This window comes from Venturia canescens, chromosome 10 (genome assembly GCF_019457755.1).
Source record: "Venturia canescens isolate UGA chromosome 10, ASM1945775v1, whole genome shotgun sequence".
In the NCBI taxonomy this organism is placed as follows: Eukaryota; Metazoa; Arthropoda; class Insecta; order Hymenoptera; family Ichneumonidae; genus Venturia; species Venturia canescens.
In genome coordinates this window covers 6,739,608-6,811,696 of record NC_057430.1, presented here as the reverse complement: position 1 = coordinate 6,811,696, position 72,089 = coordinate 6,739,608, and the positions used below count along the sequence as shown (strand labels likewise).

Below are 72,089 nucleotides of genomic sequence, written 5' to 3'. Positions count from 1 at the left end.
AAAAATAAGAACTACTGACCAATAATCTATCGTTTCTTTCTAATACTATCGTAAAAATGTTTTAACTATGTAAAACAATTACGAGTACTGAGAAACTTTGCAATGATAAAAACGAGGATTAATGAGCAAGAACAAAATATCTTGCACAACATATTTCCAGGAAAAACGAAAAGTTGATAATTTGCTTATGATACTTTCATAAAAATATTTTAGTTGCGTAAAATAATTACGAGCACTAAAAAAATGAGGACTAATGAGCAATAATTTTTGTCAATAACCGGCATGGCAGTTTCATCGCAACGAAAAACAGACAATTGCAAGACTCCGGAGTTGTGTGAATCGATAACCCATTAATCCAAGTGACGAAGTGGTCTTGTTCTTGGGTCATGGTGAAAAGGTTTTTCATATCCAGTTCTCGTTGGACAAATCGAAAGGCGTATTTTGTAAGCAAATTTGAGAAAAAGTATGCTGGGCTATCAGCATCAAACGACTGGATCGGAATCTTTTGATACATAAATGCTGCTTTGTGATCGCGTTCGACATCCGAACAATGGATCAATTCGAAAAAACTTCGAACGAACTCTTCAATAGTACTATATCGCTTCACAACACTCTTTATTTTTGCATTGATCGATTCAATCCTGTTGTTCGTCGTGTTGAGAAAATTGTCCCTCATGAAGTTTTCGGATAGTGTCCACTCATTTCGGATGTTGTGCCAGTTCCGATTGAAATAATCTAGGACGGAATCCGGTAATTTTTTACATTCCTCATAGAGTAGCATGTACTGGTCTTCACTAGGAGCATACAGCATCTTTTAAAATAGCTCCTTGGCGGTATCCCTTTGTCCAGGCGTAATCCCTAATTTATCGCAGGCGATCTCTCGATTGAACGTTCTCAAGGAATGGAACACACATATCAATACTTTTGCAGAAGGAATTTGCTCTTTAATTATTTTCCTCTCCAGAAGATCCTTGTCCGCCATTACGCATTTGATTTCCGTCCAAGATTTATGGGCTTCTTTGAAAGATTCAATCATCCATCTCACGCTCTCGGCATCTTCTGATACCAAGATACAGACTCCGACGATTTCTGTTGACCCTTCCGAATCTTCGACGATCATGAGATAAACCGGCGCCCGAATGTTGAGTAACTTGAAAGTTCCATCGATTCCTAAAAATTCAGGAAATGCTTCCATCGTTTGTTTCATGCTGGGAGTCGTAAAGAATAGCCCTTTAAAAATATTCTCTTCTTCATAAACAAAAACCTGAGCACCTGAAAAAAAAGTTAAAATTTAAACTACAGTGATATTGAAGAGTGATAAAACAATGAATTCAGTGTTTATATTAGAAAGATAAACAAGAAAACTTACGAAACCGTTCTCGTAACATTGTTACTGTTCCCATCAAATCATTGCTTTCTCCTCGACATTCGGAACTGATGTTGGACAAATCCTTAAGAAGAACTTTTTTTCCCGTTTGAGCGTGTATCATATTATTTACTTTTTTCTTATTGGCACCAAGTTCCACCAGAAGCGTGGAGACTTTTTTTTTCTTCTTTCGATAAGGAACGAACTTGTGGTAGGTGCAAAAACAACTCCTGTAAAAATAGTCATAAATAAGTCACAAAAGTCTAAAACAATTTCATGGTGCAGGCATAGTAAATACAACAACTTTTTACCTTGGAACAAATGTGGTTGTGTTCAGTATTGATAGCAGTAACAACAAGAAAGTTACCACACCCGCTCAGCCCAAGCTGGATGAACGATTTACACCCTTTTTGAAAAGTGCTAAAATGCGAAATACAGTATATGAAACCTTATACAATAATCAAGCAATTTAAATCTCAAACGGAGCAACCTCGCTTACGAAAGGTAATCAATCTTGAAATGAGTTTTCAACAACAATATTCCTAAAGATAGACGATTACAAATATCATTGCATTGAAATCTATGTATTTTCTGAAGATGTGACTATAGCGGAGAATAGTATAGAGATTTTCACCCGTCACAGGAAACATTCAAAACTGTTTTTAACTATAGTAGAGAATAGTTTGTAAAGATTTTCAATTATAACAGAGAATAGTTTGTAAAGATTTTCAACTATAGCTGAGAATAGTATAGAGATTTTCACCCGTTCCAAGAAATACATGAAACTTTTTGTGACTATAATAGCGGAGAATAGCATAGAGATTTTTACCCATTGCAGGAAACACAAAACTTTTTGTGACTATAACAGCGGAGAATAGTATAGAGATTTTCACCCGTCACAGGAAACATTCAAAACTTTTTTTAACTATAGCGGAGAATAGTTAGTAAAAATTTTCAACTATAGCGGAGAATAATATGTACAGATTTTTCAATTATAGCGGAGAATAATATGTACAGATTTTCAACTATAGCGAAGAATAGTTTGTAAAGATTTTCAATTACAGCTGAGAATAGTATAGAGATTTTCACCCATCACAGGAAACATTCAAAACTTTTTTTAACTATAGCGGAGAAAAGTTTGTAAAAATTTTCAACTATAGCGAAGAATAATATGTACAGATTTTTCAACTATAGCGGAGAATAATATGTACAGATTTTTAACTATAGCGGAGAATAATATGTACAGATTTTCAACTATAGCGGAGAATAGTTTGTAAAGATTTTTAATTATAGCGGAGAATAGTTTGTAAAGATTTTCAACTATAGCTGAGAATAGTATAGAAATTTTCACCGGTTCCAAGAAATACATAAAACTTTTTGTGACTATAATAGCGGAGAATAGCATAGAGATTTTTACTCGTTGCAGGAAACACAAAACTTTTTGTGACTATAATAGCGGAGAATAGCATAGAGATTTTTACCCGTTGCCGGAAACACAAAACTTTTTAAACACAAAATTTATAAAAAATATAAAGATTTCCCAATACCTCAAATATGCAATTGTCAATCTTATTCAATTTTGACACGTTATTTCTCAACTGTATTCTGAATAATTTGACAAAATATAAAAAAATTCTTTGCAAAACAGATTTGGCGAGACTACTACGTTAACTGAAAATAGTGATAAACTTACGATGATGAACGAACACCCGTGGCTTGGGAAACGAAATTTTTACCGCCATTTATGCAGCAATATTTATATGAATAATATTTCAATTTTTCGTTCATAAATCTTTTGATCCTCCTTTTCCGGGCTTGAACAATTGTCATTGAATCTCGAACGTAATAACAGCTGTTCACTTCTTTCTGATATGCTGCAATACATTTTTCCATCTCTTCAAATGAAGAAAATTTTGTCCCGATTCCAAATTTTTCTCCAGACTGTTCACTTTTTTTAGTAGCTTGAGGTGGCATATTAGGAGATTCAAAATCACTATCATCAGAGAAATTTGTATCGGATGATTCACCAGGATTACAAAGCAAAGCTGCAACAAATGAAATTAAGGATTTTTCAGAAGAAAAATCGAGATGTGCCTGATTTTAGTGAAATTGGAATATCAATGACTTTTAAAGATTTTTGGACAAAGAATATGGATTTTTCAACGCATTGATAATAATTAATTTATCTAATTTCTAGAATAGAAAACATATTTTTTTTTCTCAAAAAATAGTTGTATATTATACGCCAACCAAAATATACGAATATTGTGAAATTTTTGCATTTTTTTCCCTAAAACAAAACGAGAAAATATAACACAGTCCAATAACTAAGAGATTTAGAATAAACTGTTAAAAGAGTAGCACCTCGCTTAAAGAGATAAAAGAAATAAAAATTTATAAAATCTTTGAAAATTAACTTACCCATGTTTGCAAATACCTGCTTTAATCAAGTCTTCCGTTCTTGCACAAATCAAACAAGAAAATGTAATTGAAAAATCACCAACGAGCACGAAAAAATGCCACGTGGTAACGAGCGATTGAGCACGTGGTGAAATCAGGATATGCAGAAACACCGGTATTTGAAGACTGAAATAAAATCACGGAAAACACGCAATTCACTGCACTGATTTATCGTTTCACGTTGGAGCAAGTCGTCTTGGCGACGGATCACAGATGGTGTGAAGAAGGAAACGACGCGAGAGCATGCGTTCCCTTCTAACACGCAATTCACTACACTGATTTATCGTTTCACGTTGAAGTGATCAATTCGACTCGGCGACGGATCAAAGATGGCGAAGAAGGGAACGACGCGAGAGCATGCGTTCGTCCTGTACGCAATCACGATGTTGATTGAGCATGGCGACATAAACAATAGCCAATCGACATGCGACGCAATGACGCGCGCTCGTATTATATTTCTAGCGCATGCGCCATTTGAAAATTCGCTTGCATCATTAAAATCCGGACGAATAGTCTAGTGTTAAATATACGGTAACCGGACGACTAGACAGTCCGTTTATTTATTATAGATATTATTGTCGTGAATTGGGCTCGAAACTTATTGAAAGTTCTTTTATGAAAAAAATAAAATTGATTATATCCACTGCTATTTCCAATAATGTTTTATTTATTTAAACGAAATTTGAAAATCTTGCACCGTTGATCCACGGGGCTACGATCGCAATCACTTTATAATAACATAACAGACGATAACAGACGGTATACAAGAAAACATCGAGGACTATCAGAAACTTTCTCATCGGCGATTGGTCGAGACGGATAGATTCTCACTGGTGATTGGTTATGATGGGCATCAAGAAGCCCTTGTATGTATCGGTCTGAACCCATATGCGGATACGTCAGCTGCGTAAATGTGTTGGTACTTTTTGCATAATCTTAAGCCCGTGCAAAGTTTTTTCTCAGCAATTACGCCACCGATCATGCTGATTTTGGGCGCAATCGAAACAGAATTTCTTAATTAGCTGAAAGTTCAATTTTCAAATTGCGACATAACTCCTGAGCTTCGCAATTCAAGAAAATGACATGTCGATTTTACCCCCACCACTGCGAATCGTTTTATTCAGAGATAATATAGTCTCGGCGAGAGCCTCGGGCCAGCAGACGACAGGGCTGTCAATGTACTTGTCCCGAGACTCTGCCGAGTCTCTTGATTAACAGATTCGAAATAAAGGAACTGAATATATAGAGGCCCCCCACCACCCCCGCTATTTATATACTTCATAGCGGTCCTCTTACATTCGTATTTCATTATTTATTGCATGACTCATAGCAAACTTGAAAACCTTTGAAAGACAACCAAGTTCTGGCAAGAACGAGTTGCAAAATGAAACAGCCTTTAGATGCAGAACTTCATTTTTATACAGCCTTTTCAGAATGGGGCACTGTCCTCACGAAGGCCCTCTACTTATTCCGATGCTGTAATTGATTTAATAGTCTGAGATTCATCAAGTACGGAATCCAGAATGGAACACCGTACTCGCGAAAACCTCCGTTATTTTTAAAGCCGTTATAATCAAATGCTTCTATAAAGTTTGAGGTTCATCAAGTATGGACTTCAGCATGGAGCACCGTACTCGCAAAAACCTCTGTTATTTCTAAAGTCATAAGGCTTTTTTTCAATGGAATGCTTCTATGAACTTTGAGGTTCATCAAGTACGGACTCCAGCATGGAGCACCGTACTCGCGAAAACCTCAAATATGTCAAAAGATAGGTCACGTTGCAATAGAATACTTTTATACAATCAGAGGCTCATCGGGTAATTACACGTGTGGGATGCGAATCTCGTTCAGGATCAGATTTAGAATTCCTGTACATCCATTTCCGTCAGTCATCCATAATCGACTGTAACTTCAATATTTTGTGAAGCACGTTTACGAACGCCTTTGGTTATGTCTCGTTTTGCTATGGCATCCAATACGTATGAAGGATCCCTTATGGCCATAGATCTCACGTGTTTAGGATCAACTATTTCTGGAATCATGCAGTTCTCGTAAAAGGCCACCAGTTTCTTTTCCATTTTTGTTTTCCAGAATACATCGTCTTTTTCAACTTCAATTATGACGAAATCATTAGGGGTTCACATCATGAAGATACAACGGTGTCTTTGCGTCACGTGGAGTTGCCCTTGTATCTGATAATAATATTCATGTTGCGGATTAACCTCATCCATATTTACACTAGTGAATACCCGATGTAAATTTCCTTTTTTTTTGCCACAGCTTCAGTAATCGTACAATTTCTGGCCGAATAAGAGCATTTGATTTCAACGATTATATGTTCGAATAACCCACACTGCTCGACTTTCATTCCGCAATGTTGCTTTAAAGTTTTTATTGCAACCGCCTCGTTTTGTTTACCATATCGTATAGAAGCTATATGGCCTAACTCTTTGGGATATATAAGTCGTTGGATAATATTCGAGCAGGATGTGTGCTCTTTCATGAGACAAATGCACCCAAAGTTTGAAGCAGTAACCAATTTTCGTTGTATGTATTGCCAAAGAGAACTATCGCTTTGAAGCACGTTTCTCTCTCTATTTCTTCGCGTTTTTCCTTGAACTCCGCCAATTTTTCCATGTGTCTCCAGTACTCTGCCATATAAGTGGCTTTGTCCAAATCTGGTTTTTTTGCTTGCGGGCCGTAATCTTTGTCCAGGACGGATTGTTTTTACACCGCTTTCTTAGAACTATAGTTCCCAGACATTATTCGACGTTGTCTCTGTTCATTCAAAAGAATTCGTCGTTCTTCTAACACGGAAACTAATGTAGATGGTTTTTTGTTCGTAGACTCTAAAAATGAAGTCATCGTTCGCTTTGAATTCCATTGCACGACAGCACCAGAGACGTGAGCGTTGTATGAGCCACGTTTTCCTCAATGAATGCGTTTACCACCTACAAATTTGGCAATAATGTTATGAAAACTTTCAACTGCGTTGTTATTGACACCGTGCAGCAAGCTATCACAATTATCCGCCAAGCGACAAATGCAATCTTCGATGTCACTGAATTTTCCAATTTTTTTCAAAGCCTCTAGATAATTTTGTTCCATTTTCTTGATATGTTAACGTTTTGTTGGTCTGTTAACGTCGCAATAACCGCTACCTGTACATTTTTCATGGTCTCCAAAAACATGATTTGGTATATTCATGATTTCTTTTCTCAGCGCAACAATCTTTTCTGCCCATGTGCTAGTTCCATTTAGCTGATGTTCAATCGCCGAACTTGTACAGCGTATAACGTTTTCCATGTTGCTTTTAACTACCGTTTTCAATCGACCCAACTTTCCGCAATTTACCACTTTCATGAGATTTTTTCTGATGTTCCGGAACATATGATTACGGCATTCAATTTTCTTTACGTTCACATCGTACTCTCTGTATAGTGCCATTTCACAGATTTTATTAAAAACACTGCTATCACCATCGGCGATCAGGATGGAGTAGATAAGGCCGTGTTGTTCTATGCTTACTTTAAGCCCCTCTAGAATTGCATCTGCTTCCATGCTGGAAGAGCTCTGGCTGCTACCCCAATTCTTGAAACATTTGTGACTTGAGGGTTCTCTGTTTTTGTTGGAAGCAAGACTACAAAATAAGCAAAACTTGTTTCGGATTCCAATGAAGAGAACTTTGCCAGTATGTTCACCAATGATGGCGCCGTACCTGAGGATGAATCATAATCGGCAGAACCCTACGATCGTTTCAACCAACTTCCATCAGCAATCACTGGTATATGCGGAATTCCTGAAATGAGATCTCCCCGCGCAATTGCCAATACACGTTCTTCTTCTCCAGCTTTTTTCATTTTACTAACAACACTTTTTTCCAGACCGGCCAGGACTGATTCATGGTGTCGTTGATAAGTTGATTCGGCCATGCATGGAATATCCATTGCATCTAGAAAGCTTTCTGCTTGGAAAAATCCAATTCCATTCACAACAGAACCTAAAACTATTGCACTGTTGGCATCTAATCAGTCATCACCTGTTGGTTCACTCAGTATATCAACTTCGTAATTGCACATGGAACATTTGAATCTCAAAGAATGAGTGATTCCAGATCGGCGTGAACTTACGAAAATAATATTCGAAAAGTTACATTCATACATTGTTGAGTGGTTGTCGAAGTTACTGTGAAGTTCATTCCAAATATATCTTAGGTTGTAGATCCCTCTTCTACCATCATCCGAAGATTGAAATTCTTCGATGGGCGAACTGCTCTGTATCAAAGTATGAGTCTCAATGGACTGCTCGTCTTCTGAAATGCATTCAAGTTCCTGTAGCGTAGAGAACTCATCATCCGTCCTCATACGTGTATCCACAGCGATATCAGTTTTTCCAGCGAGTTCATTTTTTATTTCCGTGTCATGGGATGGGCCAAACGTTAATTCGAAGGGAGTCTGTGCTGCGTCTTTATACGACGCAATGTCGACCTCCGTTTCCCCTTTAGCAATGGCGGTGACGACTGGAAGTTTGACATCACTTTTTCTTTGTCTTTTGACTCCTCAACACAATTTTCTGGAATCGTCTAACCACTGGCATCTTCTGCGCATGTGTTTTCCGCGCTTACTACACATACTACCTGCTATCAACATCATAACGCTCACCAATACTGACACACCACACCACATAACAGTTTCATCGATCGTGAGCAGTAGATCCTCGCTCAACTGTCGGCCGTTTGCGTGCGCATTCAACGGTGTTTTCCCGGCGCAGCTCATGATAGTATTGTCATCACATCAGTGGACACACATATCTATACTGGTATGTCTAATCTTGGATCAGTGGAGATCGCCGCCCATCTCTACTAGTGCGCCCCACTCCTTGTCACTGCTAAACTGTGGACATCGTGTAATCCATCATCGTGGTCTGGTGACGTACTCTGTTTTGCTTATTGCTGTGTCTATAGTAACGTTTCAGCCAGTACGATTTTTAAAATAACGCCTATTCCTTCAGTTAGAGAGAGATAGAGCTACTCTTAGACACTTGGCTCCTTTATACGGTTGACAGTTACCACAGTGTTGTCATACCGACACATTTATATCACCTTTTCAAATATATCGGGTCTTCTCAGATCATTACACACTGGCGAAATCTCCGATTTTATCGACTGACGCTTTTTCATACCTTGCGTCTATTGTCATCGTATTATTCATCCATTTATCACCATGACTATCCGCTGTGCGGCGTGCAACAAATTCTTAAGTGCTGATGATTCTGTCACTTGTTCCGGAAGTTACAAACGTGTCGTACATGTGCAGTGCGCATCGAGACACTTCAATTATCATGCGTCCAATCTCAACAAAGGAACTCCCTTTTCTTGTGGCTCTTGTGCTACTACAGTCTCTCACGTCAGACACAGTGATTCATGGAAACAAATATGCCTGAAAACAGTTCCGCACCATCGCAACAAATTTCTTCAATAACTCTGAATGATATTATGCAACAAATCAAAGCATTAAATGCCTCCACCTCTGCTCAAATTCAACAGTACTGTTCTTCGACAAATACTCGCCTCGAGTCCATACAAAGCTCTCTTACCACTGTCGGTAGAAATGTTGCTGAACTGAGAACTGATTTTAACAATCTTGTCTAGTCGCATGAAAATCTTGCTGACAAAGTTTCTATCCTGGAAGCAGATTTGGCCGCAGTCAGAGCTGAATCGGCCTCTCTTCGAGAAGAAAATCGCCTGCTCAATGTGCGACTATCAGAAGGTATAAATGGATCAAATGGCACAAATAACAAATTTCTTTCGGAAGTTATCGTCTCAGGCATTCCGTCGTCGCTCTCCGGACCACCTCGTGACATTGTTCGCAAAGTCCTCCAAGCCTTGAATGTTCCTGAACTCTTGGACGATGTTTTCGACATTCGCAAGCTCGTCAAAAAGCCCTCGAGTGAAATTGGTGACCGAACATCGTCAGATACTCATCGATCTCCTTCTCGCATCTCTTTCGTCGTTACCTTCAAGTCTCAATTGATACGCAATCATCTGCTTTTGAAAAAACGCGATCATCGTGATCTTACCGCCAACCATATCTTCGGCTCCAACCACAAGGGAAAAATCTTCATAAACGAGTGTCTTCCTTCTCACATTTACAAACTACTTCGTCTGGTCAAATTGAAGCGTAAAGAGAAACATTTTGAATTTGTGTGGCCGTCATCGGATTGTGTAAATGTGCGTATATCAAGTGGCTCTCCTGTAATTAAAATCTTTAGCAATGCTGACCTAAATAAGCTTAATTGACAACCATGCGATGTTAGTAACTTTTGTAATTATCAGAACACTCATTCTTCAGTCTCTCACGTCAGTTCAAATCTCAGTCGCGCCCCCTCTTCTCTTAAGGTAACCTGTTTTAATTCGAACTCTTTGCTCGGCCATATTGACGATGTGAGAACCTATTTCCCAACTTCTTTGTTCCATATCATTGCAATATCCGAATCATGGCTGCACCCTCTAATTACTGACGATCTTGTACATTTCGACAATTATTCTTTAGTTAGAAATGACAGGCGCATCGGGAAAGGAGGGGGAGTTGCATGCTACGTACACAATTCTCTCAAATACAATATTCTAGCTATATCTGACGGTCTTGATCTAAATTTTCCTGAATATTTGCTTCTGGATATACGCACATCCTCCGCAGAATCACTCCTCTTTACTTGCATGTACAGGCGACCTAAAGGACAATTATTTAACACCTTCGCAAATGTCTTTTCGCGTTTTTCGTTTTCATATGAGAATTTTATACTATGTGGCGACTTGAATTGCAATCTACTTGGCTCGAGCTTTGAGGCTAATTTTTTGAGAGAATTTGCTCAATCTCTTTCTCTCAGTGTTCTTCACACAGGTCCTACTCATCATACCGCCACCTCTGACTCTATTCTTGACGTTATTTTTGTTGATAATCTTAACAAAATCATCAGTTCTACCAAATCAGATACTCCTTTTATTGCGGGACATGACATTCTTACTTTTCAATATTCTTTTCCGGCTCCCATGATTCATCGTCGAACCATAACGCGTAGATTAATGAAATACTTTGATGATGATTCTTTTCTTAGCTCTCTAGCGTCACGTTTAGATGAAGAGCATGCGGCTCTGACCGATGTCTGTTCTTCCGTCACCGCGATTGATAGTCTTACAAGCAGTATTCAGCGAGCATTAATAGATACTCTCAATATCCATGTGCCTTTTCGGACTTTTCGTATTCAGAGGCAACCTTCTCCTTGGATAACCGATATTCTCAAAGCTCGAATTAAACAAAGAAGCATTCTATATAAGCGTGCCAAGAGATATGGATCTATCCTTGCTCTCGCTGTGTACAGGCAGTTCAGGGATCACCTTTCGTCCGATTTAAAAAATGCAAAACATGAGTATTATCAACGCAGGCTGTAATCTGCTACTAGTCCTTCTGCTCTCTGGAGGGAGCTTGCCTATCTTGGTCTTGTTAGACCCACTCAATCTTCTCCCCTTACTTATTACTCTCCCCACCAACTAAACACATTTTTTGCTAGTATCTCTCATTCCTCACAGCCCTGTCTCTGGTCTGATGGTCTTAAAAAGATCACAGATATTCATACACTTCTGCCCGAATTCAATTTTTCTCCGATTTCTTCGTCCACCATTCGACCACCACGACCGATTCGCTAGCGGAAGGGCCTGACGGGATCTCACTTTTAGCTCTCCGTAAATCTCTACCTAAGCTCGCGCCCCTACTCACTATACTTTTCAATAGTTCTCTTGCCTTAAGATATTTTTCTAGTGTTTGGAAACAAGCTTTCATTCGTCCACTTTTGAAAGTCATTCCTCCTCGATCTAAATCCGACTGTCGCCCCATAGCCAATCTATGTGAATTATCAAAATTCCTTGAGAAGAGTGCCCAAAATCAAATCATCAGCCATTTTCACCCTCTTGGTGTTATAGACAGTCGTCAGTCTAGTTATAGGAAGGGTTTCTCTACCCAAACTGCCCTGCTTCGCATCTGTTCGGATGTACGTAGGGCAGTTGATGAAAGGAAGTTGACCATTCTGATCCTCTTCGACTTCAGCAAGGCTTTTGATACAGTTCCGCACTTGAGTCTACTGATTAAACTTCGCAATCTTGGTTTTTCTGTCGATGCTTTATCTTGTATTTTTTCGTATCTCACTGATCGGTCTCAAGCTGTCATAAATGAAAATAAAAATTGCTCAGACTATATCTCTACATCAGCAGGAGTACCACAAGGATCTGTTCTTGGGCCTCTTCTGTTTACTCTGTTTATCAACGACATTTCTAAATACCTATGCTATTGTCAACACATGGTTTATGCGGATGACACTCAGATTTATCTTTCTTGCCCACCTTCTGACCTTACTGCAGGTCTAGAAAAGATTTCTCATGATGTCAACGTAATTGCCAATTATGCTGAAGCAAATGGGCTCAAACTCAATCTAAACAAAAGTAAAATTTTAATTCAAGGCAGCTCCGCTTTCATTAATCAAATTGATTTCAATAGTCTTCCTCCAATACAGGTTAACGGTGTCAAATTGTCGTATGTGGATAAAGTAAAAAATCTGGGTGTTGCAATGTCTGCTAACCTGTTTTGGCATAACCATTTAATGCACATCTCTCAGAAAGTTAATCTTACGTTGTACAAGCTCAGCTATCACAGAAGAGTCTTACAGCCCTCAGTAAAAATCACTACTGTTAAAGCCTTCATTTTTCCTATATTAGATTAATGCTGTCTTGTTTATAACGACTTGACTGATGATCAAAACAATAAACTTCAACGTCTAATGAACTCCGCAATCAGATACATATTCAACCTTCGCCGTGACGAACACATCACCCCGTTCCGTAGACGCCTTGGCTGGTTGTCGGTTCGATCGAGAACGTTAAATTTCTTAGGCATTACAACTATCAAATTTATCAGAAACAGTGCGCCACCTTATATTCTTGAACTTTTTTCTCGCTCAATTCCGTCAGCTCGTCCTACTCGCAATAGGGTTCCTGAAACATTTTTTATTCCTCATCACCGTACTTCCACTTTCCGTAATTCCTTTCCCTTGTCCGCGATCTATTTTTGGCACTCTCTTCCTCAAAACCTTACCTCATCTCCTACGTTAACCGCATTTAAATCACTCCTTTATACCTATCTCTTCGATCTGGAGGGGCATCCTCCGTCCTGAGAGTTTGCACACATGTGTTCATGCTTTGTACGAGGGCTCCTCTCTCTGAACTGTCTCTGCTGACCAAGCTGATTTACTTTCGTCCTTACGCTTCATTCACGTCATTTATTCGTAAACAACATCACTTTTTCTTTGTTTTATTACTAGTACGACTCTTCGCTTCATGTTTCAGTATTACTTTTGATACTAACATTAAACTACACTACATTATTCTTCTTACTTAGTTACATCATATTATGTTATGTTATATTCAATGTTTTCAATGCTTATCTTATCTCCATTTCTATAATTTTGTATTTTTTCATTTTATATTCCATTCATTACATATTTTATTTTATTCTATTTTATTTTATTCTGTTATTATTTGTTCTACAGGGTGTCCCATTTTAATCTTACACCTAACTTTTCTCGGAAAATATTGCTCGGATCAAATATTGTGTGGAACAAAACTTTTAGGGGTTGAAGGGAGACGTATGATAAAAATTGGTTTGTGGATCCAAAATTCAAAATGGCGGCGTTAGAATGACCGACATGTTTTTTTCGAATGGAAACATAACTTTTTTTCATCATCAAAAAATTTTTCAGCGCAAAACCAAAAACGATTTTGTTAAATAGTATATTACACCACGAGGGCAGAAAGTTTGATATTCCTGCACTGCGCGTCACAATGCCCGAGGCGAAGCCGAGGGCATTTGATGCGCAGTTCAGGGCTATCAAACTTCTGCCCGTATGGTGTATACTATTTTTCTTCATAGCCGGTTGAAAGTACGTTTCTTCCGAAATACGCAACTATCGATAGAAGATGTTTTGATGCCTGCCCCCGACATTTGCTGCACGAGCGAAGCGAGTGCTGCTGGTCGGGGGGCAGGCATCAAAAAAACAAGATATTAGCAAAGATAATTAATATGAATATTTGCATTCCTATGAAGCTGAAAATAAATCATTATTCCGAACGACTTTATTTTTGGCTTTCACATTGATTTTATCTGAAAGGATAAATGTATGTTATTCGTTCGGATTTGTACTGTTTTGATAATAGTGCTTGGAAATAATATGGCATTTCCATAACATATTTCCGAATGAATAACATAATCTTATTCGTACGGTTTGCAGATGACTAGACACAACCTTTCAAAAAACACGTAAGCAATATCTGTTCAAACGTCAAACGTCAAAAGTAAAAAGAATAATTACGTCAAACCTTTCGGAATGCAGAAAAAAGTTTTTGCTCCCGCCGAGACAAATGAAGCGCATGCAGTTTTGACAGCGCAGAAATGTTATCTTTCGACTAAGGTGTGCAGAGAAAAATTTTTGCTCCCGCTGTCACAGCGAGCGTGTTTTTTTTTTACCAATGCAGGAATGTTGAACTTTCGGCCCTGAAATCGGGGCCGGAAGGTATGAAGAAAAAATTTTTTCTTCATACCTCGGTCGAAAGTACGCACTTTCGGCCCCGATTGTTGAACTTTCGGCCCTGAAATCGGGGCCGGAAGGTATGAAGAAAAAATTTTTTCTTCATACCTCGGTCGAAAGTACGCACTTTCGGCCCCGATTTCAGGGCCGAAAGTTCAACATTCCTGCATTGGTAAAAAAAAAAACACGCTCGCTGTGACAGCGGGAGCAAAAATTTTTCTCTGCACACCTTACAAGGAAAGTCTTTCCGCTGTCCCCCTCCGATTTTAATGAAACTTGAATATGTTATTCTACATCAAAATCTAAGAGACACGTATTTTTTTTTATCGGCGGAAAAATGTTTCTAGGGGGTGAAATCATCGCTTGAAGTTGAGACCTCCGAGGGGTACTTTTCAGGTTTCACCCATTTCCACTTGAGATAATCGAATACACCCAAATGGATAATTACCTTAATGATAAACGATGAAAAATGCAACTGGTTTCACATCGGGGGGTTGCATAAGAAAAAAGTTATAGGGGTTGAAATTCACAAGATCGTTATAACAAAAAAACTATTGCACCTATCTCGATGAATTCAATTGCATTTTGAAGGGGGTAAAAAAATAGTAGATACGGGTTTTTGCGTTTTCCTCGCAAATCAAGTTAAGGGGGTGAACTACCCCTATGTATGTTTACGTTTAATCTCAATCAAACGGCAGTAATTCTTTTTTTTCTTGTTTCCTCTCCTCGTAATACGTTTTTTCTTCAAATTTACAACAACAATGTTGCGGATATAACATTCAATGAACGATTTTATCTAAATGCCAACTTATTTATAGGTGAATCTTCAGATGGAAAAGTATTTATATCTGACTTATCGATAATTCTGACCGATTTATATTTGGCAATGAGATAATAACATAGACATACGATAAGCGCTTACACATATACTCATATTCGTTCCGGTTGATAAGACCAAGTTTTGGGATGGCGTATAGAAAAACTACATAGTCGAGTAAAAAAAAGTGTACAATATGCTTATATCTTTTATTAATAATATGTCAACAGTCTAACAAAATAATCACCATAGCGATAAATAGAAGCGAACATATAATGGTGTGCTCTATTAACCGTTGTAAGTACTGCAGTAATGATAATCATCGAAAAAGTGTTTAAAACATAGCGACTTTTTGCACCAGGAACAGCGAACAATAGCAACATTTTCGCATCCTGGAACTTCACAATGTGAGTTGCAGGAATCTCCAAATGCAAAATCTACAGGATTCTCAAAATTCGCAGGTTTTTCTTCTATGTAACCACTTTTGTACCAAGAATATTTGAAAAGATCGATATAACGTGGTGACGACAGTTGGTTATGAACGAGTGATTGCAGCTTTATGATATTGTTTCTCAAATGCAAATTAATATCATAATTCATCAAAAGACAATTATCAGAAAAATGTCTAACAAAATTTTTCCATATTCGGAATCCAAAAACATCGAGGGGTTGTATTTTTCCGGTAGTTCCTTTAGGTATAATCATTATTTTCACATCTCTATTTGAAGGTTTCACATCAAGTACAGCTTGGGGACAGTGTCCAGTCCAAGAATCAATCAGTAATAATGATTTTGGGCCAACTTTCGGGAAAAATACATGCTCCAACCAAATTTTAAAATGATCTGAAAATAGAAAAACGTATTATTTTTTCAATCGAAAAAATGTTTACACAAAAACAGTGGATGTAATTTATACCTGAAGTAAGCTTCCCAGACTTGGATACTTCTATGTACACATTATCGGGTCTGAAAAGCGTTTTCTCCACTAATGGACCAATCTTGCCAGTTGGTTCTTTTAAAACTAAAAATAGAGGAGATAGCAGCTTGCCGTCAGCTGATATAGTCGGCTGAATAGTGTAACTGTGAGTCGTAGAAGAGACTGATTGTACAAGACATTGTACTTGCTTTTCTCCTTCGATCGCTAAAGTTCTTCCTGAATGCATTTCTAGTTGGAAGCCACTCTGATCTGCGTTAAATGTATTTGACAATTCGTACGTTCTAATATTTTGCTTGACGTCATAGACAAATTTTTGACTTTGTTGTTCCAAGACTTTTCCATCTTCAATTGTTTTGGATGTAATGAATTTATTAATTTTTCTCGACACGATACGATGAGCTGCTTTGAATGAGTTTATCCACGTACGAGATGCTTTGAAACGAAAATCAGTATGCCCTACTTCTTTTTGAGCATGCAAGGCCTATTTTTTTAAATCGGAATCGTGCACTATTAAACCAGCATCCACAGCAGCTTTGAAATTTTCCAAAGCGTATCCACAAATTCGTGCTAATTTTTCTTTGTATGTCCCCCCCTTGTTCAAATTGTGGGCCCACCGCCGCAACTGTCGTATAGATTGCACTTTCTTGAACTTTTGTTTAACACCTCCCAAACCTAAATTTCCTGTCTTCCCGCTGCGCCAATACTCAACGGCCCTTAATTTGTACTCGTAAGATAAGTCTTCGTCATCACGAGTGCATGTATCAGGCGGAAGTTCTGGTTCATGCAGGGCGTCTGCCCATTCTTGATCTTCAACAATTTCCATTTCCCGATCCTTAAATGGTTCTTCAAAATGAAAAGAATTTTCTTCTACCATGTCGAAACCACTGTATTCGTTCATTGCAGTCAACAAAATATTTTCAATGTTTTCTTTCAACTGTATTTCATCGTTATTCACTGGCGAATCCGGTAAACGCATAACTTCAAAAGTTGCGAGAAGCATTCTAATAACGTTCAAAGGATTTATCTTCATTTTGATTAATACTTGCAACTTTGTTTTAAATAGTCTCGAATTGTAAGGCACTTCTTTTGTGTAAAATAAAAATAACCGACTGTGGTGAATACATTCCGCCATCGCAGTTTTATCACTGCTTCTGCGTCGTATTTCAAATCTAATTTTGGGAGCGAGTCACAGACCGGACAGAGGTGACTCCGAAATAACACCGTCAAGTAGAGGGGGGAGATATGATAACTATGAAAATACGTCAGTATTTACGAAATTTTTGTGAAAAGTATAAGAAATACATATTTTTTAATTTATCTTGTGGTTTATTCATTATTAACTAATAAAAAAAATTGTTATTCGTAAAAGTTATCCAATCTATAATTTTTCGCGGAAAAAATAAATAAGTGAATTCTTTTAAACTATGGATGTAATTCGTATGAATACCGTAAAAAGTTACAAAAAATAAAGAATTCATAAAATGGTAGAATTTTCAACGGAAAAATTCGATTTTTTCCAATTTTCCTTGCTCAAGTAGATCAAATCCAATGTTTAAATAAATTTTGAATAGAATCTTTTAAGTATAACTAGAAGAGTCTCAAAATGCCTTCAAATAAAAAACAAACCATTAAGATTGGACGCATACTTTGGGTTCTATCACTTTCACCAGTTAGGAAAATGTAATTGCAGGAAAAATCCATCCATCTGTTGATATGTGGATGTTGTAAATTTGAAGAAAAAACGTATTACGAGGAGAGGAAGCAAGAAAAAAAAGAATTACTGCCGTTTGATTGAGATTAAGCGTAAACATACATAGGGGTAGTTCACCCCCTTAACTTGATTTGCGAGGAAAACGCAAAAACCCGTATCTACTATTTTTTTACCCTCTTCAAAATGCAATTGAATTCATCGAGATAGGTGCAATAGTTTTTTTGTTATAACGATTTTGTGAATTTCAACCCCTATAACTTTTTTCTTATGCAACCCCCCGATGTGAAACCAGTTGCATTTTTCATCGTTTATCATTAAGGTAATTATCCATTTGGGTGCATTCGATTATCTCAAGTGGAAATAGGTGAAACCTGAAAAGTACCCCTCGGAGGTCTCAACTTCAAGGGATGATTTCACCCCCTAGAAACGTTTTTCCGCCGATAAAAAAAAATACGTGTCTCTTAGATTTTGATGTAGAATAACATATTCAAGTTTCATTAAAATCGGAGGGGGACAGCGGAAAGACTTTCTTAGTCGAAAGATAACATTTCTGCGCTGTCAAAACTGCATGCGCTTCATTTGTCTCGGCGGGAGCAAAAACTTTTTTCTGCATTCCGAAAGGTTTGACGTAATTATTTTTTTGACTTTTGACGCTTGACGTTTGAACAGATATTGCTTACGTATTTTTTGAAAGGTTGTGTCTAGTCATCTGCAAACCGTACGAATAAGATTATGTTATTCATTCGGAAATATGTTATGGAAATGCCATATTATTTCCAAGCACTATTATCAAAACAGTACAAATCCGAACGAATAACATACATTTATCCTTCCAGATAAAATCAATGTGAAAGCCAAAAATAAAGTGACCAGGCTGATAAAATGAATATAGTCGTTCGGAATAATGATTTATTTTCAGCTTCATAGGAATGCAAATATTCATATTAATTATCTTTGCTAATATCTTGTTTTTTTGATGCCTGCCCCCCGACCAGCAGCACTCGCTTCGCTCGTGCAGCAAATGTCGGGGGCAGGCATCAAAACATCTTCTATCGATAGTTGCGTATTTCGGAAGAAACGTACTTTCGACCGGCTATGAAGAAAAATAGTATACACCATACGGGCAGAAGTTTGATAGCCCTGAACAGTGCAGGAATATCAAACTTTCTGCCCTTGTGGTGTAATATACTATTTTGATTAAGTTCATATTTTTCAAGTAAGAACATCATTTTCAACTATTTTAGAGGTATCCAGGATGTACTGCGGAGAGATCTTTAACGTACCAAGTGCAAGTGCGTTTGCGTGTAAGGAGCATATCAACGATTTCGTTGGGACTGAAATCAGCCATTGTTGTTAATTTTCAGAATTTTCCTCTAATTTAAGAACTTTTAAAAATTTCGAGAATCAAGAATTTTTCTCTGATTTCAGAACCTTTACAAATTTTTGATTTCGTCTCTTGCTAATGGCTGCGGAGTCAGAAGATAAACGTTTCAATCAATTTTTCATCCGTGGGCGATCACAATGACTTCTAAAATAAAAAATTCTTCTCTCCGACTTTTTGGAACAAGTTTCGAACTTTATTAGTCGACAGAACATGTGGAAAAAGAATAACTACACTTATACCAACACCAGAAACTGTTTTGAGAATCTGATATACAAAATGTGCGAATAATGATCATAGTCGGAAACCACTTGAATCAGGTTACCACAATCAGCATGAAGAAATGGTAGAAAATTAAAGGACACATATTAGGCAACCAATTAATAATATGTATCGATCCGCTGCAAACCGATGGAGTCAAAACAAGGATCGGAAAGAGCAGAGCCAGACTCAATAGGAAGCAAAATATGGGAATATTCAAAAATAATGATGACACAAAGAATAAATTAGAAAACATTTATTCGATTGGAGTTTCTCACATTATATATACTAACAGTTCCGTGTGTTCTTGTTTTATTAATTATCAACCATGATATTTCAGATCGCAAAAAGAAAATTTGAAGTTATCAGTTGACGAACATTTTCTCTTACAACTTCCAGACCTATTTTTGATAAACTGATTTGCCTTATTTATATTCTATATATAAATAACTCGTATATATAACCTACATAATTACACATGATATATAATCACGCAACTGATGATATATTTACACTGAATAATATTCCGCGCACTCTGGTTTAATTGAAAGATTATCTCAGTTGATACTTATTTCCAATCGAACGAAATAATGATATCTCAAAAAGTTTCGTTGACATATATGCATCGCGCATTTTTTTATATTTTTTATTTTTACACACGGATCACAGTGTACATTTACGCGGCTGCTTTTATACCGGTTTAGTATACCACAGTTTTGAGAAAATAAATATTAATATGTACTTCGTTAGAATACGCGAAAATTATTTTTATTTCTTCCTATTAAACTTCCTTGCTCTTTTTATTGAATTTCATTGGCCCAAAAATTCTCTCACCCTTCATTGGTTGCAATAAAATTTCTCTCACCAGGGATTGGTGATCATGGGGGCCAAGAGGCCTATGTTTGTAGCCGTTGGAGTACCCGTATACAGATACGTCAAATCCTGAATGTGTTAGTAACTTTTGCATAATCTTAAGCCCGTGCAAAATTGTTTCTCAGAAATTACGACACCGATCATGCTGATTTTGGGCTCATTCGACAGAGAACTTCTTAATTAGCTTAAAGTCAATTTTCAAAGCCATACATAACTCATGAGCTTCGCAATTAAAGAAAATGACATGCCAATTTTACCCTCACCACCGCGAATCGTTTTATTCGGAGAAAGTATAGTCTCGGCGAGAGCCTCATGCCAGCAGACGACAGGGCTGTCAATGTACTTGTCCCAAGACCCTTCCGAGTTGTTACACATCTTGAGTGGTATAGAGCGTGCTCAAAAATTGCGACCTACGTTAGATTGGCTTGGTGACCCTGATAAGGGCCGTTGGGGTCCAAGTAGCTTAAATAAGCTGAATCTTGGGCCTCGGAGGTGCGACGTTCTTTGCTCGGATCCTCCGGACAATAGCCGAAGGGGACGCCGGTGTCGGTCGAGAGATGTTTGGCCGTTTCTTCGGGGAAACTCCGATTATTTGCCGGGTTTTGCTGGCTGTTGTTGCTACCGGTCTTGGTCGTGTTACGACTCGCGTTGTGGCCGATGTCACGTCCGGATGAGGGACGGTGGTGGCGGGCTTCCGCGCGGGAGGCCGTGGAATTGGTCGTCGGGTGCCGGGGTTAGTTGGATCGGGGTTCGGTGGAGGCGGCGTACCGACGTCGGTGGTGGTAGTGGACGAGGAAGCCGGTGCTGGCAGGGCACGTTGTTTTAACACCTTTGCTGCTGCTCGGGCCTTGCGTGCAAGAGTTATTCTTTCTTCGCGGCGTCGGTCGAGGCGCCGGAGATAGGAGGTGGTTTGTCGGCGAGGCATTGGAGATGATCCGTAGCGGAGCGAGGTTGGAATGGTAATGAGCTGTCCATCTCGGTAAGAGCAGTCGTGACTCTGTCTGGTAGTGGAGGGGGAAGGACGCCAGTCCGAGTGGCTCTGTCGTTGGTGCGCTGGTGTTGATCCACTCCTTGATTGGTGCGCCGGTGCCGATCCGCTCCGTGATTGGTGCGCCGGTGCCGATGCGAATGGTGACGGTCACCGCACCGAGTAATGGCCGTGCGATATGTACGAGTAATAGTTCGGTATAGAGGGGGCTTGTGTGACGGGCCCTGGAGAACGGTCGGGCTTCTCAGCTACCAGACCCGCCTCCTGCACTGACCCGAGAGCCCAAGGAAAAGGAGGGAGAGAGGAGAATAGGTAGATTGAAACTCAATGATGCTAATAAAGGCGGAAGCGCCTATACTAAGAGCGCGGTCACCGCACCGAGTAGTGACCGCGTAAAGTTAAGCGTGAGGAGAGAAGCGCCTGTACTAAGAGCGCGGTCACCGCACCGAGTAGTGACCGCGTAAAGTTAAGCGCGAGGCGAGAAGCGCCTGTACTAAGAGCGCGGTCACCGCACCGAGTAGTGACCGTAGGGAGTGCGCTCGCAATCGCGGAAAGTGGAATAAGAGATAGATGGGTGCACCGAGACCGGGAACCGCGGGTGGGCTTTGCAGCTACCGGACCCGTGATTTCTGTGCTGGCTCGGTGACACGCTCGACTTGCAGGAACAAGTGATGCTACGTAGTGAGGAGCCCTAAAAAGGACTGGGACCTCGGATGTCGGGATCTCGCCGTTGGACTCTGGTTGTCGCGCTGGTTTCTCGTCCGGATCTGCGGCACGATTTCCACGTAGTCTGTCCTGCGTTGGAAGGATCAGTGAAATGATGCCAGAGGAGTGATTTTATTTGAAGACAAAGGTTTATTCCGGTAAGACGGTGGAGTACAACGCTGGGAAGCTGGGAGGCACCTGCGCGGCGCTCGCTCCGAGATTGAATGCACTGTGGCTTTTCAGTTTTTCAGTTTTAAAGGTTTTTATTGAACAAAATATTATTTTACAGGTTTAACAATGTATTAGATCGAACATGTTTTGTTCATTCCTCGCAAACGCTTACTAAAATTAGAATATTATTACGTAATCGATTTCTGTGGCTTATGAATAGTGAATAGTGATTTTTGCTTTTTAGGAAAAATTAAGAAAAACCTAATTAGATTTGTGTTTGCTGTTGCGATAGTCCATTATGCATTTGTCTTAAATGGAGTTTTCATTTAAATGTTATTTGATGTGGTACTTTGTATTTTTGCCATGGATTTTTGATTTTGTTTTTGCAGATGTCTTTCAGTAATTCCAGCTCGTTAAGTTTATTGGCGTAGAAATTAAGTGACATCTCCCTTATAATGTTTTCTATTTTTTCGATTTCATATATGTCGTGTATTGTGTCAGTATTGAGTCTTATATTGTTTTTTGATATCATTCGGAGACATTTATTTTGTATTGTTTGTAACTTACGATAGTTGGATTTGCATGTATTGCTCCATACTGGGCAAGCGTATAGTAGGATTGGTCGAATGCACATTGTATAGATAATTAGCTTATTTTTTGGGCTAACATTGTTGTTACGGTTGATTAGCGGATACAGTATTGATATTGCGGCATTTGCTTTTTTAATAACCGAAGCTATGTGTTTGGTGAATGTGAGTTTGGTGTCGAGTATTAGGCCTAAATATTTTGCATTGTTTGTGAGTGTTAAGGTTTTATTGTACATTTTGACACTTCTTAGCGCCTGTTTGTTGTTGTGGGTGAAAAGCATGATTTCTGTTTTGTTCACATTTATTTTAATTTTCCATTTGTGATAATATTTTTCAAGAATAACAATGTGTTCCTGCAGCGTGCGCATAATGACATCTTTGCTCCAGGATGAGGTAAGTATACCAGTATCGTCGGCAAAGAGGGCTATGTGTGTACTTTTATGTTTCGGTATATCATTTATGTATGTTAGAAAAAGGTTAGGGCCAAGGATAGATCCTTGCGGGACTCCTGCCACTATTTTTCTGCTTGTGCTTGTCGTACTCCCCACGAGAACTTTAAATGATCTGTTGCTTAGATAATTATCGATAATTTTCGTTAGATAAAGTGGTATATCATGCGAATTCAGTTTGTATATCAGAGCACGTAGCCACACCGTATCGAAAGCTTTTTCTATATCTAACAAGAGTAATCCTGTAGACTTGTTTAGATTGAAATTTTTGCTAATGATATTTGTTACACGAGTAAGTTGTTGTACTGTACTGTGTGCGTGTCGGAATCCAAATTGTTCCGGCATGAGTAAATCTTTGTCTTCTAGGATAGTTTTTAATCTTTTATTGATAATTATTTCTAGGATTTTGCCTAGAGTTGGTAATAGGCTGATTGGTCGATAGTTTTGAGGGAACATTTTATCTTTCCCTGGTTTATGGAATGGTAAAATAATTCCTTCTTTCCAGGTTTGCGGGAAATACGAAAGATGGAGACAAGCATTGAATATATATGTTAAATAAACTATTGCTTTTCTTGTTAAATTCTTTAATACTAGGTTTTGTATTCCGTCATTGCCTGGCGCTTTTTTTGGTTTCGTTGCTCTTATGGCATTACTGATTTCTATTGGCGAGATTAATTTAATTTCATGTGCATTCGGTTGCATTGTTTTGATTTGTTTGTATGCTCGGTTTATTATGATTTCGGTTTTATGATCGCTGAGATTTTCTGTTTGGTAGTGAATAGATTCGAATGTGTCTGCTATAGCGTTCGCTTTATCTTCATCACTAAAGACTAGCCCTGATCTAGAGTGTAGTGTTGGGATGATATTTGTGGTATTTTTTCGCATTTTTATTGCATTCCAGAGGGTATTGTCTCTGGTGTTTAGTGTTTTAAGTCGTTTTGCGATTTTTTCATTTTGATTTGCTTTAATTAGGTTTCTTACTATGTAAATTAATTTTTGGTGTTCTTGTTTATACATTATATGTCTAGTTTTTTGGTACTTTCTACGAAGTGCATTTCTTTGTTTTATTAGACTACTTATGTTTTTTGGTAATTTTGCTTCGCACTTGTCTAAGTTTGAGAGTGGGATGGAATGTTTTGTGGCTTCTTTGATAGTAATAGTGAGTTTCTTAACGTGTTGTTCAATGTCATCTTGTGAGTTCAGGTTTGGTTTGAGATGTATGTTAGAATCTAAATAATTTTTGAATTTTGCCCAGTCTGCGTGTTTATAGTCAAGGATTTTTTTGTTGTCTAGTCGTTGGTAACTTTCGTTTAGTATGAATGAAACCGGTGTATGGTCCGAATCTAAATCGTTAATAACTCTTGGTTTTGAGATTTTTGAAATATTGTTATATAGGATTATGTCTACTGTTGTGGATAATGCGCCGTTTGAGGGTGTAAGTGTATGATCGTCTGGGTATTCTACGTTTACTGGATTTTTTTGGATGAAACGGTATAGTAATTTGCCATTAGGGTTGGCATTTTTACAATGCCAGAGGCTGTGCTTGCAGTTAAAGTCTCCTGCTAGGATTGTTCTGATACTTGATTTGAATAAATCATTTATTTCATTTATGTTGAGTTTTGCCTGAGGTGGCAGGTAGCCGGATACAATTACAATATTTTTGTCGGTGGTTTTAATGGCGACTGCCTCTAAAATCGTGGTATTTAATTGTACTTGGTAGTGCGGAATGTTGTTTCTTATATTTATTGCTACACCTCCGCCTCCGTTTTGATTAGGGCGATCTCTTCTATAGGTTTTATAACCTTTTATATAAAATGGTTGATCCTTTTTTAGTTTAGTTTCGCTTACTAGCAGAATATCTACATTGTTCTTATTTAAGAAATAAGATAGTTCGTTATATTTATTTAATATACCGTTTGCATTCCATTGGATGATATGAATTGATTTACTTTTATTATTCTGGGTCATTGCGATTTAGGTATTCTGCTATTACTAATATTTTTGAGATATCATCTTTGCAGTCGTGAATTTTGGCGTTGATATTTCTAGCCATATTTGTTAGTTTTCTAATATCACAGAATTTATTCAGTTTTTCTATCTCTTTAATTAGATTATAAAATTGGTTTACTTGGTCAGTGTTGTGTTGCAGGCAGCTCGAAGATGCTTGAGGTTCTGTGGGCAGCAGTGGGTGACCGTGGGCTGCGATGGATGCGTAGCTTGCTGTTCTTATTACTGATGCTTTGGTGTTTTCTAGTGGGCTGTAGCCGGTTGGGTGTCTTCTTGCGATGTTTGGATGTTGGTGTGTGAATGGATTTGTATTGTTTGTGGTTTTCTTTGTGCGTTGAGCTTGTACTTTTTGAAGATGTTCGATGTATTTTGGACACTCTCGGTAGTTCGCGGGATGATCACCTTGGCAGTTAGCGCATTTGGGTGGAGTTTCCGGGTTTTTGGTGCAGTTCCTTGTATTGTGTTGATTGAGACATTTGACGCATCTCGGTGGATTAGCACATTGTGATTGCCCGTGTCCGAACGCTTGGCAATTGTAGCATTGCGTGATTTTTCTAGAATTTCTATATTTGTCCCACGTGATTTTGATGTAGCTGATGTGTTTCACTTTATTTATTGCTTCGCTGGCGATAAGTTTATTTGGGAACGTGATCATGTATAGAGGAAAATCGTGCGGTGGCTCTTTTTTTTTGTTTCATGAGTATACACCTTGTTGTTATGATGTTATGCTCGGCCAGTTCTTGGATGATGTCTTGTGGATCCATGTTTGGGAGGCCTTTTATTACTAGATGTTTTTGTCTATTCTCTTTGGGTGTAAAGGTGTGATGTGGAATAGAGAGTAAGAGAAAAAGCGATTTGACTTTGGTTAAGTCCTCTATACTCTCCGTGTATACACTTATACTTTGGTTTTTGTATTTGAATAAGACTTGGCCTCTGCATTCCTGTCTGACTTTGTGAACAAAAAGCTTTATGTCCGTAATATTTTGGTTCACGATTATTGGTGGTATGTTGTTATTTGCATTGGCTGGAAGGATTGTTTCGTTTATTGATGATGTGTCATCTTCTAGCGAGGAGTCACTTGAGTTGTCGTCGAGTTCGAATAGTGGCAATTTGTTATTTTCATCCTTTTTATTCGGAGTACTTTGATTAAATGACTTAGCTAATCGCTTTCTTTTTCCTTTACGATGAAATGAATCGCTTACAGCCGATGTTGTTTTGGAAGGTGAACCCATCTCGGAGCTTCATTGGCACTCAGCGGTGCCGTCTTGTCACTTTATTTCACAGAAAATTTTACTTGTTTTATTTACTTTGCTTAGAATCGTCACTCAATCGAATCCTGATCATCTGATCATCATCAATCGGAATCATCAATCGGAATCTGATCAGATCAACTCAGTCAACGGATCAACACTCATGCACTGTGGCTTTGCGGGAGCCCGATACTTATACATTAATCGGCCTCGCCCAGATTGGCTGAGGGCCGTAGAGTGGGGAGCGCGAGGTGACGCTACGCGTAGTTTGTGCGGTGGGGGAATCGCGGTGAGCCGTGATTGTTGCGCTGGTGCTTTACGAAGCACTGATTGGTGCGCTGGTGCTTTGCGAAGCCCTGATTGGCGCGCTGGTGCTTTGCGAAGCCCTGATTGGCGCGCTGGTGCTTTGCGAAGCTAATTTTCTTATATTTAAAGTCTTAACTCTAATGTTTTATATAGCTTTTCATATTAATTGCGGGGATTTTTGGGGTTTAATGTTGTATTTTATCATATCATAAAAAAAATGCAGTGTTACCGGAAAAAAACGCGGATGAAATGCGTGTAACAGAGTCTCTTGATAAAACTTCGTTTCGGCGACAATTGGGATGGCTTACAGTCGAGTCGAGAAGGAAATATTTCATGGGTATTATAACTTTTCGAATCATAAACAACCTAGCACCTACATATTTGACAGAGCTCTTTCAAATGGCAAATGTTCCTCAGGGGATCTCGAGACGTCGTTCACCTGAAATATTTCAAATCCCACTATACTGGACTGCGACATTTAGAAATTCATTTCTCCTTACGGCGAAATACTTTTGGCATTCGCTCCCACATGTGATACGTGTGTCACCAACTCTGAATAATTTCAAGGCATGCCTTTATTCGTACCTGTTTCAATTAGAGGAACCGAATCGTCTTAAATAAATGAGCAAAACTAATATATGCGGCGATTGCTAGAAACTCTTCATATAGTTTCTACAATTATTTATAAGATTTTATACCTCGTTTCACTCATTACATTTCCATTCTTATAATTTAATGAAAGTTATTTTGTAATATGAAATGATGAGTCCCTTGATCAAATTATTTGTTTAATTTTGTTTAGTTTTATTTATTTACTAGGTATATTTATTGTTTATACTTTGTCAAACCTTATGTCTACTACTTGTACATAACTTCATTTCTGTATTCCAGCCCTAAGGATTTTATCCAGGGCAAATATATTAAATCAATCAATCAATCAATCTCTCTCTCTTTCTCTAATTTTATTCTATCATTATAATTTTATCTGCTTCTCTCCTGCTAATCTTTATTACTTCTTTATTTTATTTGTTCAAATTCGACTGTAAGAGCGTTATTTTATTTTATTTTATTTCATTTTATTTTGCGATTTTGCGTTATTAGTGTCTTTCACTTTTGTATTATATCCATCTATACTCTAAGTTACTTTAATCTCTTAGTTTATTTGTTTGTACTTTCTGTTTGTAAACTTTACTTTATTTTTATTTTTATTATTATTTCATTTTATTTTATTTTAGATTTAGCTTTGTTTCATCTTAATTAACTTTATTATTTTCTCTATGCGTCATGTTTATTTATACTTGTATTGCTTTGTATTGTTTTATTTCGTTGGTTTTTGTAAACCCCAATTTTTGTAAAATCTATGCCAGATTCTGGTCCATATGTTCTAACTCTATTTGCCCAATGGATAATTTTCCACGGCATAATAAACTACAATCAGTCAGTCAATCAATCAATCTCTCTCTCTCTCTTTGTTCTTTTTCGCCCCCACCCCCTCTCTCTCACTCGCTTCCTTCAACTTTTTCGCTTCTCCTCACCTTTTTCACGCCCTTTTTCGTGCTCTCATTCAATCACTCTTTCATTTTCCTAGTTATTCTCCTCCTGGCTCGCGTCTGTCCGTTCGTTCTCTTCCTCGCTTTCTCGCACTTTTTCGCTCTTCCTCACTATGTCGCCCTATTTCGCGTTCTTTCTAAACACCCTTTCATTCACTTTGTCATTCTCCTCCCGGCTCGCTATATCGTTCGCTCTTTTCCTCGCTTCCTCGTATTGTTTTGCTCTTTCTCGCCCTCGTTCGCGCTTTCGCTCAATCACTATTTCGCTCACTTTGTCACTCTCCTCTTCGCTAACTTTGTTCCCCTGTCTTCCTTGTTTCCTTGCCTTTGTTGTCATTTTCCTCTTTTCGCTATCACCGACACACTTCAACTTTCTCTAGCTCCCTCTTTCAGTCCCTCGCTATCTTGCTTGTTTTTTTTCGCTTTCTCGCCCTCTATCGCTATATCAATTTTTCCATTGGCAGAAAAAATATTTTATTCCGATATTCCAAAACTTTTGAGATCGACTGAATCCTGAACCCAATAAAAATTGACCCGGCACAAGCAAACGCGATTTGTCAATGGGAGGAAACATGATATATTCAACCACGTGGTAATGAAACATTTTCCGCAGCGTATTTTTCTTTCAGTTTTTCGCTCAGTCACGTGTTCTCACATTTTGAAACATTACAGCGAACTGTGTCCACTCGACGAAACTGCTAATGTTTACTGATATAAACACAATGGTTCGCATTTCCGTCACGATGCGTAAACGATAAAAAATTACTTTTATTCAATGTTTAATTACCGTTCACGGGACGCTCTCGAATTTCTCAATCGTTTTTTCGAGAGGCGCAGATGCTTCGATCGTCCAGAGATTCCGCGGTCCATCTTTCCTCTTACACCGTACAACTTCACGAAAAATCATTCACTTTTGTACTGCTATTACCTCTAAATATCTCACAGTCTACTCTTTTCCAAAAGCGTATATGTAACATCGAGTGTAAAATTCAATGTTGCACGAAACGTTGTCACTTGGGAATTTTCCGAAAAAAATGTTGAACGCCACAGGCTGCTCTCTTTATCGTTTGGCAGCGCCACAAACGCGGATGGGGGGGGGGGGGGGGGGGAGAAGTTCCCCGGTCTGCCGATGTTATTGTCAACACTTTCCGACAGCACGTGAAATCGAACGGACGATATGGCGAATAGTAAAAGTTACAGTTTTAATTCGTGAGAAAAGTGCGATTACCATCAGTTTGTATCGTTAGATTGAGAGATGTGTCTATGAGAAACAGTGCTCTCTATGAATATTTCTTTTTTTTCACAGAAAGTTCTAAAAAACGGAATCAGCGATGGCGGCGGCGGGCTGCACAGAAAAAAAGCAGAGAAAACGGCGGAGGAAATGGCAGAGAAAACGACAGAAATGACCGCAGTAAGTCAAAGTTTCATTTGAATGTTTGATTTCGAAAACGAATATATCTACGAAAGCTATGAGAGAAAATGGTACATTCTGAAAAACAAGCGTTTTCTTGGTCGGCGTTATCATGATTCTCGCCGTAATTCATGTATCTCTCTCATCGGCGACATCGTCTTAGAGTTTATGATAATAGCCAGCTTGATTGTAACTTTCATAAAAGTTTTCGGTGTGATCGGCTGTCACAATTTCATTCATTCTCTCGTAGTTTTTCGTATTTCCTTACCATTTCAACGAAAAGGTTTTGAAAATTACATTCTACCCGAAAGAGAACGAAACAATGTGTGCGCGCACGCACGCACACACACACACACACACACATACACACACACACACACACACACACACACACACACACACACACACACACACACACACACACGGGCACGCATACACAGACACACACGCGTGCATACGTGTTTTTTCATCGACCCATATTCATCGGAGTTTCGTTTTTTCAGGAAACAGTTTTGATCACGACGGTGGCGCAAGTCCATGCACCACCGGCATCGTCGGCGAGGGAGAAGGTTGAGGATGCGATGACTTCACCTGAACTAGTGGTAACAGGTTCAGCATTTCGCTATATTTCAACCAGAATTTTATCTGAACCTGTTGGCATTGGTTCAGATGAAATTCAGGAAGACAACGTCGACGACGAGCTCCCGACCGAAGAGGTAAATGTCTATTTCTCTATAACGAAATGTGCTGATGCTGCGATACTCGCTGAGCACAGAAAACCAAAGGATAAAATTCCAAATCCTCCTGACCGATCAAAAGTTGTGAATATATACTACAGAGGCTTTAAAGGTGCAACTAAACGATCGGAAAATCTAAGAAAACCATCTTCATCAGAACCATCAAAACAAAAACTTGTGTATGATATCTCTAGCAACAATGAAACGACCACGAACAAGCACACAAGAAACAAAGAACGCCGAGCTCGATTATCGGATGACGAAAATGACGATGGGAATGAGGAAGAAATGAAACAACTCAACGAGTATCGCAGCATCAGCAAACTTTGTTGTAACATTTTTCTTAGACGAGTGAGTTCTTGTTTCAATACAATTCGAATCTCTGTTGGCTAACAACTGCTGAGACGCTGCGACTGTATCACCAGGACTTGTTTCCAATTTTACTGACAGCTCCAGATACAGCTAGGTGCTGTTGACACAATAGCGAATTGCGCGGCACAGTTGACACAGTAGAGAGTAGCTCTGGGTCGAGCTGATACCCTATCTTGAATTTTTGCACGAATATGACCGTGGAGGGACAGCTTGAGAGTTTTAATGACAGCCAAATGAAATATTTACGAAGAAACGCTCAATTTTGCAGGCTGAATGGTTAGGAAATGACACCAAACAATCAAGCTCTTGAAAAAATCATGAAGATAAAACACAATCTTGGTGTTCATGAAATGTTTATGCTTGACATAAAATCAAATACGTTATATGAAGACTCTCAATTCGCGTACGGTTTATTAGCAGAAAATAGAGTACATTAATTGAGTTGACGAATAACACCGATGAGAGCATGCCAACACAATTTCGTACTGCAAGATGTCTAATATTTCGAGCAGAACTTATCGATGGGTGTAAAAGTTGCAATTTTTTTTCAAAGAATCTTGAAAACCCAATTTTACTAATACTCAATTATTGGTTGTACTGGTCCATATGTTGATTGTAATTCGCCGCCATCTGTAAGAACATCATCGATCTGGACTTGAATACTTTCGTGCACAGTACGATTGTATGGACAAACGAGTAGCAATAGCCATCTAAATAATAAAATTTTGGAGAAACAGTGCGAGATATGTGAATTCGATTTAAGTTCTTATATAACTATAAAATGTGTTATGTGAGTTTTGTGAAAATAGTGCGAGTTAGTTACCCCCATGGAAATCGGTTCGCGAGTGTTTGTTGATATAGAAGATGTATTAGTTGTGACGTGACACTTTTGCCCCGCCACTCGTACGAATCGTGTCGACCAGTGGACCGGGTTTACGGCCCATTTTGACGCCTCTTCGACTCGTCGGACGATGTTCGGAGCAAGACTCAACGTTACGTAATATTAAGCTTTATTCTAAGAATTCGCACATGTTACCTGTAGCGCGACAATTACCTTTTGTTTTACCTATTCTCTGCGCGTGCCAGGAAGAGAGAGAGACATTTCGTTTATTTATTTGGAGTTACCTTGATTCTAATATTGCAGAAATCTGATTTAGTTTTGGAGATTTGGCCCTGCCTCCACCACATTGGGTCTCAGCTACCGCTAGTTTATTCCATCTACGCTATCCTGCTGTTCAAACCGATCTCGCTCGCGGGAATCACTCTTCTCACACCGTCTTCGTGCTTCGAACATCACTCTCGACCTGCGGACGGCTGAGAGGACACGCTGGCATAGGCTATCCGTTGAACGCCGCCCGTGTCTCTCCCGCCGTAGCAACCGAGAGTTGCACCGTCCGCAAAGCTGTGAATTCGGGTACCACGATCCGTGCAATACGGCGCCTCGGTCGGTGGGGTTCGGGGGAGTTTCCTGGAAGAGAGGTGCTGCAATTGCCTGGTGGCTTATCGTCGTGGGCCCGCCGTGACTTCATGACGTCTGGAGTCATGAGGGAGGCCTCCCCTCTGCCTTTTCAGAGATGCCCGCCGGATCCCCAAGAGGAAAGGCACTCGGATCACAGCCATTTAGTCGGGAGGAGCGTTTCGCGGGAGCGGGAAAGGCGAGAACAGCAAAGGAAATTATGCAATTGGGCATGGCGAAAAAGCGGTGCAGAAAGTAATCTCTGTGCGCGCTGGATCTTTTGAAATTACCGCGAATGCGCGAGCTGGGAGTTCGAACACTAGTTCGCGCCCGGCATGTGAGCGCTGCGGTACTGGGTCCGACTGGTGGGGAGAGCGCCGAACATCGCGGACCGCTTGTTCGGAAAATTAGTCTAGTTTCGAGCACCGTACCGGCGAGTCAGCGTCCCGGCCTACATATCTAGTCATCTTCATTGTGCGGCGAGCTGGGTTCCTCGGTAAGTCCGTTCTTTTTCTCCTTGAGCTGTTTGGGTACATTCTACTTGGACGCTGACAGCGTTAATAGCGCTATTTTGCGTTCGACTTGGCGTTGTAAACGCTACAAGCGTTTAGATAGGTGCGTTTAGAGTTGTGTTCTCAATGCTCCCGACGTTCAAGTAGTTGAACGCATCCACAGAGAGAATTGTTATCTCTGTTACCGCGTGTATTTGTCTTCACTGCGTGTTTTCTCTTCCCATATGAACGAAGATAAAACTCAGCGTCGATTTGCAAGATCCAGTTTCAAACGCAGTATACAATATCCTAATAACTGCAGAAGAGGCAAAACGATTAAAATGTGGTAAGTCGTTGTTATTTATTGTTGAGGTTATGTTATCGTGTTGATTGTTTCTTTTCTTGTTGAATGGCAATTTTATTCCTCCTTTGTGCTTATTTTTCCCTTGCCGCATGGTTTTATTAACAATTTTTATGTATTAATTTTAGATAAGAAGTTTCGTGAACTAAAAATAAAAGAAGCTCGACAATTAGATTGTAGCATGGATGGTATATGCTAAGAATGTTTTACACAGAATTCACAGCTTTTTTGGTTATAAGGTTGTATTAAAGAATCCTTTCCTTTGGATGGTGGACAATATACATTGTCAATTATTTCTTGTAACAATCTTTTAATTACATTGATCCTTCGCAGACGATAGTGGGCATATAGAGTGGTTAGACCCTGAATTGGAGCTGGATGCGGAAGGTTGTAGTGAACAATTTACAATGGAAATGGATTCCCCAAGTAAATTTATGAGAACTGCTCACAGACTTTATTTTCTTTTTCGTTTTCAATTAGTGTATTACCTGCATAATTACTTTTTTAATGAGATTTGAAAATGAATCTTTTCTCTGTAGATACACTCGCTGGGGCGACTGAATTTGAAGGACCTGAATCAAATTACACCAATCAAACACCTGATAATTCAAGTAAAAATAAAAAACAGTATTATGTGTTTAATTCAGTTTTGTGTTTCCTTCTATTTAATATGATTATCGTAGGTTTTCGCTGGTCTGATGATACTGTTCTGCTTCTGCTGGACGAGTACCGGAAAAAAGAATATATTTTACGACAAGGTAAAACTTCGAATAAAAAATTTTGGACTGAAATAAGCCGCAACATGAAGAAGTATAACCATGAGATATCCGGACCACAGTGCCAATCAAAATTTTGGTCCTTAAAAAAAAACATACAAGAACATCAAGGATCACAACAGTCGTAGCGGAAATTGTCGTCGAACATGGCCATATTTTGATGTACGTTTTTTTTTGCGATTGACTGTTTCTAATGAACCTAAATTGCCTGTAAATATTGAAACCTCATTTACAACTTTCGTTTATTAATTTCTTTTCCAGAGGATGGATGAATGAATGAAGAAAAAACCATTTATATCGCCACTCGCCATTTGTTCTAGCGATACTGTCGGTTGCGAAAGTATGAAATCTGAATCATCGGATACAGAATTGACTACAGGTAGCACTGACCTCTCTAGTCGCGAGACAACACGTCAATAATAATCTCTAACTCTTTATGAAAACCTCATTTTTTTAGTTACCAATTTTTTTCAGCCATTTACAAAATGACTAACTTTTTTTTCATTTTTCTAGAAAAACGGGCGTATACTTCCTCACATGAAAAGTTCATTCAGACATTGAACGAACACCGGAAACAAACAAAGGAAGAGAGAGAAATGAGGCATCGGGAGCGAGAAGAGAACAGGCAAATACGACACGAGGAAAATATACGACGGAAAGACAGGGCACTGGATTTATTAGCAGAATTACTAAAGAAGCGATAAATTTTATGCTCAACATGTAAACTATAGGTAATGAGACGAACGATACCGCTCGACAACAGAGCACGCAGCCGTACCGACACGGCAATTAGCGGTACGCGGATTACTCAAAGAGAGGCGCCAGCGTAGGGTGGGGGTCGAAACAGCGAACGATCAAAATAGCGAACAGGCATTCTGTATATCTATATGTGCATATATAGATATACAGAATGTTTTTGATTTTCGCTGTTTTTTTTGTTTGATCGTTCGCTGTTTCGACCCCCACCCCCAGCGTACAGGCTCGCTTATCGACCCATTTCACGTAGATCACAAGGAAAATCAACTTTTATTAATTTTCATTAAGAAATTCATTGTTCTCTAACAGTAAAAGACAGAAATCAATAAGAAGTGTCTGTGCGAACTAATTAGTGGCAATCTCAGAGCAAATCCGTTATAAATCTTAAGAAAAATTCATGAAACAATTTCAAAGCAATCAATTCAAATTCAAATAGATTTCGCGCGTCACTGCGACCAGGCTCGCAAGAGCCAATCAAAAAATTCAGCCAATAGGCGAATTTCTCGAATCACGAATGAGAAAATTACGTAGTTCCAATTGGCGATTGTGAGCTGTAGCACAAGCGCAGTTCATCAAAATAAAAATTTACGATTGGTCGCGATTAAGCAACCAATAATGAAGCACACCGAAGATAAAATTGGCCAATTAGAAATTTTAACACGGAATGAAGGTTTGAGACTATAATAAGCGAGTGAATCAGAAATATCACGAAGCCCGCCAATTTATTATGATTATTTCATGTTGTTACATCAGCCGAGTATAAGAAGGCATCGAGAGCTAGTTTCGAGAGCCAGTCTTGCCCTCATCACGCTTGACTCGCTTACACACGCCGATCTGCAGATTGAGCAACTCAGATCCGCATACGCAAATTTTCCAGCCGATTCTGACTTCATAACTCAGAATCCGCTTTGCGAAACGTAGATCACCACCGACTCAGTTTGGAAAGGCAGGCCCCATTCGATTCCGTTTAGGTTCAAGATTTCCACTCTGGGGCACCGATCTGACGAGAAGGGCGGGGACAGTTCGATTCCATTCTGGACCAAGATTTCTGCCAGATTACCCATCCTTTTCCTGCCAAGAGGGCGGTGACCGTTCGGCTCCGTTCGGTCACAAGATTTTTGGGGGAATCCTTCCCTTCATGCCAGGAGGGCGGGGGCAATTCGGGTTCGTTCTGCCTCAAGATTCCTGGGTGGATTCAATTCCGGATGATAGGTGCCAACGTTTACGGCAATCAATTAAAAAAGTTTTTCTAAACCGAAGTTTTTGCTCTTGTATAAAATCATAAAGTGAATGTCAAATAAAACTGTGTGCGTAGCGGAATTCAACTCGCAAGAAATCTTTGATTGATAATATCATAATCGCGAAATTTATTCAAATCTCTCATTTAAAAACAAAATCTTTAAATTGCGAAATTCATCCTTTTATAGTTAACTTGCGAGAATTATTGTTAATTGCGAAATTTGTTATCAAAATTTATCTTTAATTGCGAAATCGATCTTTGACTGCGAAGTTTGTTTTTATTATGAACTTTATCAAAATTTATCCTTAATTGCGAAATCGATCTCTAATTGCGAACTTTGTTTTTATTACGAAACTTATCGAAATTATTTAACTGAGAAATTTAGTCGCGAAATTTGCTCTTACTCTTCTCTAAATGCGAGATTAAGTCATTTGCGTGCGATCATTGTTCCCTTTTGAACTAAAAAAAAAATACCAAAAGAAATAAACAAATCTCCTTTTATTTGAACCAACAAGATTTTTTTTTGTAAACGGCTAGAAGCGGATAAAGAGATTATATCCTTTCTTTTTGAATAAAACTCTTGATTTTTCACATGCCTGCCTTGTTTTTTTTTCATGCCTGCTCCTTTATTTTATAAGAAGCTCGAATCTACGCGTAGCGGTGTGTTCTGACACAAAATCGTACCGTTACAGTAAAGTAAAATTTGTTATACTCTTGTTTACTATACAGTGCTTTATAATGTATATTGATAAACATTGTTCATTGATATACCTTATGTTGTATTTTTAAATTTCTCGTTGGAGCTAAAACGTTCATATTCCAAATAGATCTTTGAGAGATGGCCAGCCATTACTCATACGAGTATTGCAGCAGCTTGGGCCGAACAAGGACCTTGCTCAAACGATTTGACACGAGCGATGAATGACAAGATGTTAGTAAAAACGAAGGAAAACACATGGAAGAAGATGTTAAAAAGGAAAAACTTTGTTCTTGAAAAAAAATGGAACTTCAATTGCTTAGATATAAAATTTTTGTTTTTAATTTTTATTAATATTCTGTTATTTGAACCAACTCGAAAAATAAGCAAAAAAATATCATTTCGGATCTGAAAATCAGGCCAATTGAAAAATAATTTTGAAAAACCCCTTTGTCCCGGTTGAACAAAATTTATCACCAAATATTTGAGGTGAGAAAAGATAAATTCATTGTTTCATTGAGTTGATAATAAAATATTATTTTGATAACTGATTCTTTTTTTACGTGTGCGACACGAAGCAAAACAATTCACAACTACAAAATGAGGTACTAATATTGCATATTTCATTCCTACTCTTATAATGGATGAAGAGAAGAAGCGAATAAAGGCACGCAAAAAATGTGAAACAAAAGGACAGGTTATTGCGTTAATGAGAATTATGAAACAAGCGAAAAATTTCATACTCAACATGTAAACTTTCAGTAAAGTAAAATTTATTATACTCTTTGATCAAGAGACGCGGTAGCGGCTCGACGCCAAGTATTAAAAGGAAAAACTGCAGCGCAAAAGAAAGGCCAGCGCGAGCCCTGCCGCCACTCTTATATCTTATATACGCGAATATGCCGGTTTTATGACGTCACCGAATTCTCAAACGGCTCTCACAAACAATCCATTTTATGAAAGAACCTGAAAATTGGTGATGATTTTTTTTCGATTTTTCCCTTTCCATTGGTCTTTGTTGCAAGTAAATCCGTCCAGTCGATCCTGAGATATGTAACGTTAGTGATTTAGAATCCATCATTTCGGGAACTTTAATTTCTTAGAGACAGACGGGCGTAAGTTAAGCATGTTTACATTTGGACTTACGTCCTTTGCACGATTTCTTACGTTTTGTCACACGCTACGTCACGCACTACGCTGAACGCGGCTACTCCCTCTCCTTCTGCGTCGCCGAGCGAGAGAGACAGAGAATGTGCGCACAGCGGGGGCAATACCAGCTCCTGGTTTGCGCATAACATATGTATATATTTAAATCATATACATTTTATTTATTAACATTAATTAATAATAAAATATTATTATAATAAATATTTTATTATAATTAATATATTATATAATATATATATTATATTATACAATATATAATATAAAATGATGATAATATAATAAAATAAAAAAATTAAATAATACGAATAACATTAAATAATAAATAATAAAAATAAAATAAATAAAAATAAAATTTTTTATGTCCAGATATATTCCTCCAGGGCTTTCGGTCGTCTAGGTATGTTTTTTCATAGTTTTTGAGGTCTGGGTCGACGGCTCCTTCCTTAGTTTTCAATGTCCAGGTATGTTTCTCCATGGTTTTCGTGGTCTCGGATAATTCCTCCATGGATTTCGATGGCTAGGTATATTCCTCCATGGTTTCTGATGTGCGAGTGTATTTCTCCATAGTTCTTGATGTCTAGGTATATTCCTCTATGGTTTTCGTGGTCTAGGATAATTTCTCCATGGGTTTTAATGTCTAACAATTAGATGGAATTCTTTTTAATTGATTTTTAAAAATTTTTTATTTTACTTTTTTTTAAATTTTAATGGAATTTTTTCCGATTGTTTTTTATTTTTGGTTTTATATTTATATAAACTTTTTGCTGGTTTTGAATTTTATTTCTATTTCTTTCAGAAACAAGAGACCATCAATGTACTTATCCCAACCTTTATTCTCCTAGGAGAATTTTGAGGTTTAATCAATTCGTGAGATAAGTTTTGTAAGATTCGAGGAAACAAGCAAAACGTAGTACTCACCAGTGTTATCCGGGATTGCACCATCGATGTCGCTGCCCACTGGATCGACAAATTTTCAGGTTTTTTTAGAATCGAGGTATCGGATTGATCGCTATACCTCTTTCCGCGACCTCTAGCAAACGTCACCTTTAAAAAATGTGACGGTTCGTGATATACAGTAAACCCTAATTTCATTATATTTTTCTCTCACCGTGTAAAAATATTCGAATCGTTGAAAGTAAATATTCATTTGTAAATGATAAATGGAGCAAAGCAAATGTACAACAAATAGTGACAGATTTTGTAAACAAAATGTAGCAAAACTAAAAAACTTTTAGGTGCATCGCGATTTTTCCTATGATATTTTGTAATATCTCAATGTAGAATGAATGCTCACCGTTGAACGTTTAATCGCCGACGACAAAGATTTAGGAACATCCGATGGGTCAGGGTGATTTGACAAAACCGCGTTATCGACTGAGCTGATGGGCTTGATGCAATCGGTATAACCAGCAGGTGCCTTCAAGAGAAAAACAGACTACGATAATCCAATTCATTTGTTAAAAAAAAATATATATTGTGACGTAACACTTTCCGATCGACCCGAAAGCAAACCTAACCTCGAAAAATATTGCGATCCGACGCGATGTTTTGACCGAACACAACAACGAACGGTGAGCCGCGTCACTGCTGGCCGGCGGCGGCCGTACTGGAGGGCAATACAAAGGCCCGAAACAAGCGGCGGAGCGCGACACTAGCGGCGCCGCGTATTAAAAACACGAACTATCACATTTTTTGTTTTGTTAATAAAAACTCGACGCGATTTCGTAAAGTTATGTAACTAGGCTCAAAAGACGTGGAAAATTATAACGAATCAAAGAAAAATAATAAAAAGGTTATTCATTATAGGAAATCTGTGTAAATTCAAATAAAACGAGACGCGTGTTTACGACGCATGCGTGGGGATAAGCGTTCATGGGCTATAGGAACCCAAACGTGACTTTTTTCGATTTTTCGAATAAAATCAATTCAAACAATGTTAAATGAAATAGCGAAGCCAAATGGATTAGAAAATTAAACGATAACGATTCCTATTAAATTTTTATCATTTCAATAAAACAGAAAGCTGAAAAACATGAAAAGCGGATTTCGGCGTATCGGAAAAAATCATGACCGGTCAATGGAAAGTCGCGAATCATGACAGCCAGCCAATAGCGAGGCCCGTTATGAAAAGATGCGCAGAACCAGTCCGAAAACCGAAAATTCGGCGTTCGATCATTTTATGGTGGGGAAACGGGTATAAGAAGCGCTGCGCGACTCATTCGGCAGGCAGTTCTTCCTCAAAATTCTGACTCGGAACAAAAAGGCTGACCTCAAACATTCTTGCTGATTTTAGCAGGCAATCTAACCTATCCTAATTTTTCTGGATGCCTGGATGCTCGGAGCGATTCGGCGACGTCTCGATCCCATAACACGTGGACGGCAAGTTACCTTTAACCTTCCAAATGCTCAGACTCTCGGAGAGATTCGGCGAGGTTTCGATTCCATAGCCTGGGGTTTGTTCCTTAACTGAACCTATTTGTTTTTCATTCTTCTTTTGCTTGCTATGATCAGGGATGATTTTTCTTGTAGATAATTTGTATTTTTGTAAATTTTTTCTGTAAATGATTTTTCTTTAAATTCAAACTTGTTGTAACTGAGTCCGAGTTATACTTTTCTTATTTTTGTAAATTTTGTAAATTCCGTAACATCATCGATAATTCAAGAGGCCGCGGTACGAATTTGAAATTATATCGCTTCAAATGAATAATAATAATAATAATAATATTTTTTTTATAAAATCGAAAACACTTTTGGATTATCGAAACTTTTTCTTTTTATTTTGAAAATATACGAAAAACGCGTAAATTAAAAATTGTTCTAATTCAAAACGGCGAGTGAAACAAAATTTCTCTCAGTTGGCATGCGCGATCGCAGACATTTCACGACAACAAATCAAAAACGAATTTATCCTGTAAAATCGATCAAAATTGAATAAATCGAAATTGTTACATTTTTCAAAATCAAATTCCGCGTTCTCACGTTTCTTTCATACCTGCTCATACGTTACAATATATATTGAGACGAACGATACCGCTCGACACCAAGGCATGCGGCCGTACCGACACGGCGACACGCGGTGCGCAGATCACCCGAAGTGAGGCGCCAGGGTACGGGCTCGCTTATCGACCTGTTCACCATAGATCCCAGAGAATTCAATTTGCAATCAATCTGAATCAATTCTCACCAATTTTCATTAAAGAATTCATCTCTCCTTAACAAAAAGAAAAGGGAAATCTATAAAAAAGCTTATGTGCGAACCTATCGGTGGCAATTTCAGAGCAAACTTGTTTTAAAACTTAAGAAAATTTTGGGAAATCATTATGGAACAATCAATTTAAATTCAAATGAGTCTCGCGCGCTGCTGCGATCAGGCTCGCGAGAGCCAATCAAAAAATTTAGCCAATAGGCGAATTTCTCAAGGAACGAATGAGAAAATGACTCATCCTCAATTGGCAATCACGAGTTTTCGCTCAGGCGCAGTCGAGTGAAATTAAAATTTATCATTGGTCGAAATAAATCAACCAATCAAAGATAACACGATGTAAAATGCTAACCAATCAAGAAATTTTAACGGATTTGCGACTAAATGAAAGAGCGAATCAGGAAAAAGCATGAAATCCGCTAATTTGTTATCATTATTCTTTGTTGTATCCTTTGCGTATAAAAGGGCACCGGGAACGAGTCTCCAGAGCAGTCTGGCCCTCATCACGCTTGACTCGCCTACGCACGCCGATCTGTAGACTAAGCAACTCAGATCCGCTTACGCAATTGTTCCACCCGATTTTGACTTCGCAACTCAAAATCCGCTTTGCAAAACGTAGCTCACCACCGACTCAGTTTGGAAGGGCGGGCCCCATTCGATTCCGTTTGGGTTCAAGATTTCCACTCTGAGGCACCGATCTGACCAGAAGGGCGGGGACAGTTCGATTCCGTTCTGGACCAAGATTTCTGCCAGATTACCCATCCTTCTCCTGCCAAGAGGGCGGTGACCGTTCGGCTCCGTTCGGTCACAAGATTCTTGGGGGAATCCTTCCCTTCATGCCAGGAGGGCGGGGGCAGTTCGGGCTCGTTCTGCCTCAAGATTCCTGGGTGTATTCAAAACCGGATGATAGGGCTAACGTTTACGAACGAATCGGGATTATATCTTTGCCTTTGTAGAATATCAGTGCAACTTCAATTAGAACAAACAGTTAAAACAATTTTTGATTGCGAAGTTTATCTTTAAATGCGAGATTTATTTTTGATTGCGAAGTTTATCTTTAAATGCGAAATTTATTTTTGATTGCGGAGTTTATCTTTAAATACGAAATTTATTTTTGATTGCGAAGTTTATCTTTAAATGCGAGATTTATTTTTGATTGCGAAGTTTATCTTTAATTGCGAAATTTAATCTTTGATTGCGAAGTTTATCTTTAATTGCGGAATTAATTTTTGATTGCGAAGTTTATCTTTAAATGGGAAATTTATTTTTGATTGCGGAGTTTATCTTTAAATACGAAATTTATTTTTGATTGCGAAGTTTATCTTTAAATGCGAGATTTATTTTTGATTGCGAAGTTTATCTTTAATTGCGGAATTCATTTTTGATTGCGAAATTTATCTTTGATTGCGAAATTTAATTTTTGATTGCGAAGTTTATCTTTAATTGCGGAATTCATTTTTGATTGCGAAATTCATCTCTAATGGCGAAATCTACAGGATGTCCCATTTTAATCTTACACCTGACTTTTCTCGGAAAATAGTGCTCGGATCAAATATTGTGTGGAACAAAACTTTTAGGGGTTGAAGGGGGACGTTTGATAAAAATTGGTTTGTGGATCCAAAATTCAAAATGGCGGCGTTAGAATGGCCGACATGTTTTTTTCGAATGGAAACATAACTTTTTTTCATCACCAAAAAATTTTTCAGCGCAAAACCAACAACTTTTGTTGGAAAAATTTTTTGATTAAGTTCATATTTTTTAAGTGAGAACATCATTTTCAACTATTTTAGAGGTATCCAGGATGCACCGCGAAGAGATCTTTAACGTACCAAGTGCAAGTGCGTTTGCGTGTGCGTCTGCATATGCGTGCATACGTAGAGGTGCATGTGTGTGTGTTTTTTATTTTCATTTTATTATTCAACTTTTTTTAAAAAGAGGGGCATGCAATGCCTTTATGCCCATAGGTACGAGCTCACAAGGATTAGGTCTCTGCGGTTCGTCACTACCGCAGTATTTTCGGACTCCAAACCCTCCTTGTGAGTGTACTCTGATCCCTCCCTAGAGATATTCAAAGATCCCTCCATTCATGTTTAAACATGCCTGAACTCTTCTCTCAAAACCATCAACTGTGCGTAGGAGAACATCTCTCGGGATCGCACGGCAGGCAGCTCTTATCCGCTCCTTCATGTTCTCTCGTGATTCACGTCGATACAAATTTTCAGCTCGGAAGTAATTGCCCCGACACCTCCCTAAAATAAGGAGCATATCAACGATTTCGTTGGGACTGAAATCAGCCATTGTTGCTAATTTTCAGAATTTTCCTCTAATTTAAGAACTTTTAAAAATTTCGAGAATCAAGAATTTTTCTCTGATTTCAGAACCTTTACAAATTTTCGATTTCGTCTCTTGCTAATGGCTGCGGAGTCAGAAGATAAACGTTTCAATTAATTTTTCATCCGTGGGCGATCACAATGACTTCTAAAATAAAAAATTCTTCTCTGATTTACAACTCAAAAGTAGGCGTAAGTCTCGCTTACGTGAACTTATCTTTAAGCGTAAGCCTCGCTTGCGTGTACTTATCTTTAAGCGTAAGCCTCGCTTACGATTAAAGGTAAGTTCACTTTGTAAGAGATTAAAGAAAACATCATTGGTAGTACTGACGTAGTCTGACTTTGCGTAGTTCTCTTACTTTAGAGTTTTAAATCAGAGAAGAATTTTTTATTTTAGAAGTCATTGTGATCGCCCACGGATGAAAAATTGATTGAAACGTTTATCTTCTGACTCCGCAGCCATTAGCAAGAGACGAAATCGAAAATTTGTAAAGGTTCTGAAATCAGAGAAAATTTCTTGATTCTCGAAATTTTTGAAAGTTCTTAAATTAGAGGAAAATTCTGAAAATTAGCAACAATGGCTGATTTCAGTCCCAACGAAATCGTTGATATGCTCCTTACACGCAAACGCAATTGCACTTGGTACGTTAAAGATCTCTTCGCGGTACATCCTGGATACCTCTAAAATAGTTGAAAATGATGTTCTTACTTGAAAAATATGAACTTAATCAAAAAATTTTTCCAACAAAAGTTGTTGGTTTTGCGCTGGAAATTTTTTTGTCGATGAAAAAAAGTTATGTTTCCTTTCGAAAAAAACATGTCGGCCATTCTAACGTCGCCATTTTGAATTTTGGATCCACAAACCAATTTTTATCATACGTCCCCCTTCAACCCCTAAAAGTTTTGTTCCACACAATATTTGATCCGAGCAATATTTTCCGAGAAAAGTCAGGTGTAAGATTAAAATGGGACACCCTGTATTATTTTTGATTGCGAAATTTATTTCTAATTGCGAAATTTACTATGATTGCGAAATTTATCTTTGATTGCGAACTTTGTCTTTAACCTGCGGAAATTATCAATCTTAAATTGCGAAGGTTACCTTCAATTGCGAAATTTGTCTTCAACCGCGAAATTTATCAAAAATCTTCAAAAATTTAATTGCGGAATTTATTGATTTGCGAGCGATCTCTTTAGTCGACTCCCTTTAGAGATTCAAAGAAAAATACCAGAAAGAAGAATCCCGTGTGTTCGAACCAATATTTTCTTTTTGTACAATGACTCAGAGAGAGTAAAGAAATCCTCCTCTATTTGAATAAAACTCTTGATTTTTCACAGATCTTTCTCAGTACCTTTGTTTTTCTTTCATGCCTGCTCCTTTATTTTATAAGAAGCTCGAATCTACACGTGACGGTGGGTTCTGACACAAATAGTACCGTTACAATATATATTTGAAGATAGATAAATTTGAAATTGTCCTTTATATAGATATTTACTGTCAACCTTATATAATTTAGAACGACGCCAAATTACAATCGATTATTAATTCTCAAATTGCAGTGATAGTAGTGAAAATGAAAATAACATGAAATTCATGTTATGAAACTGAAATGAGGACTGTCCAAGTAGTGCACCGGTACGATCTTACACTTCATTCTAGCGGCTGCCTGCAAGTATAATATAAAAGACAATTAAAATGAAATTATGAATAACCGTGACATTCGTCAACAAATCATAAAAATCATAAGTTAAAATGATATGAACTATATCCGAAATCAATTTTCGATATTAATTTGTAATGTATCGATATATAACGAAAAAACATTGAAATATTTATTTGGTAACAAGTGTAGAGACATTCAGTAATATCTAAAAGCGGTACAACAACAGGAAATACAAACTCATACTGGGAATCGTCTACATTACGACACTTCCAGTGATAAAAAAATTATTACTCACATTTTTGTTTTCTAACGTTTGCCCTTTGTTCGAGTTGAAGCGGTACAAATTGAAAGGCGATTCTGTCTTGTAGATATCACTTATTTTGAAGATTTGGTAATCTTCATCTACTCGCCCAATTTCGAAAAGACACGGTCCGAGCCGTTCATTAAAAAAGTTTCCCTCGCTATCGTAGATTGCCTGAAGAGGAAAAGGTGCGCGAGTGCAATTAATGAGTCATAAACCAGAAGTTGCAAAAAATCTTTTCATCGTACGTACTATCTCTAGCGGCACTGCTACATACATTGCTTTCGGATTAGGATACATGACGCAGAAGTCGACAGGTTCTGTAGCAATTATGGTTACTATGTCCATCCGAGGGTTTGGATTTTTTTAAATCTTAGCCGAAGTTGACATAAAACTAGTGAATAGTTAAATCGAAAAGAAACAACGAGCACTCTTGATAAGTGCAAGAAATAATTGTACAAATCCATTTGGAAATATAAATAGTTATAGTTATTTCCAATGAATGATTTAAAAATTTACTTTTAGTTGTGTTCTTTTGGTTGGTGGGACCCTCACTTGTAACAATGAGGATGACGACTTGACGTTATCGATATCGTTCTTAAAAGTGACACGACGCTTTATCGACACAGTTTTCTGAAAAAAAATAAATAAATAAGGTTGAGAATTCAGTAAGACTTTTTAGAATTTTGAATTTTTTAATGAATTAAAAAATAAAACGCATTGCAGTAGTTGTGCAAGTACTTGCCTTTGTTTTGGGAATTGCCCCGGTTGAAGGTCCTAGCAAATTATATAAATCACTGGATAGTCATGATTCTGTATCATTTTGAGATAAAACAGGCTGCGCAGGAAGTTCCGTTTCATCAGAAGGCTATAAAATAATGAAATTGTGTAATTCTACGAAATCATAGAAAATTTCAAACTGCTTCAGTAAAGAAGAGAGTACGAGAATAATTTTCCTGATTTAAGGTGGAACGGTACCTCTTTTGCGGGGCAGGCGGTGCGAGGGGTACTCCTATGCTTTAACATGGGCAGCCTTTCGTGTTACCAATTGCACATGAGTTCAGTTTCTGGATTTGAATTTATATGCAAAATGATAATTGTGTACTTTTTAGATGAAAAATTACTATCTAGAAAAAACAGTATGTTTAAAAAAAAAATATTCTGTATCTATTTTTTAAAGTTCAAAAAAATCAAATAACAAGTAAAAAATAAAAAACCGAAAAATCGCGTTTGAAATCATTATGCAAACCGATGCCTCATCCTTCTTATTTGATTCGAACAGCTAAATCAATTGAAAAAAATTCCATCTAATTTACGTGCAGCATTAAAATTTATTATATCAATTCGAGGCCAAGTATTTTCTAATGAATTGAAAAAAGTTACCACTTGAATTACGTGCAGCATTAAAATTTATGATATCAATCGGTGGACAAGTATTTTATTAGTAACTCCAAATTTTGACATTATTAAATTCTTCTAAGAAGCTTTTAAATCCAAAAAACTCACATGAAAGCTAGTCATATGTTACTCTATGGTGGCAGAGACTTATAAGAAAATCAATTCTTCTCAGACTTTCAGGATCCTCTGGTATTATTCACAAAATTTGACGTCGATTGGATCGATACAAATTATGTTTACATATGTGTTAAAAGTACTTGTCCGGCCCATCACTTTCCGTTTAAATTGTTCATCCCAATAATAATCAGTGCTTCTCTAGAACTGATGGATCACAAGTATCCATGCAGAGGGAATTGAGAGAATTATCTTCAAGTAATTTTTACGTAATTGCACTAATTTAATAAAAAAAGCAAAGAAATTGTTCCGAAATATACAAGGGATATTATTGTGCATTGATAAATGAAAATAATTGTACATAATATATATGTACAAGTTTAAAAAATAACTCTCCAGTTTGTATTCAATGACGGCAATTTTTGCTTCTCACTTATTCTTCCAGCGAACGAATTCCATTCAGAATAAGAACTAACCTATACTATTATTACGAACATTAAACTAATAATGAATCGCATTTCAATAAATGTTTAACCGGATTCTGCCATACAATTCCATTTTTTCATGAATGATTTTTATTTAAATGAATAGTGATGGGCCGGACAAGTACTTTTAACACATATGTAAACATAATTTGTATCGATCCAATCGACGTCAAATTTTGTGAATAATACCAGAGGATCCTGAAAGTCTGAGAAGAATTGATTTTCTTATAAGTCTCTGCCACCATAGAGTAACATATGACTAGCTTTCATGTGAGTTTTTTGGATTTAAAAGCTTCTTAGAAGAATTTAATAATGTCAAAATTTGGAGTTACTAATAAAATACTTGTCCACCGATTGATATCATAAATTTTAATGCTGCACGTAATTCAAGTGGTAACTTTTTTCAATTCATTAGAAAATACTTGGCCTCGAATTGATATAATAAATTTTAATGCTGCACGTAAATTAGATGGAATTTTTTTCAATTGATTTAGCTGTTCGAATCAAATAAGAAGGATGAGGCATCGGTTTGCATAATGATTTCAAACGCGATTTTTCGGTTTTTTATTTTTTACTTGTTATTTGATTTTTTTGAACTTTAAAAAATAGATACAGAATATTTTTTTTTTAAACATACTGTTTTTTCTAGATTTGTGAAATTTTTTTCGAATTGTACTGTATTTTTTTTTTATAAAATAATTTTTTTGACAATTTTTAAAGAAAATTTTTTTTAAAGTTTTTTTATGGATGGATTTATTAGCAAACGAGGGACCATCAATGTACTTGTCCCAACCTTTTTTTTCCTAGGGGAAGTTTATGGTTTGATATCACGTATTTTTTCTCTAAAGTTCCTTATTTATGTTCAGTTGACTATAGGATTTTAGTTTAAATTTCTACGAATTATTTATGATTTTCGGCTTATAACGTTGGTTTTCACGAAAAAAGACCTATTTTTCGTCTCAATAGTACTGAAAATATTTCGTCACAGGTCTGTCCTTGGACTTTGAGGATTTTTTTCCATGTACTCTAATGTGTTTTATCAATTAGGAATCAAAGAGCACGGTCGAAAGCGGGTTAGAGGCTGCGATATGATTTTCGGCTTATATCGTTAGTTTCCACAAAAAAAAAACCTATTTTTCGTCAAAAATGTACTGCAAATATTTCGTCACAGGTCTGTTCTTGGACTTTGGCAATTTTTTTCCTTTAACTCTAATATGTTTTGTCAATTAGGAACCCAAGAGCACGGTGGAAAGCAGGTTGGAGGTCGAGATATGTTTTTCGGCTTGTAACTTTGGTTTCCACGAAAATAGACCTATTTTTCGTAAAAATTGTATTGGAACTATTTCGATAGAGGTTTGTTCTTGGACTTTGGTGATTTTTCTCTTTGTCTTTTAATATGTTTCGTCCATTGGGAACTCAAGAGCATGGAGCAATGCGTGTTGCGGCCCGAGATGTGATTTTCAGCTTATAACGTTAGAAAAAAGAAAGGAAAAGAGGAAAGATAGACCAAATTCAAGACTCAACAAATCCAACAGAATTGGCCATTTTTAAATGTCGCTTTTGCATTCTGAATCTAGACATTTTCGTGTCTTCCAAAACGTACCCCCGACGAAATATATTTCCAAAGTTTGCAAGTGGCCGCTGCGATCCAATTATCTACAGTTTGATAGTTGCCGAAAAAAGGCACCTGAAAACATTTATTATGTTAGAACTCAAAGAAGCAAAAAAAACTGAGCGTACTTAATTCAACAGAGCAACGGAATTCAAAGACGTTTAAGGTACCTGCATTGGTTGTGGAGGTAAACAATTTAATTTCAGGATAATTTAGAAATAAATTTAGAAATTCAGAAATTCAGCATAGAATTTAGAAAAAGGAAAATTAAGTTAATTAGTAAAGCTGAAGACTTTTGGGATGAATTTTTGAGATTATATGTTACGGTTGGAGTAAAAAATTTAAATGATGGGCACACATGCTGCGACACAAACATATGAAAGTTTGCAGGTATTCGCTCCATACCGCAGTATTGGCACACATGCTGCGCCACAAAAATATGAAAGTTTGAAGGTTTTCGCTCCATACCACAGTAATACATTTTCAATACTATTTGAAAAGAAACACCTTAAAACTTGCTGAACCAAGTTCCATTACATATTACCATAATCAAAGATAAGGGCTGATCCGTGGCATATATATTTATCCACAGAAATTTCAGAGTTCGCAGGTATCTGCTGCGGTTCAATGTATCTACGCAATGAGCTTCGTAGACAGCAATTTCAAATCTATCGATAAATGAGCAACTGAAGACTTTTATAATCAATTTTTTACTTCATATATATGTTACGGTTAGAGTCAAAATGTAAAATGAATGGCACAGTATATAAATTGTATAGTTTGCAGATTTTCGCTGTATTTCAATGATCCGAATCTACAGCATTATAATGAAAAGTTGTCAAAAGTCATGATGTTGCATTAAAATGACATAGCGCACATTGCATTCAGAAATTCTGTATATTTCCATAGATGTTGGCAGGCATGATATTTGATCGTATCCAAAACTGAGCAACTGCAGACTTATCATAATGAATCTTTTCACTATTAATTCCACATTTTCAGTTTGCAAAGTGGGAATACTCAACACACATGTCATTTCATAAGTTCTATTGTCAAAATTTGTGTTTACCCACTACATTCCGAAGATACGACTTTTCATATCATCAGAAAAAAAGTCTCCAAAGGCTTTCTGGAACAAGTTTCCAAATTTATCACTCGACAGACCAAGTAGAAAAAGAATAACTATACTTATACCAAGACCAGAAATTTTTTTGAAAATCTGATTTACAAAATGTGCAATTCAAGATTATGGTTAGAAACCTCTCGAATTATGTTACCACAATCATCATGAAGAAGGAGTAGAAAATCATAGGACACATATTAGGGAACGAATTAATAATATGTATCGATCCTCTGCAAACTGATGGGGTGAAAACAAGGATCGGAGAGGGCAGAGCCAAACTGAATATCAAGCAAAATATGGGAATGTTTATATATAATGTTGACACAGGAAATAAATTAGAAAACATTTATTCAAGTAAAGTTTCTAATATCATTCTAACAGTTCCGTGTGTTTTTGTTCTATTTATTCGTATGTATAACCTATTTACACATGATATATAACCATGCCAGTGACGATATATTCGCACTGGGCAATATTTTGTAATTTGGTTTAATTGAAGGATTATTTCAGTCAACACTTATTTCCAATCGAACGAAATAATGAAATCTTGAAAAGTTTCGTTGACATATGCATCGCGCATTTTTTATATTCTTTTTCACACTCACATCACAGAGTACATTTACGCGGCCGCTTTGATACCGGTTTAATATATCACAAATTTTAACAAAATAAATAGTAATATGCACTTCTTTAGATGACGAAAATTATTTTTCTATTTATCCCGCACGCACTTCGTAATGTCGAAACTCTGTTCATGCGATCAAAAACTGACACATGGTTTGTACATATATATATGTATATCGATCGAATTTATGACTGCTGTTACCAGCTGTGCTGCGCCGTGTGCTACGTTATGAAGTTGACGTCAGATTTCCAATCATCAACAACTAATTTCAACAACCAACCACAACGTCTAAAAATGGATGTCGTCAGATCCAACCAATCAGAAACTCGATAGCATCAAAGTGCCTTTGATGGTGTTATACTATAATATACAGACACATAAATTTTTGAATGTGTTGGTAACTTTTGCATAATCTTGAGCCCGTGCAAAGTTTTTTCTCAGCAATTACGCCACCAATAATGCTGTTTTTGGGCTCATTCGATAGAGAATTTCTCAATTAGCTGAAAGTTCAATTTTCAAAGTCGTACATAACTCATAGGCTTCGCAATTAAAGAAAATCACATGCCAATTTTACCCCCACCACCGCGAATCGTTTTATTCAGAGAAAGTATAGTCTCGGCGAGAGCCTCGGGCCAGCAGACGACAGGGCTGTCAATGTACTTGTCCCGAGACTCTACCGAGTCTCTTGATTTCAAAGATAATATTTCAAATTTTAGCGAAAAAAAGCTCCTTGTGTGATATTTCAAAATATTAAATATTTCAACATAGTAGCTTTGATAGCAACAATGCAGCGTTATATGGCTCCAGATTTTAACTGTTGGCTGCCCTGCTCAAGCTCGAGAGGAGCAAAAGAGAGGTTGGACCATGGCAGAAAGGTACGAAGGACGTTTTATAACCGTGAAACAGAAGAAAAAATCATGAAAGTCTCGTTGAAGTTGGGAAAAAATTTTAAAAACCAAAAATTGAAGAAAAAGAGGTACAAAAGGCAGAAAAAATCGCAAACTAGGAAGAAACAAAATTTTGCGTGGTAGAAGGATGCTGAATCGTCGATTTCGAGGTTATGTGTCAACATCTCCAATATGCAAAATGATAATTGTGTACTTTTTAGATGAAAAATTACTATTTCAAAGATAATATTTCAAATTTTAGCGAAAAAAAGCTCCTTGTGTGATATTTCAAAATATTAAATATTTCAACATAGTAGCTTTGATAGCAACAATGCAGCGTTATATGGCTCCAGATTTTAACTGTTGGCTGCCCTGCTCAAGCTCGAGAGGAGCAAAAGAGAGGTTGGACCATGGCAGAAAGGTACGAAGGACGTTTTATAACCGTGAAACAGAAGAAAAAATCATGAAAGTCTCGTTGAAGTTGGGAAAAAATTTTAAAAACCAAAAATTGAAGAAAAAGAGGTACAAAAGGCAGAAAAAATCGCAAACTAGGAAGAAACAAAATTTTGCGTGGTAGAAGGATGCTGAATCGTCGATTTCGAGGTTATGTGTCAACATCTCCAATGCGTATCGTGCAACGAAGATTTTTCACTACGGCATATTGAACGAGATACATTTAATAACCACGAGATCGGCATTGATAGCTCGAAGTATTGTTGTCACTGAGTAATGAGCGCCAACATTAACATTTGCCTCATCAACTTTAAGGCCCAGAAGCTTATCGTGGTTTAAACGATCCGATTTGAGTTGTTTTAAAATCGCCGTTGAAATTGCATTTGCATTCCCTTCTCTCATTTCAATAAGTCGGTAAAAGGTGGTGACAATTTTCTTCTATACACAACTTAAATAACGGATCATCACACATAATATTTTTTTCGTATCGATCGCTGTAGACTCATCAATAAATAATTAGTGAGAAATACGAGTAGTAAGGCTATACCAGTTCTAACTCAGGGATCTCAGGGGGGAGCGGGGACGGGGGAGCGCGGGGACCGTTGCGGGGCTGCATGGTATGTGGAGGGGGAAGGTTCTCGGACAGCGGGGGTGCGGCGGCACTTTGATGACAAAAGATTGCCGCACTTCTCGAATGACTGATTTATGTTTCCGGTGTGATCATCAGATTGCATTGGACGGAATTTTCTTTTGAAAAAGTGACCTGCTCTTTTCGAAAATGATCTCAATTATCGGACCAAAGCACTACTCTAATGACAAATTTATGTGTCCTACATATTTTTGCATTCCTGAGATGGTGCCAGTTTCCATGAGATTTCTTTTTCAAAATGCCCCTCCCCCGACTTTTCACTTGAGACTTGTATCTTTGAAAAAATATATTGTTATTCCGAGAATTGCACGTCACACGACGTCTAATGATAAATGTCCAGTGTTACATATCTCTACATTCCTGAGACGGCGCAAGATCCGACGAGATTTCTTTTTCGAAATGCACCTGCCCTTCCCCGAACTTTTGACTTGAGAGTTGTTTGAATGTTTTCCGAGAAAAAAAAAATTTTCACATCGAACGCTTATTCTGAAAGTAAACGTCGCGATGGAAAGGTGTGCTAGTATGTATGCTATCCATCCAGCAAAAGATCCATCGACATTAACGGAAAATGAACTTGAGTCATTGCCGAAGGCTTTGCTTTTAAAGTACTATAGTAATTCTATTCCTACGTTATGGGATCGTTTACCCAAGTATTTGCAGTGTGATGCTGATGTGCAATCATATCAATTGTGTTTCGATCATTTCAATCAACCCTGGGTGCGAACTCATGTTGATTCAGCTAGACCCAGACGTAGAAATTGTGAAAAGTGCTCGATTATGGAACGACTTGTAAACATCTATGGGACTTTACGGATAAAAAATCCCTGTGAAATGACATCGGAGGAGCTCCAAATTATATCTCCAACCATCTTCAAGGAATACTTTGGTGAATATACAGATATTCTGTGGGATCGTTTACCCGAATACTACAAATCCGATAGTGAGATTGCATTATTACGTCGTTGCGTTGAACATTGGAATGTATCATCGATGGACGATCATATTGACGGTCCGGCTCCGCAACGTCGAAATTGTAGGAAATGCTGTGAACGTGTTTAAACAAGTTTAGAATGCACGTGTTCATAACGTCGGCGGAATCAAAGAGCCTGTACAGAAAAAAGGACCACCGGAAGAGATTGGATCGATTCCAATATAGATCACGTTTGAACCTGTTTGAAAGCGTGTGGAAGGGGATGGTTCAGTTTTGGGGTAGGGATAGATGGAAAAACTACAAATAGCAGAGTCCAGAAGAAAAAAGCATCACTTCACGTCTTCGTAAAGTTGAGTCAAGACTTGCTCTTTAAAGAAAATCTCAAAAAACTATATCCATAATGGAGTTCTCCGCCATCAACAATATCATTGCAAAGTCAGAGTATCTCCCCGCCAAGAAGCTGAAAGAACTCCAAGTCAACGAGGAATATCTCATCTCGGACGTGAGGACAGCAAATACCAAATGGGGAAAAAGATACGTCGCCGAAATCAGGAATGAATTCACCGTATTCCTGCCACCGCGAGTTGTCAAGGCATTCGACCAGAATCCAGCGGTATTCGAGAAACTTCTGGAAACGGCTCATTGTGGACAACTATACATGAAATATCTCGATGGTGATTGGAACGCTATTGAATTTTCTCAAAGAGATTTCTAATATTCTCAACGCAAAAAATGTATATATATCTGAATCACCGATGAAATGTATGTTGAAGGAGGAGGAGGAGGAATATTGTATAAATAAAATTACACATTTATGAAAAAATTGTTTTGTTTATTCCAAGATCCCTCTATTACATAATGCATGATATACGTATAACCAGCTTTGCAAAGATTTTACATTCTTCGTTGCACAATTAAATTTCGATTCGTTGATGTGGTGGTGATGGTCGCATTTCGATGGACTTTTCGGCAGTTTTTTCAACGATGGGCAGTCCAAAGTCTCCAAATCGACAATCTCCGTTGACAGATCCAAAAAGTTCGTCAGCCATAAAGACTTTTCGCCGCCTTTTACGAAGATGGTATGAGCGCCGCGTAAGATAGTTTGAATTATTCCTCTTGCAGCATCGTATGGTATTACACCAAAATCCCATGGCAATCCATGAAAATTACGTTCCAGCCATTTGTTTGTCGTTTTATACTTTGTCGGCAGAGAATCCCATGCATACGGTGGTGCGAAGAAAAGTGTGAGAGGTTCAGCATTCTTCACGTCCGCACGAATGATTGAAATTTCTTTGAGTATAAACTCATTGATGGGTCCTTTGAAGCCTTGTAGATCGATGACAAAATCCATGATGACTGTTGGCCGAAGAAGTTGATGGTACGGTTTTATACCAATTTTCTCACCCCACCACTCACAGGATTGTATTCAACGATGCGATCGTGTAGAATAAGGCAGTATGCGCATGTTTGTGCTGGAATATTTGTGCTTGTTTCAAATTCGAGGCGCACATCAACAGGTCCAGACTTGAGAGAATCGTTCTGCTTCGAGCAGTCAATCACAATGAGAGGTGCAAATTTGAGAAAATCCGCTTTTGTAAGCCATGGTTCGGCCTCCTTATTGTAGTACATCGGTTGAAAGTTTGTATACATATCGTAGAGTACTGCATACTGATTTTGTTCTATATTCAAATTCATATTACCATAAGGATAACATTGTGAATTCAAGTATAATTTTACATCAGTAACGTTGCAATGATCAAAATTACTCGTATTTTGCCTCTTATTATTCTTTCGTCCTGTTTGGAATGCCAGGATCACATATCGAGGTTTTTCCAGCTGCGTTGATGTCTTGACTGACCACACGTGTTTCGATGTCGCCGGTAACATTGGATATTCATACAATTCCCACGTACGAAAACTCATTGGAATTGGGGTATCTTTGGCGATGAATTTCAGCAATTGAATTTTCCGTTTATCCGCCACGGTGATGTATGGAACGAGCCATTCAATTTTCCGTAGTGTAATTTTATAATCTTCAGCGGCTGGTTGAACTATGGCATTATCATCGGAACGTGATCTAGTCAAAATCAATTCGTGCTTTGCATTCACCACCATTTTTCGATAATCTTCAGCAAATCCCAGCAGCATGCTCAGTGGTATGCATACGTCAAAGTTGCCTGCTACGTCTACAATTTGTTTAGTCTCCTCAACATCGAGCCAACCGGTGTTTTCAAGCATTGCACTTCTCGCCGACGAATGAGATGTATATCCTTTCATAAGAGATGTGATTCCCACATTTTTATTACGATCGATTTCAACTGCGTTAAGTTCATAACGCACCTCCTCGAATAAATGACAAATGGCATTGTTGACGAGGCTCGTTGCAGCTAACGCTGCACCATCCGCCTTTGTCAGTTTGCCGCAAATGTGAATTGAACTTTTGCTCGGTAGAATTGATAAATCTTGATGTTGGATTGAAATACGTATTTCATCACTATTGTTGTATGTTGACGATGCGTATGGTTGATGAGCATGAACCTCATAATGTATGATGGATTCGTCAAACATGACGGGTGTCTGGATGTTTACGATTTCTTCCTCCATTGCAGGCAGCAGATGCACAACGAGCAAAGCAGATAATTTCTCACACGCGAACTCCACGAATTTTGAGACCCAAACTCTTCAATAGCAGAAGGTTTTGAGGTGTTAGCTCTTTGAGCGTTGATCGACGACTGCTTTCGCGATCCCATGTTGGCTTATTAATATTGCCAATACGATGATTGTAAATTATGCCCATTGAGATTTTATATGAAGTCTTATGGTGATGACTTCACCGCGGAAATTGATCAAATCTCCGTCTTGATCGACAATACGAAGCTGTATATTGTCAATGCGACGAGTTGTGATTGGTAGATAAATGACGCTCGACGGTACTTCGATGATTTTATAGCCGGCCGGTACAGATGGGAAAAATTCGTGAATTGTATGAACTTTTCGCCCGTTGATGTATGCACCAGTGGTTATGTTACACTCGACTCGAATGGCGTTCATTTTGAGAATGGACACGGGTAGATCGGACACATGTCTTTTATTGGGCTCCAATCGACGCGACGTAAAACCCAGCAAAGGTCCAATCGAATTTTTGGATGTAAAATCAATCGATTGATTGCACTCAATTTCACTGCGTAGCGTATAATTATTCGGCTTAAGCTGAATTTGTATGTTTTTAGATGCCAACTCAGTTTTCAAATATTTTTCAATATCTTCAATTTCATAGCTGCCCGTTGGAATGGTCACCACATGATTTCCAACGTGAAATTCATTGCAACCAATGTCGATATTTGGCATCGAATTGAATGTGAGCAGCTCGACGAGTCCAAGAGTATAATTTTTGTCGGGCGATAGTTCGATGGGTGGAAAAAATTGTGCCTCGAGTATGGAGGATGATCCAGTAATGGTGATCGTCAAACTATCATCCATGATGCTCGCAGATTTAGAACTAAACACGCAGCTCCATAGTCCTCATTTATATAGTGCATAATTGTCTCGTCGATTTAGTTGTCCACACAAAAATTTCAAGCATAAATGCCCGCATATTATTGTATCGTATTCCTGATACTTTTTATAATTGTATTTCACGCTACCAACATTGAAGTATTTCATGAGTTCGGGTGGAGGTGGGAGATTACCGAAGCTGTCAAAGTATGTGACTCGTTGACCATTCTTTTTATATGCAACCCAGTGTGTCCCAGGGCCCACATTTTCATCCAAATTCACGATTGCTGATTCTTGCTTGTGTGGTCCATTTTCAGGCAAAGTGTCACGCATGAAAACCCCACGAAAGTTACGAATTTTCATGGCTCTCGCATACTTTAGCAGATCGATGTCGGTGAGTGGTTGATGTGGTAGCGTGATTATACGTTTTTTGTCCCGAGGTAAAGACCCAAACCCTGTTTGTATGGTTTCAGATGTAAACCTTTACCCAAAGCGATGGCCTCGAGTGTTCTGTTGTGACGTTTACTTTCCTCCAATTCCTTTTTAGCCGCTTGAGCAGCATTTACAGCTTTGACTATTGCAGCACTTCCACCAGACAGTGCACCAACGGCGCTAAGGCCGGCAAAGATGGGTACGAGGAAGGGCAATAAACCGCCGATTTTGCGAGGTACAGGTAGAACCCGAGGCGTGCGTACTTTAACACCTTTAACACTGGCACGCGCACCTTTCAATGCTGACATGACGATTTCACGGGGGTCACCACTACGAATCATGGCTTTCTTTGCGGCACTAATGATCTTTTTCAGGCAAACACTTTTTTTGGTCTTTTTCGTCACTCCTTTCATACCTAGACCAAATTTCTTTTTCGCCTTCATAATGTTTGTCACGGCCCAAGCACTTGCTCTTTCACCAAGACTTGCGTCTTTCGAGGTTACACGTTGCCAGGCTTGTTCAGCCAAAATTTTATCCGCCAGATGTCGTGCTTCCAAGTTTTCACGATTTTTCGAATATGCGATATCGTGTTCTTTACACGCAGCGTCCAGCGCGTTTATACCAGGCTCACCACGAGCAAGACGTTTGATCAATTTCGTACCGGGTCCACAATATTGATATCCCGGTAGATGTAGTTCCACGGGGAGATTGTTGATTATACTGTTTACCAAACCTTTACCAGGTTTATCATGTACAATCATCACTCCGCAGTGGTTACAATTCGACTGACTATTCCAACATTATAAAGTTGCATTTATATGATTTTTTCAATCAGTCGCATGCGAGATGAAGTCGAAGAAACAAGTTTCGAGCGGTCAACTCCCCATAATAAATTTCGATGAATTTATTGTTGGAGCGGGTAGTGTGAAGAAGCGTCATGGAAACTTACTACCTAACAGCATTCGAGCCGTATTTTGTGGCCCCTCGAATTGTGGAAAAACGAATGCCTTACTCACGCTCCTAATACATCCAAATGGTTTGAGATTTGAGAATATATATCTATACTCGAAATCTTTGAAGCAGCCTAAATACCGATTGCTCGAGCAAATGCTTAAACCTGTGGAAGGAGTGGAATTTTTTCAATTTAACGAGCATGAACAAGTTGTGGCACCTAGTGAAGCTCGCCCAAACTCCATATTCATTTTTGACGATATAGCGTGTGAGAAACAGGACAACGTGAGAGCATTTTTTTCCATGGGAAGACACGAGATTGTGGATAGTTTTTATCTCTGTCAGACGTATACTCGTATTCCGAAACATCTCGTGAGAGACAATGCAAATTTTATAGTGCTATTCAAACAAGATGATATGAACCTCAAGCATGTATATAATGATCATGTCAATACGGATATGACTTATGCAAGTTTCAAAAAAATGTGTGTCAAGTGTTGGAAATCGGACAAGTATGGATTCATCACGATTGACAAGGACAGTGAGTTGAATGCTGGAAGATATAGAAGGGGATTTGATTCTTTCCTCACTATCGATGATGATGATGATGATGATGATAAATAATTGTTCCCCTGGATTTTACAAGACAGTCTAAAGTCTGACTTACTCGTGTCAACATGAAGCGCAAAGAACTTTTAAAGGAGACGGCTGTATTGAGTGAACTTGCCAAGGCGAGTGATGCAATCAGACGAAAACATCGAATGTTGAAAAGTGGACGTGATAGTGCTCAGCAGAAAATGCAAGATGTGTTTAAACCGATTGTTGAACCATTAGAAGAACTAGTTTCATATACGAAAAAACCTAAAATTAAGAATGAACGTGTAAATGTTAAAAAGGAGGAAGAGGAGGAGGAGCAGGAGGAGAAGAAGGAAGAGTCTCCAAATTTCGGAGAAAATAGCATGAAGCAAGATATTTCTTTCAAAGATGATATTTGGCATGATGCAATTACTGATGAGAATGTCGGTGTACCCTTAACTAAAAATAGTGATAATGATATTCATGAAGATAATAATGATGATGATGAGGACGATGATAACTTGGAATCATCTGGAGATGTTGATAATTTGATACGTGAATATCTGGGCTTACTGCGTAGTAATAACAAAACAAGATTAGATGGCGTGTATGGAGTACGAAATCTCGCTCAAAACAGATTAATGATTGGTGATTCACCAATTCATTTCGAACTCGATCATATAGTGGTTGGAGATGAAAAGTATCCCAAAAGTATTGGCTTGGTGGAACTGTTGTTTAAAAAAGAGCCCGAACTCAAATATCTAACACCAAATGACTTGGAGAAATATCAGAAAATTATCATCACAACGAATGCTCATAAAAAATTTTATAAACGCACGGGTGCGGTACGTCAGGATAAAAATACTAAATTTAAAAATTATATATCCCAAATGCTCGGTAGCAACGATAAGAAAGGTGGTGCTCTGCCTCAGTATAAGGTAGCACGAAAGCATACCTCTGTCGACTATGTTCATTGGGATGATCCAAATGAGCTGGTAGATCGTCTTCGCTTATTGCTCGCATCGCAAGCTGCTGGAAATTCATCACATTCGAATGAAATTATATCGATTATCGAGGAGTTGCGTGAAGCTGAAATCATTTATTAACATGTGATGGCTTGCTTTCATCCACATTCCCAACATGAGCGTCGATGTGTTTGGACGAAAGTTGAGTAGACGTGGTGCAGGTCCTCCGGGTAAACCAGGTGCTGGATTCAAAATTACATCGGACGGTCATTACGACTTGGAACGAAAACGACTGAGCAACGTTGGCGAGCCAGTAAATGCTCGAGATGTTGTAACACTCGGTGCATTCAGCAAACACATTCATTCTATAACTCATAGTGTGACTCATACAACGAATCAAAAGTGTGAATCGAATGTGGCGGCTGCAGAAAAGCGTGTGAGAACCGAGCTCGCCCATCTCCGTGAAGAAATTGATAATATAAAGAGAGAAATCTCAGAACTTCATGATGATATGAAGTTTTTACGAGATCATCTAATGATAAGTCAGTGAAAAATCCTCCAGACTCTTATCTTCTGCAATTGATGAGGACTGTGGGGGGGAGAAGAAAAAATGAGTGAAAAGAAGCTTGCGGTGGTTGAAGAACTGCATAAGCCAGCTCGGCGGAATTATCCACGTCGACATGTGGATATACGCGGCCTGGATGAGACTTGGCAAGCTGATCTTGTAGATATGTCTGCATATGCACAACACAACTCCAACCATAAATTTCTCCTCACCGTCATCGATATATTCTCCAAATTCGCCTGGGCCGCACCGTTGAAGAGTAAAAGTGGAAAAGATGTGAGTGCTGCAATGGAGACGATTCTCAGCAAAGGGCGCATACCGAAAAATCTTCACGTCGATCAAGGAAAAGAATTTTATAATACTGACTTTAAGGCTTTGATGAAAAAGTATAATATACACTTGTATTCTACATTTAGTAATTTGAAAGCATCAATTTGTGAGCGCTTCAATCGTACACTTAAGAATAAAATGTGGATTCAATTTAGTTTTCGCGGAAACTGGAAATGGATCGATATTCTCGATACATTAATTATAAAATATAATGATACATTACATCGTACGATAAAAATGAAACCGAAAGATGTGAACACTGCGAATGAAAAACGCCTGTTGCGTAATGTATACAATAGATCAGAAGTTGGAAACCAAGCAAAATTTAAAATCGGTGATAAAGTACGCATAAGTAAATTTAAGAATGTATTCGAAAAAGGTTATACACCAAACTGGACAACGGAAATATTTACAATATATCGAGTTAGAAAAACTAATCCAGTTACTTATAATATAAAAGATCATCAAGATGAACCCATCGCAGGTAGTTTCTATGAGCAAGAGCTGCTTCGAGCAAAATATCCCGACATATATCTTATTGAAAAAGTATTGAAGAAACGTGGTAGTCAGTTGTTCGTAAAATGGCTAGGTTTCGACAAAACACACAATAGTTGGATAAGTAAAAATGATTTGTAAACAATAAAGATGGAAAATTCAAAAGTCTGATTGATTTTTACGACCTTTCCCCAACTCCGCATGAAAAGCAGATTAAAGAAAAAGAATGACAGATTTTCACAAAAAATTTTTATTTTACATAAATTACAACATATATTTACAAATTTACAAGTTTTTGAGGAAAAGTCCTCTCGCACAAAATTTTTTTTATTTCATATCAATGTTGAGAACAAGTTCTCACTCTCACAATTTTTTTTTTCGCATTCAATATACAAATATTCTCGCAATCTCTAACATTCACAAGCACACATTCGTATTTACAATGATCTATGCCTCCATAGCTTCTGGAAATTCGGGAATATTGTAATGGCCCCATGGTAACGTGTCTACCGTTCCAGGTATAACATATCGCTTGTCATCGTGTGGACTTAGAGCAATTTTTGTCTCCGTGATGGTATAGACATTGTGTAATGTCGAGCGAATTGAAGATTGAGAACGCTTCATTTCGATCTGCTCATTGAGACATTTCACGTAATCTTCGAATTTTATGGTCCTCGCCACAACATTACTTTTTACTCCTTTTGCTTTTTTAACATCGTTCTCACCCTCAACTCGCGTCGCATACATCTTCGATCTAAGTCCAACGAATTCGGTCATTATGGCCCCATTGTTCTCATCTTTCATGAGACCCGGGACCTTTTTGTTGACTAGCGGTATACCATAAACGTTGTCATGGGGATAGTCACTGGTGTCATATTTGTCGAGATTACATTTCATGTCCTCGTACACATCTTCACATTCAATGTGGTAAATTAATCTATCAGTATCCGTATACATGACTTTACATTTATTTTGATACGACGGCATCATGAACTCGTGATGGAATTCATATAAACAAGTTTTTGAAATATCTAAAATAGACATGCCAACATATATCGGTTTATTGAATTTGACTTGTAGATTTCGCAACTCTACAGCGATTAAATTTTCCGCAAAAATACTTCAACTGTGAAAGTTAGGTTTAGCAATCATAGCCTCTGCTCCGTATCGACCTGCCCATTCCGTTAACAGTTTAACTTGGACGTGACTACGAACATCCTCCATGGTTTTTCCAAACACGGCATTATTCATTAATTTGAATAGATTTTTTTCAAAATCATTTTTCGCACGTGTACGAAACTGTGTATTCAAATCAATGTATGTTTTGAGCCAGGAAGATTGCTTAAACTTCAAGACTCTATGAATTTTAGTGATTGTCAAACCATGTTTCAAACACTGCTGCAATGCACGATAGTGGATGACATATCGTTTTTTCGCATTCACCGTGGCAAGAAGCTTCTCTTGCTTCGCGCCCGGAGGTTTGTCATGCGTTGGACAAAATGGCAAATCACTATGTGCATCGTGCAAGTGTTTCGGATACTCCAGATCAACCTCAAGAATATAGCCAATTTCAGATTCAAATGGATGAGACTCGATGTTGAAGTTGGCAAGGTCTTCAATCCATTCGAAATCTGCATACGGCAGTGGTTGACTCATTGCCCAACCATACAAATTATTCACATCAAAATACATCAAGTATGACGATGGAATAGATGGGTCATACGAGTTCATGTACTTGTTATTGGCACGGGCATGTCTTTTGGAGCATTGACTAAGACCACCTCGGATACCTCTCTCCACAAACAATACCATGTCGATGTCTGTGAGCAATTCAAATTTTACTTTTGTATATTTCATCATGGCATCCCAGGTATATCCGGGGAGAGTGTAGTAAAACGCAGGGTCAAGACCATAACTTTTCAGGCAAGTATCGCGAAAATTCTCAAAGATATCGGCTAATAGTAATACGTCAGTCTTCAAGTATAAATCGCTGTATTCGCCGAGCGTTCGCGTTGAAAATCGTTCCCACACATTTTTCGCATGTGCATACTCCTTCTCGGAAACTGTTGAATCAGTTAAAGAGCTGTAAAATGCTTCCCGCGGTGGAAGCTCCGTTTCATCCAACTTTTCGAAACTGTCAATATACTCGTACGGGAAGACACCTTTCCGTGTTAATAAATGAAAATGGTCTACATCTTGGAATTGCGACTTTAACGTCGCGAGTTTATCTACAGTTAAAAAGGATGCTAATTTGTCTAGGCTCGTATTGAAAAATCTGAGCGAGTCAATGAAACGCAATTTTATATTTTTCCGCGTGTCTTTGCCTGTTTGAACCGTTTTCGAGAAGGAGATGTACTTTTCTTTTGTTATTGGGAGCAAGTCGATTTTCCCCGCGAACGCAGTTGCTACTTCTTTAATTATAAAATGTGCATCATAACCGGATAAATTGTGGAAAACTATTGGCATGAAAAACGAATTCTGATAGTTTAAATTACAATTTGAATGAGCCGGACCTCTGAATTGCCCTGTCAAGTGGCAATGATCGCGAACACGCTCGTCACCCTCGACAAAAGGTTTCTCACAAATATGGCACTCTTTTTCTTCCCGAAATTTCCTCCACTCTTGGGGAGACAATTCTTTCATCGGAACGTTCGTAAGAAGAATCTTTTCTACGCGCAAAGCTAATTGTTTAAGTTCTTCTACGAACCATTCCACGCAGTCCTCACCTCGGCGTTCGTGGTATCCCGAAAGCGAATCATCGTAGGAGCACTTTACATAATATCCAACGCTGAAGACGCGATGATGTTGGCTCTTATTTTTCTCCCTTTCTTCAGCGCTGGTCTTCTCCAAGATGCATTCGAGGTCGGCGTATACCACGAACGGGAGACGCTCCTTCCGATTGGCATTGGTAAACTCCAACCATTTGTCGTTCTCAGCTGGTAGTCGAACGGCACAATCGTTGATAACGCCACAATCCACCTCATGGAACTGCAGCTTATCAATGGTTGGGAAGTAATGAAGGCATCTATAACAATAAAAAATTTCAAATATTTACAGTATATTATCATAATCGTAAAGAAATGTATACAGTTGTATATTAAAAATACTTACCGATCACAGATGTATTTCTTGTGCCCATCAGAATTGAGCTGTGAGTTGACGAGCCGGGATAAATTCTTGATCCACGCGAAGTGTCCAATTCCACATCCCGACACGTCTTCGATGTAAAGCAAGTTGAAGTGTCGCTCTTTCTTCTCCTTGCTCACGCGGACTGGTAGAATGACTTCCTCCTTCTCGCTATAGACATTGATTGAGAGATTATTCATCTTCTCAAATTTCCCAATCTGGTCCAACGTCATAGGGAAGTTGATGCCTTGGAAGTTGAATATCGTTGAATAATGCGGGTAAGAGGATGTGCGATCGCTGTTTTTTTCTGCTGGATAAAGTGCAGCAGTCATAGCCCATCCAAAACACGCATTATCCGCCGATTTCACATTTACCACCGCTCTTTTCAACTGTATACGTTTCGCCAATGAAACGTGACATCCCGCCCGCAAAGCGTTGTACTTGTTGATGTTCACAGTTAAATTTGTTATTGATGTTAATGTCCAGCCACTGTCACTCTCCTGGAACTCCTCGAGCGATCTCAGAGTCGGCTCCACGACTCGCTTCCGATACCACTCACTCAAGTCCGATGTTGTGAAAAGTTCAACATTTCCCGTGTTGACACTTTTATTTGCCCGCTTATCGCCCACGGTAAACTCTCCGTTAAACGAAGTGTTCACTTTTATACTATTATATTTGCAAATATGAGCCTGCACTTGTTCTTCAACAAGCTCATACGCATCCAATAGAAACTTTCGTGGGTCGATATGATCACGATTAATCACAGCACCGGTTGACAAGCGATTTTCAAATGCGCTGTCAATTTCACGCCATGTTAATCCATGATCATTTAATCCTCCGCCCCAATGTATGAAGCGTTGGCGTGTTGCCTGCTTCAAACATTCGAGACGCAAGATTTGCGAAGTGACCGAGTGGTGATATCCCAGTCGCGGTCGTTTCGATCGAACTTGCTCCTCCAGCGATTCGATAAGGGTATCACACTGGTGTTCCCACACCAAAAATTGCTCCAACGTCCGCAGAAGAGTTGCTTGCATACGCAGCAATTGCTCGGTAGCGATGTCGACGGTGAGAGACATGATGCGCTGAACGAAATTTGACTCGAAATGTAACTGTTACGTCGTCTCAACAGAGTCTGAACCTTCCTCAAAATTGTTTCATTTTATATACGCGTTTTTTCGTTTCTGAGGTGGGGATGAGTAGGAGGGAGGAAAAATCTTGACTTTTCTGGAAACTCGAATGTGGTACCCAGGATCTAATCGAGGAAGTGCGGTTGACTTCAAAAATCCCTTCTTGCGCCTTTTGAGAAATGCCTCTGCAGGTTAAAAATGTGCAACACCGGACACATAAATCTGTCATTGAGCGAGTGCATCTCTGTAAAGATTTCTAGTCCAATGTGAACATTTTTTTTTTCTCGGAAAACATTCTTCTAAACATCTCTCAAGTCAAAAGTTGGAGGGAAGGGCAGGTGCATTTTTAAAGAAATCTCATCACCATCTCACGAATGTAAAAATATGTAATATGGGACACATAAATTTCTCATTAGGGGTCTCCGTCACGGATTCCAATAATTGAGAGCACTTTTCTTCTCAACTGACTTTTCTTAAAACTCCGCAGGAAACATAAATCAGTCATTCGAGGGGGGGAGGGGGGGGGGCGGGGGCATCCACGAGTTCTTTTTATTCCTGAAAATATACTTTGTCTATGCAATGCCGCAAACAGGACCGCTGCATCCCCTCTCCCCCTCTTTGTTACCCTGAGAACCTCCACACACCATGCAGCCCCCGCAATGCGCTTCCCCGTTGTCGCACTCCCCCTAAGAGCCCATCGGTTAAAACTGGTTTTGAAAACAGAAATCTTGTCGGAACTTGCACCACCTCAAGAATACAAAATACGTAACACCGGACACATAAATTTGTCATTAGTGTGACATGTAAACATCTTTCGTCACGGAGTCCGATAATTAAGATCATCTTCGGCAAGAGCACTTTAAAAAGAAAATTCCGTTAAATCAGTCATTGGAGGGTGTAAAAAAATCTTTTGTCTCTTCAAAGTGCCGCCGCACCCCCGCTGTGCGAGAACCTTCCCCCTCCACATACCATGCAGCCCCGCAACGGTCCCCGCGCTCCCCCGTCACCGCTCCCCCCTGAGATCCCTGAGTTAGAACTGGTATAGCCTTACTACTAATACGAATTTCCGACATCAGACAGGAAGTCTTCCAAAATGCACGGCGATAAAACATTTTTTATGAGCGCTGCACACTTCGTTCGGTGTAATTTCCTGCAGAACTTCGAAATCTTTATCAAGGCTCTTAACGACGAGAGATAGATGGTCGACAGCGTTGATGGAGCTGTGTTCTGCTACGCAAACAGCCATTTTTAATTACGCCATCTTGCATTTTTGAGAAAGCGTGATTTTTGCAAATTTATCCAATTTTGGCAAGGTATTGACAATTTTCTCTCTTTTTACGCACTGTTCGTGTTTAGATGTCGCAGTATGGATGGACAGACTCTTATGAGCGGTGAGGGTCACCTCGGAGAACGCGCAAAAGGCTTTTGTTGAATCCCCGTCAGGCGATCGTTTCAACGAACCTATATTTTGGTTTACAAAAAAAAAGCATTATTGACAAGATGTTAAGGTTTTATGCGCAACTTTAAACTTTGGTACATAATACATGGAGAGGAAACTGAGGACGAGGACTGAGGAAATCGTAAAAATATTGCGCGATATAATTTTGCACTGAACATGACTTAGTTTGTTTGCATTCTGAAACTAAAACCCCTGGCGCATTGAACAATATACAAACTTTGGTACTTTGGTCTTAATTCTAACATTTTCAAGTGAAATTGGACGATATCTCATGCGGATACGTGCAACTTCAGTACATGGAGAGAGAGAGAGGAAACTGAGAAAATCGTAAAAACATCGCATGTCACGCAATGTATTTGTGTACCGAACTGACCGAACACGACTTTTTCTGAAACTGGAACTCCGGGTGTAATACACAAACTTTTGTCACATTTTCAAGAGAAATTGGACGATATCCGAATTTCTATGCGGAAACGTGATTACGCCCAACATTTTTACATGGAGTGGAAACTGAGGAAATCATAAAAACATCGCGCGATGTATTTGTGTATTGAGCTCATGACTTCCATGACTATGTTCGCGTTCAGAAACTAAAACCTCGGCCCCTGGCGCATTTAACAATGCACAAACTTTTCTGTCTTAATTCTAACAGAAATTGGACGATATTGCTGAAGTGGATACGCAATTTAAATAATCTTTTCTGTGCAGCAAAATATGCGACAACTACGAATAATAATAATACCTCCTAGCATATAAACATGTATTTTGTGTTGCTAGTGTACAGTACTATGTATTAATGCCCGGTCAGCTCGAATGAACGATGATTTTACCGGCTGTGTATCGTCATTTGTTGAAGTTCTTCAAAGTTCGGACAAGTTTTAAACTTACGTGTCAGGCGTAATTTCTAACCCCTAGTTTTAAATAGCCCTACAAAAACTTGACAGCGATAAGACGACCTAGCAAGGGCTCGAAGTTGAGTGGGAAATGTAACCAGGAGGTTATATCGTTCGAAAACTAACGAACGAAAGTTTGAATTAACAATGAAAATAAAAATGTATACCTGCGCATGATGTGGATGTTGTTAAATATAATAACAAGAAAAAAACGCTAATGAGTTGAACTTCATTTACTTGAATAATGATTTGGATACGAAAATAATTAATGATAATCAGGGTCTAGGTAAGGGCAACGGCAAGAAAAAACCTCGCAGAGTTCGAACTAGGCCCCATGTGCGTGTGGCAGACGGGCGTAGCGTCGGCACAGTACCGATGCCAGGATGCCAATATTGGCAAAATGCTAAGAGCCAGTATTTATCCAAAATAAAATCAATCTCGGGACAACTTTGGGATGTTAACACCGGTCCCACTTCTGGTGCCGTGACTCAGCTCGACGCAGTTCACGATTATTGGCTCAGAACAAGTCCTCAGTCTTGGGCCTATAATTATCTTTGACCTCAAGCCGATATATGCCTATGTATTGTATGCAGACCTGGCTCAGTCTTGGCTCAATATTATATAAGTGATACTGCCATAACTGCTGAAAACAGCAAACTGTCGAGTGCCAGATCTGGTCCAAGTGAAAATCAATGAAGTGCCATTTTTTGGGCCATTTATTGAACCTGTCTTGATAATCGACTCGAAACAGTTCCCCAGCGTTGGCTCGAATCAAGTGCCCAAACCTTAACTGCTTCATTGCCCTCTGGCTCAATAATGGTGACAGGCATATGCAACTTTTAGAGCTAGCGGTACTTTGGGTTACTGATTTGGTGGGTTTTTTAGATCTGAATTCGAATGAAAAAAATGAGAAGCAGTTTTTTTATGTATAGAAAATTTTTATTAGATTCACTTTTCAAACGTGAATAAATTAAATGAATGGAGTGAAAATGTTGAATAAATAATTGATAAATAGAAAAAAGGCCAAACTATAAAAAAATAAAAATAAAAAGGTAAAGAGGTTAACTCCAGTCAAGTGCGTTTTGCGTCCCTTGCTGCTTTGCCGCCCTCACGGTCGCCAGCTCCCGATAGATAACGACTTGTAGCCGTAAGAATACTCTTGTCGTCAGCTCCGTCTATTTTTTCTTTTATCACATCTGAAAACATTAAAAAAAAAAAACATTATAAAAACCCGCACAATTGACGGACCACTCCCAGAAATTAAAATCCCAACACTAGGTGACTATATAATAGCTTTATTACTGAATCACAAGCGTATTAAACAAAGCAAAAACAAAAAATTGAATTCAGACTGAACTATTATAAGGACATGAAAAGTACATATTGTTAAAGTTAAAGAACAGCCAACAAATATATTGACGAAAACATCAATTAGGTGCCAAAACGTATTGTAATCGAGAGATGCAATAATAGCGTTTTGAAGCCAAGTATTAAAATAGATTATATACCTGTATGCAATCAAATGAACCAACTAATTTTTGTTAATATTTACCTCTCATACATGAGTAAACGTGGGTGGCGCTGAAATTAATTTTTGTCACTCCGTTCGGTCCTTTTTTCCCAGTACCGGAATATTTCTCTTGTACTGCTTTCATTATCAGGCTCCCGATAACTTTTCGTACGGCTTCCTTTGTCTGAGTTGACATTCCGACCATGTCCGCCATTATCGTTTTCTAGAATTTACATGATACATTAATATACACTAATTCAGCAATCATATGGACTATTACACGATGAGAAATGTTTACTCACCAGAGCAACCTCTTTGTCCTCATTTTCTTTTATCCCCGAATTGAATTCAATAAAAAGATCAAATTTCTGGATCGGCAGTTTTGTTCCCAACGTTGTCTTGAATTGTTTAAGACTGCTGCCTGATCCCGATCCTTTGTTCAGAACGATGGTGTTTTTTAAAGCGTCGATTTTTTTATTTAAATCGTATAGGATGCTTTGTTTTGCTCCTTTGATTTTTTTTCCGAGGCTTTTGTAAATTTTCTCTAATTGCATATCGGAGTCATTGATCCTTTTCATCAAATCAGCGAACGAGACGTTTTCTGAAAATTTATAAATGAATACTTAAGTATACAGCAAAAACTTGATCGTAATTCGGGGACGGCCAGAGTCTACCTGCATCTTTGATTTTTTTCTTTCCAACTTTCTTTCGTTTCGTTTCTCTCTGGGTCCTATCGGATTCGGAATCACCTGCGACATTCCTAATCGTTTGTACAGTTTCAGACACTCTTTTACATTTCCTTTTCCCCTGAACCATGGTGTCTGCTTCGGAATCTATAGGATTCGTTAACATTACATTTTCTCATTACGGCTCATAAGTTTTATAGTTTGCACATTTTCAATCAAAAGTTTGATTCAACGAGAGTTTCAAGTAATCAATATTGATATGTAAAAAAATAATGATATTGTATATAATATAAATAATTTTCTGAATAATGTAAATAATTGTATATATTATGTAAATAATTTTGTATATAATAGCGCTGGAGTATTATTGGATAACTGGCAAACAATATTCAGTAAAAAGAAAAATGCAAAAACTTACCGCTGGAACTATTCAGAGTTGCCTGAGGATCAAGATTCTCTTGGTCTTTGTTCCTTTTTTGCGGCTGTGAAGATGTGCTAGTAATGTCATCCTCTGATTAAACAAGAAAATATTACATATTTATCCCTAGATTTATCATAATAGAACATATATTGTGACGTGACATTTTGCCCCGCCACTCGTGCGAACCGTGTCGACCAGTGGACCGGGTTTGCGGCCCATTTTGACGCCACTGCGACTCGTCGGGCGATGTCCGGAACGAGACTCACCGCTACGTAATGTTAAGCTTTAGTTTAAGGATTCGCGCCTATAATCTGTTGCGCGACAATTACCTTTTGTTTTACCTATTCCCGGCCCGTGTTGGGAAGAGAGAGAAAGAGTTCAGTTTTCGTGAGTTACCTTGATTACAATATTTCAGAAATCTACCGTAGTTTCCGAGGTTTGGCCCTGCCTCCGCCACGCTGGACCGAGCGCATCGCTAATTTATACCTCCCGCACTACCTCGCTGTTCAAACCGATCTCGTCCGCGGGGAGCACCCTTCTCACATTGTCTTCGAGCTTCGAACATCACTCTCGACCTGCGGACGGCTGAGAGGACACGCTGGCATAGGCCATCCGTTGAACGCCGCCCGTGCCTCTCCCGCCGTAGCAACCGAGAGTTGCACCGTCCGCACAGCTGTGAATTCGGGTGCCACGGTCCGTGCAATACGGCGCCTCGGTCGGTGGGATTCGGGGGAGTTTCCTGGAGGAGAGGTGCTGCAATTGCCTGGTGGCTTATCGTCGTGGGCCCACCGTGATTTCATGACGTCTGGAGTCATGAGGGAGGCCTCCCCTCTGCCTTTTCAGAGATGCCCGCCGGATCCCCAAGAGGAAAGGCACTCGGATCACAGCCATTTAGTCGGGAGGAGCGTTTCACGTGGGCGGAAGAGGCGAGAGCAGCGAGGAACATCGTGCAATTAAGAATAGCGTAAAAGCGGTGCGGAAAGTAATTTCCGTACGCGCTTCACTTTTGAATTTACCGCGAATACGCGAGCCGGGAGGACGAACGCTAGTTCGCGCCCGGCGTGTGAGCGCTGCGGTGCTGGGTCCGAGTGGTGGGGAGAGCGCCGAACACCGAGGACCGCTCGCACGCACAATTAGTCTAATTCCGAGCACCGTACTGACGAGTCTGCGTTCCGGCGAACATCACCAAGCCTTTCCTTTGTGCGGCGAGTTGGATCCCTCGGTAAGTCCGTTCTTTATCTCCCCGAATCGTTTGTCTTGTTGAGCTTTTTCACGTTTTCTTTTTCGGAATCTAGTTCCGGGTTTTAGTTCAGATGTATATGGCGTTTCGAGAGACTTACGAGTCGAAGTATCGTGCGAGATTGCGGCCG

General features: G+C 38.5%; 1 protein-coding gene and 1 long non-coding RNA gene across 2 annotated transcripts in view; both read right to left on the bottom strand.

The window, feature by feature from the left end:
- LOC122416963 (uncharacterized) overlaps positions 1 to 3,405 on the bottom strand; it is a 4,974-nt gene extending 1,569 nt beyond the window's left edge. The window contains exons 1-4 of the long non-coding RNA XR_006262198.1: positions 3,060 to 3,405; positions 1,678 to 1,786; positions 1,370 to 1,596; positions 1 to 1,272 (exon numbers count right to left, since the gene is read on the bottom strand). The exon at positions 1 to 1,272 is cut by the window's left edge and continues 1,569 nt beyond it. This is a non-coding gene — a long non-coding RNA (uncharacterized lncRNA). The remainder of the gene's footprint in view (positions 1,273 to 1,369; positions 1,597 to 1,677; positions 1,787 to 3,059) is intronic.
- Positions 3,406 to 45,038: 41,633 nt separating this feature from the next.
- On the bottom strand, positions 45,039 to 65,056 carry LOC122416758 (uncharacterized). The gene is made up of 4 exons (XM_043429803.1): positions 64,609 to 65,056; positions 64,147 to 64,522; positions 45,931 to 46,044; positions 45,039 to 45,113 (listed from the first exon to the last, which is right to left on the bottom strand). Exons 1-4 carry the CDS (start codon positions 64,953 to 64,955, stop codon positions 45,039 to 45,041), a joined length of 912 nt encoding a protein of 303 aa, XP_043285738.1. The 5' UTR covers positions 64,956 to 65,056.
- Between the last annotated feature and the right edge of the window lie 7,033 nt (positions 65,057 to 72,089).

Coding starts and splice junctions, on each gene's coding strand:
- LOC122416758 (XM_043429803.1), bottom strand. CDS start 64,955: ATGACTGCTGCACTTTATCCAGCAGAAAAAAACAGCGATCGCACATCC. Junction 64,523..64,608: donor AAGAAATACATCTGTGATCG/GTAAGTATTTTT, acceptor TTATTGTTATAG/ATGCCTTCATTACTTCCCAA. Junction 45,114..45,930: donor CCAAAAGAACACAACTAAAA/GTAAATTTTTAA, acceptor TTATACTTGCAG/GCAGCCGCTAGAATGAAGTG.